Here is a 72089-nt window from a genome sequence, read left to right on the forward strand (position 1 = left end):
ATGAAAGGAAAAGAGTGCAAGAAGCCTTCACTAGGGGGTGTTGAGGCTCTAGAGAAAAGGGAAGCAAGAAATCCCTAATACGGGAGATTGAGCCTCTAGAAGAAAGGAAAGGCGAGAAATCTCCAGTAGAGGTGATTGAGCCTCACACAAACCTCCAGTCGTAGGGAAGGCAAGAAATTTCCAGTAGGGGAAGTTGAGCCTCACCCCACAACCATCAAGATGAGAAATACCCCAAGTAAGACAGGCAGTAAAAAGGATAAAGCTAACAGCAATGATATTCCCCTTGATAGTCCCCTAGGTCTCATGTTAAAGTATTGGAAAGATAATGAAAGGACTAAGCATAAGAAAAAGCAACAAATGTTAAAATATTGTTGTTTTATTTGGACCTAGGAACCAATTCCCAAACTCTCAGTTTTCTGGCCAAAATTGGCATCAAATGAGGATTGTATTTGTCAGCTTCTAATAGAACATGTTAATAACAAGGGTCCAGTTTCCCAAGAAGAGATAGATTATGCCTTGTGTTGGTGACAAGGACCTGTTCTTCTATACGCTCTAAAAGATAAGCATAAACCAGAGAATGTTTCCCCTAAGGAAACTGAAACTCTGAACTCCAAGTGATTTACGCCTTGGGACCTGCTAGATCACCTTCCCCCACCAAACACCCCTATCTTTCCTCCCCTCAAGAACTGCTGTCCCAGACCCTTCTCCTACCACCATTGTTCCCCCTCCTTATAACCCTGCCTCTTGGAAATTGTCCCTAGAGCCCACTCACTACCAGCCTAAGTACCCTTCCCTAAAGGGACTTCAATGTGAAACAGAGCAATGTAAAAGAAGATATTCAGAATTTCCCCCCCACCTACCTCAGGGGAATCAGCTCCAGCTCTCTTCTGCTTGAGGGAAGTGCCCATAGGAGGAGGCTTTGTAAATGTTCCTTTAACCATCTCAGAAGTATGAAACCTAAAAAGAGAGCTTAAGCTACTATTAGATGACGCTTATGGGGTAGCAAATCAAACTGACCAGTTTCTAGGACCACAGTTATATACCTGGGCTGAGCTAATGTTCATCCTAAGCATCCTCTTCTCAGGGGAAGAAAGAAGCACAATCCATAGAGCTGCTATGGTAGTCTGGGAATGTGAACATCCGCCTGGCCAAAATGTTCCTGCAGCAGATCGAAAATTCCCCCCACAAGACCCCCAGTGGGACAATAACAATGCACCCTGTCAAGAAAACATGCAAGACCTTAGGGAAATGATAATAAAAGGGATCAAAGAATCACTCCCTTGAACCCAGAATCTTATCAGAGCATTTGATATACACCAAGGGAAAGATGAAGGGCCTATAGAATTTTTAGACAGATTAAAGGACAAATGAGAAAGTATGCTCGTCTAGGTCTCAAGGATCCTCTTGGGCAGGGAATGTTAAAACTTAATTCTGTACTAACAGTTGGCCAGATATTTCAAAGAAATTACAAAAGATAGAAAATTGGAAAACCATCCCATGAGTGAACTTCTTTGGGAGGCTCAAAACGTGTATGTAAGAAGGGCTGAAGAAAAACAAAAGCAGAAGGCAAGAATTCTGCTGTTCACCATACAACAAAGTACTCAGGGGGCCAGCACCTATAAAGAGCCTAGGCCCCAACTTTCCAGGCCATATAAAGAGCACCAAAGAGCAAAGTCTGGGAACTTAAAAAAAAAATTAGGAAAGGAAGAAAGGATCTCTTTAAAGGCTATAATGCTTTGAAAACTGTGTTGGCAGTGTGGCATGACTGTTTCAAGTAGATAAAAGCTTGTCATTTTACCCCATCCTGGCATGACTGTGAAGCTGGCGAGGAAAGAGGAAGAAGGGCAAGTTCGGATGCAAGCTGGGTAGCTGGGACAGGTTGACTGAGGGACCGCTCTGGAGGTCTCTTGTGCCCAGCGTTGCCGGCTTCAGCCCAGTCACGTGTTTACAGCAACCAGAGTCCCTGCAAATGTGTGGCTGCCTGTGGTCAGGGCCTACTAGCACCATCAGCACACTCCCACCAGCGGCTTAGCTCCTCTCTGCCAGGCCAACTAAGAGTGCTTTGTCCTGGGTGGGACATAGGGACTGAGAGAGATGGGGGAAGACATAACACCCAGGAATGAAAATATGGATTTAGAGAAGGAACCAGTAAGTAGGAGACAGAAGTGAAATATAAAAACTGATCAGCTAGTACCAAATTTCTGTGAATTCTGGAAGCAGGGACAAATCTATTAGGAAGAGACTTCATGCTAAAATTAGGCTTGGGCCTCCAAATCAATCATGGAAAATTCCTCCCCTCCCTAAACTTGCTCACTACTGCAGACGAAGAACACATTCATCCTGAGGTGTGGTCAAAAGACAGGAATTGAGGAAAGTTACAGATTCCTATCATTCATGTTAAAGTAAAAATCCCTGGGGAAGTAGTAAAGAGAAAGCAATACCTTATTCCTTTAGAATCCAGGGTAAATCTAAAACCAGTAATTAAAGGTCTTCTCCATGATGGGCTTCTTGAACTCTGTATGTCTCCCTATAACACTCCAATACTGCCTGTAAAGAAGCCAGATGGGTCATATCTGTTGGTGTAAGACCTTAGAGCTATTATTCAGATAGTCCAAACTACACACCCTGTTGTTCCCAATCCTTATACTATTATCAGTAGGATCCCATACAGCCACCAGTGGTTTATAGTAATAGATTTAAAAGATGCCTTCTGGACTTGTCCATTAGCAGAGGACAGCTGGGACCTATTTGCTTTTAACTGGGAAAACCATCACTCAATTTCTCAAAAACTATATATTAGATCTGTCTTCTGCCCTCTCTTCCCTCAGGACTCAAGGCATTCTAGCCCAGACTCCACCTCTTGAATTTCCAGTTCACCACCACCAGACTGGGGATCATGTCCTCATCAGGAGTTGGAAGAAGGGAAGCTCAAGCCCGCTTGGGAAGGATCTTAATTAGTGCTCTTAACAACTAAGACAGCAGTTCAGACTGCCAAGAAGGGCTGGACTCGTCAAACTCGAGTTAAGTGGGCACCATCCTTCCCAGAATCATGGACCATTATTCCAGGACCAACTCCTACCAAGCTAAGGCTAAAGTGGTTTAACCCTCTTATTCTGTATTTCTTTCCTTCCCCCTTCTATCACTAGTCCCCTTATCATTAATGTAACCAAGTCAAGCTCACCCCAAACTATTACCTTTGATGCTTGCCATGTTATACCCTGCGGAGATTTGTCAAGTCAAAAGCAACTCTCCACCTCAGAAAAGTGTCTCTGTCCTTCCTGGCTCTCCTCAGACTGGGCATTTGTTAACTGCGATAAGTTAGTTTGGGAAGAGTTTGACAAACATTCCAGTATGAACTGGGAATCTAGTCCTCTTAGAGCAGAGCTTCTCTGCCGAAGTTGGTGCAATGTTCCATGAAATACTGAAGAGCAAGGATGGACCTCCCCAACTAGTACTCACAGTTTCTTAAAACCATATATTCATTTTACTAAAGGAATTACCCCTCCCAATTGTCAGCTGAACCAATGTAATCCAGCACAGATCACCATCTCTGCTCCACAGAGTTCTTCCCCTTCATTAACCATTTCTATGGTATGGGAGCAGAAGTGTCGGGGAAGGACCCCATAGGATCCTTTGAAATGTGCTTCATTGCTTCCCCACCTCCTGCACCCCCTTCTCCCTCTCCTAAGTTCTCCGCTAACCAAACCTTTTCTCATTATATACCCAATGATAAAACCAAAGTAGCTGTTGTAGAGGTTAAAGATTTAAAACAAATGATAGCAATTGAAACAGGGTATCAGGATGCAAATGCTTGGCTGGAATGGATTAAATATTCTGTTCACATGCTAAATAAAAGCGACTGTTACTCTTGTGTGACAGGCAGGCCAGAGACCTAAATTGTCCCCTTTCCACTTGGGTGGTCCTCTCACAGACCGGGCATGAGCTGTATGGGAGCTCTCTTCCACAGCCCCACATCCCAAGGCGATGAGTCATGCAAGACTCTTTCACTGTTGTTCCCTGAGGTCAAAAGCCCTGTGGGTCAGCCTCCGAGGGCCATCGGCCTCCAGCCCCTCATACTAACTTCACCTCATGCCTTTTACAACAGGGGGAAACGTTGGCATTCCTTGGAGACTTAACGGGGTGCTGTGAAACCAAGCCTTTTCAACAGCTTACCAATCAGTCTGCCCTTGCTCATCCCTGAACAAACGTGTGGTGGTATTGCAGGGGACTATTGCTGGCTACTCTGCCAAGTAACTGGAGTGGCATTTACGCTCTAATTCAATTGGCTATCCCTTTCACCTTGGCATTTCAACTAAGAAAGTTGAAAACAGAATATCATAAAAAGAGAGATGTCTCTCAAGGATCCTTTGAGCCTCATGTTTATATAGACGCTATTGGAGTACCACAAGGGTTACCAGATGAATTCAAAGCCTGAAATCAAATAGCTGCAGGATTCGAGTCTATATTGTTCTGGTGATCGACTGTAAACAAGAATGTAGCTTAGATAAATTATGTCTATTATAATCAACAACACTTTGCTAATTATACTAGAAATACTATTAAAGGAATACTTGAACAATTACGGGGCAAATGGCCTGGGAAAATAGAATAGCCCTTGACATGATATTAGCTAAAAAAAAAAAAAAAAACAAGGTGGGGTTTGTGTCATGATTGAAGTCCAATATTGTACTTTTATTCTTAATAACACTGCCCCTGATGGAACAATAACAAAAGCCTTACAAGGCCTTACTTCCTTATCAAATGAGTTAGCTAAAAATTCTGGAATAAATGACCCCTTTACAAGCCTCATGGAAAAATGGTTCAAGAAATGGAAAGGAATTATGACCTCAATATCCACCTCCCTTGTAATCTTTATAGGCATGCTCATTCTTGTAGGGTGCTGTATCATATCCTGTATATGAATACAGGTTTCGTGCAAAGACTTACAGAAACAGCTCTCACCAAAACCTCCCTAGTTCACCCTCACCTTATTCAAATAAACTCTCCCTTCCAGATGCCCAAGAAGAACAGCAGAGCTGAGACATGCTGAGGCGTTTTGAAGCAGAAAAACTATAAAATCATGAGGGGGACATTGTCAGAGATGATACATTCCTCTTCAAAGGTTTTAATTCCCTGTCCTTCCGGTTCTTTGTTTCTCTAGTCTCTATAGTTACCCGTGCTGTAAACAACCCTTTCCGCCCTTGCCGTGCCGTGACATGCCCTGAGAAGCCTAGACATGCCTTGTGCCCTAAGGGATAACCTTCCCCTTCCTGCCTAGATAGCTGTGTTCAATTTCAAACATTAGCCAATCAGGTCAGTTTAGACTATGCAGTCCAATCCCAGCCAATGGAGAAAGAACCCAGCAGTAGGAACCAATTGTATTAGGGATAAACACCCCTGCCCTACCCTACTCAGTGTTCTCTTATGACCGTGACTGGCACAAGCTGCACTCTTCTGCAGAAGTAAATTTGCCTGGCTGAGAAAATTTCAAGTGCTATTTCTTTTGTGGCACCAACACTTATTTCTAACAGTGTACATCACATTGCTCCCACTTCTGTGTTTTGTTTTGTTTTGTTTATGTGATTTGGGGAGTAAAGGGCATCTGAAGAAATTTCCATGACCAAATAAGGGGAGATGTTTGCTGTGGTCTCCATACAAATTGAACTTTGAAAGTCACATGTGAGATTTAAAAATAATAAAAGCAGTAGATAGTACCCAGAAAGTAGCAACCTTATGCAGTCTGTGCTTCCCAGAAACCCCTAAGACAGTGCATCTGAAACAAAAAAGGAAATATAGAAGACCAAACTGTGGGTGGTCATATTTAAAGGGTCATAAACAATTATGGTGTCATTGTAATGGAGAAAAAGTCTTTAACATAGTTTAAGAAATAGACTACCGGTGTTATCCACTGACTGCCTAGACAGTCAAATCGACAATTGATCAGGCTCTGCTTCATTGTATCTTTTCTTTTGTTGCCTCAAATAATTGGCTCCCAACTGGTGAGACAAAAATCTTTGGCTGGGCTTCAAATCCCTTTGCACAGCACAAATCATCTGTGGATTTAGTAAATACTTCCAACATATTATATACATTACTATTTTTCATATTGGTATTAATAATACAAATCCAATAGAAAGCATTACTAAAAGTTATTGACTACTTTTTTTCATGTATTTCCTTAAGCAGTGCATGCTAAATAAATCCAAATCCTATTATAAATTTATGTCTTTCATACTAAATGATATTGATTACTTTAATTGCAAAAATAATGACTTCTTATCTAACATTCACTGATCAATTATTATGTGCCCAGTAATATGTGAAGCCCTTCACATGAAATATCTCAATTAATCCTCATCACAATTTTACAAGGTGGCGTCATCATAACCCTCATTTTATAGATAAAGAAGCTGAGGCCTGAAGAGTTTTGGTAACTCACCTGCACTCAAATAGGTAACAAGAGGGATATCCAGGCCGTAAGAGCAGATTGACCTGTACATTAATTACACGTAATACAGCCTCATGTGCTCTATCAGAAAAAGAGAAAACTGGAGAGTATAAAGTAACATACCTCTCATAATCCTGCTCATCAGACATAAGACTGGTAGACAATGTTACGTTGTGTCCTTCTAGTCATTTTTTTAAATGTCCCCCCACTGAAGTGGTTTTAGGCCGCACATTTTGTTTTGTATTTTCACACAGCATCTACATGGACCAAAATGTTTTTCTAGAATATTATGCATTTTGCAGTGTGTGGTTGAACTGTTTTACTTGACCATTCTTGTTGTGTACATTTAGATGGTTTCCAACATTCGTTATCATAAATAATGCTGTGTGGCAGATTACACAACTTGCCCACATAGTATCCCCATTATCAAGAGGTGAAGCCTATTTCTCCACTCCTCACATCTGCATCGGCTGTGCGACGTACTTTGGCCAACACTGCCTGTGTCCACGAGCGTACCCAGCAGAGACTTGGCACAAGCTGCACACCGGGACTGGCTCTCTTGCTGCTCTTGGGACCCCACAATTGCCATCGTATGAGGAAGTCCAGGCTTGCCTGCTGCCCCTTCAGCCCTGCCAACAGGTTGCCAACCACTACGCCTATGAGGAGGTTAGCCTCCATCATCCAGCACCCCCCAATTCGCCATCCTCTCCCAGACGCCCAGCAGGGATTGGACAAGCTGCTCAGATAAGGAGAACCACACAGCTGACCCACAGAACTGTGAACTAGTTACATGGCTGCTCTAAGATTTGGGGTGGTTGGTTAACAGCAAAAGCTAATACATACTGCAGTGAATAATCATGAATATACAAGTTTAAACAAGTTTAAGAGTAGAAGTTACAATAGGGAATGAGAGAGGGAGTGAGGTTTAAGAATGGGATGAGGTTCAGGGATGAAGGAAGAACAGGGGAGGCTCAAGGAGAAGAAGAGGACAGGAATGCGATAGAGTCCTAGATGAGAAGAGAGTTTGGGATGGAGATAACAGGCTCCAGAATCAGTGAGGATATCTATGTGCATTTACTTAATAATTTTCAAAATCTGAACATGTTTTGATTTGTTTATTAAGCTGCATCAAAACGTCATTTGCAGAGAGTGTATATTCCCCTTATACTGACACAAAACGTTGATTGTTCTCTTTCCTCCTTGCCAGTGTGATAAGTTAGAATGATACCTGCATGTCTGAATTTTGCACTCGGCAATTAATAGTAGCGTTGAATTTGTTTCCACATGGTTACCATCCTTTTGTTCTCCTGTTTGTGTTTGGCTCATTTTACCAAATTTTTGCAAGCCTTTTCCAGGTCAATTTCTACCCCACCCCTGGCTCCAGGCCACTATCGTTGTACGTTTTTCTATCATTACAGATTAAAATTGTATAAGCTTTTAAAAAATATTCAATTTCTTTGCACATCCATTTATTTTTATGGTTAGTGCTTTTTCTACCTTTTTTAAGTTTTATTTTTTAATTGACATATAATAATTATACATATTCATAGGGTATATAGTGATGTCTTGCTATCTATAGTGCATAATGATCAGATCAGGGTAGTTAGGATATCTATCATCTCAACCAATGTTTAATCATCTCAACCGTTGTCTTGGGAATATTCCATACCTCCCTCTAGCTCTTGAAACGATATGATGTATTATTGTTAACTGTAGTCATCCTACAGTGCTGTAGAACACTAGTGCCTATTCCTCCCATCTCTCTTAATGTCTAGGCTTTTTGATAAATAAATGTATTTTAATCTTTCTTTTGTTAAATCGAACAAACTTTCTTTAACTGTGTTAAACTGCCTTTCCCACACCAAACGTACATAGAGATTCACCCTATATTTTCTTCTGTTCATTTTTACATTGAACTTTTAGTGCATCTCGGATGTATTTTAATATATACTATGAAGCATCTATTGTTATTATTTCACAAGAGTTTATCAGTTACCTCATATTATCTTGTCCCACTGACCACACACTCAGACACACACCCAAAAATACTTGGATCTGCTTCTGTTATCTTGTCTGATCCTACATTGTTACAGACTTTTATCATTGTAATATTTGAATAACTGGTAGTATAAGCACACTGTCTCCCTAACCAATGCTTTTTCTTTTTTTTCAATATTTTCCTGGCAGTTCTTGTTCATTTATCTTCCCAATGAACTGTAGAATCAATTTATCAGATTCTTTTAAAAAAACTGGCAGGGCATGGTGGTTCACACCTGTAATCCCTGCACTTTGGGAGGTCCAGGCAGGTAGATTACCTGAGGTCAGGAGTTCAAGACCAGCTTGGCCAACATCATGAAACCCCATCTCTACTAAAAATACAAAAAATTAGCTGGAAGTAGTGGCACATGCCTGTAATCCCTGCAGTTTGGGAGGCCGAGGCGGGTGGATCACCTGAGGTCAGGAGTTTGAGACCAGCCTGGCCAACAGGATGAAACCCCATCTCTACTAAAAATACAAAAAATTAGCTGGATGTGGTGGTGCATGCCTGTAATCTCAGCTACTCAGGAGGCTGAGGCAGGAGAATTGCTTGAACCTCAGAGGCAGGGGTTATAGTGAACCAAGATCACGCCACTGCACTCCAGCCCAGGCAACAAGAACAAAACTCCATCTCAAAAACAAAAACAAACAAATAAACAAACCTGGTAAATTTGTTTAAGTTCCTTATAGATTCTGGATATTAGACCTTTGTCAGATGGGTAGATTAGAATTTTTTTCTCCCACTCTGCAGGCACATGGATGAAGTTGGAAGCCATCATTCTTAGCAAACTATCACAGGAACAGAAAACCAAACACTGCATGTTCTCACTCATAAGTGGGAGTTGAACAATGAGAACACATGGACACAGGGAGGAGAACATCACATACCAGGCCTGGCAGGGGGTGGGGGCTAAGGGGAGGGAGAGCATTAGGACAAATACTAATGCATGTGGGGCTTAAAACTTAGATGATGGGTTGATAGGTGCAGCAAACCACCATGGCACATGTATACCTATGTAACAAACCTGCACATTCTGCACATGTATCCCAGAACTTAAAGTAAAATTTAAAAAAGAGATATAATTGTCATAAATGCAAAAACGAATATATTAAAAAAATACTTGGGAGCCATGATTTTTAATCATTATTTACATTTTTATTTCCTTAAGTCTTATTTGTCCAAGTAGACTGTAGGCTTCCTAAGGACAATAATCATATGTTGGAATAAAAGTCTTTGTCATCTCCACAATGCCTGGCACATAGATGATGCCTAGTGAATGTGTGTTGACATAGCAACCACTCCCTGGAAATCTATGTCACCAGACGCTTTTTAAAAATAAATATGTTTAAACTATCTATTAAAAGAAAGAAATAGCAGTGTATACTACACATCTAATTTCAACAAACCTGGTGAAATATTTTAAAAATTTAAATGTGCATCAACATTTAAATGATTCTACACAAAATAAATTAACAGATCAAATTTGAAGTTTAATGCCAAAAAAACTGTCCAATGTCTTTTTTTGTACTTGGCTTTGATTGCTATGTTGAATATTGCTAAGTTAGGTAAGCCATTACTTGGACTTTGCATTATGTTACATTTTCTGTGTATGCTTGTGATGAAACTTAGTAAGATTGACTTCTGTTATAAGAATGTCTCTGTATACAAAATTTTAAAACAAAATCTTAAGAAAGGTAAGCTAAATCTATATGACTGACTCATAGTCCTGACTTTTTAATTTTGACTTCATTCATTTGTTAAAGAATTCCATAAGGGTAGAGCTGAAAGTGGACTAGAGAGCCAATTCCTTCATTTGACCAGGAAACTGAGACCTAAAAAAGTAAGGTCAAGGCCATATAGTTAGTTGATGGCAGAGCTGGGACTAGAATCAATTCTGCTCCTTCTCACCCTAGTAATGAGATTCCAAACTTGTTGTTCTTCTCTCAAGATCAAATTAAAGTTACTTTTTTAGGAGCAGCCTTTGTAAAATTTTTGCCCTTATTTTTGGGAGAAGGTTGTCATTAGATCAAACTAACAACAAGGGCCCTAAAACTCTAAAACGATAAGTGTTTGCAAAAAGCTAAATCTGCTTTTTTAGAAAGACCACGATCACTTTCAATACAAAATGGCAGCTCAGTAAAGCCACTGACAAAATACAGAATGGGCATAAAAAGTCAAAAGAGGCAGACAGAGGAAAATGTGGCAGTACATGCCAAAGGAGAAGTGACTTTCAATAGACACTATAAATGGACAAATCCATCAAGCTGACAGAGAGGGTGGAGCTGGAAGACAGCAGGAGGCGCATCGGGTGGTACTGAAGGAGAAAGAAGGAAGCATGAAAAACATTTCGAACAGCTCTCCACTTCACAGGATTTCACAAGCCACTTCAACTACTGAGATATATTGAGGAGGTTCCCATCTGGTGAAGAAGACAGTTTTATGACCTAGAGTGTAAATAATCCAAACAGAAGGAAAATGCCCCCAATCAAAGGCAATGCAGCCAGAAGGCTGTCTGACCACAGACCATTCATTGCCTCCAGCCAGGTAAAGGTGAGTTACAAAAGATGAATGTCAGGTAGGTGGCCCATAGCTCTTTAAATTTAGTCCAGCAAGAGAGAAGTTTATAGATCCACGCATCATGTGTCAAGCAAAAGGGAAATACTTATGTTCAGTCTTCTTTTAGAGAAATAAACACCAACAAGAGTGCAAAATAGAGAGTCAGAACCCACCCATAAAGATAAAGTTCTAGGAAGCTCCAGAAACCTTACATACACTAACAGTTGTCTCACACTTGTAGTTCTCAATAAAATGAAGCTTAGCTTATCTTGCCATCATCTTTTACAGATTGGGGTAAAAAGAGTATTTTCTCATAGGGACAAAAATAATAAACATTGAAGTTGTTCCCTGGGGACCAGGATTCTCTGGCACATCTGAGTTATTTAGCTTGAAGCATTACAATGAATGTGTTTGTAAAAAGCAAGGCAAAATTTCAAGTGGATTGTAGATTTAAATGTGAAAGGCAAAAGAATAAAGCTTCTATTGAATAACAGGAAAATATCTTCATAGCTCTTGGGGCAGACAAATATTTCTCTAGCAGGACACAAAAAGAACAGTGACCGTAAAGGAAAGTGATAATTTGAACTATGTTAAAATTAAGAACTTCTGATGAACAAAAGGCACCGCTAGGGGAGAGATTGAAAAAGCAAGCCACAGAATGGGAGAAGATATTTGTGATACATATAGCCAATAAAAGTTCTGTTGAATATATAAAGAACTCCTGTTGAATGTATATATATATATTCCTTATATATCCTGTTGAATATATAAAGAATGCCCAGAATATATAAGGAGCTCCTGCAAATCAATTAAAAAAGACAGATAAGCTAATTTTTAAAAAAGTGGTAAAAGACTTGAGCAGATGCATCATCAGAGAAGATGTCAACATGACCGATAAACATACGAAAAAAATGTATGGCAGAGAAATGCAAATTAAAACTCCAACGAGAAAAAAAAGAACTCCAATGAGAGTCCACCAAACACACACCAGAATGGCTAATGTGAGAAAAACTGTTGGTAAAGATGTAAAGTCATTGGGCCACTAATACCCTGCTAGTGAGAATGGACACCGGAGCAATTGCTTTGGAAACTCTTCTGACAGTAGCTACTAAACTTGAATACAAGAATATCCTGTGATTCAGCAAGTCAACTCCTGGATTTACATTACGAACGTGCACCAAAAGAATGTATCTCCAAGAATGCTCAGAGAAGCATTCATTGAGCAAATAATAAATATAATTCTATTCACTATTATATAAACAATATAAATATAAATACTGTTTTCATTATCGCCCCAAAATGAAAACAAACTGCATGCATTCATCAATAACAGAATGGATAAACAAACTGTGTGATATTCATGTAATGGAATACTACACTGTGATGGAAAGGAAGAAACTACTGTTACTATGACACGGAGGGATCCCTCAGACATGACACTGGACAAGAGAGACCAGGCACAGAATAATCCACATTACATAATTCCATTTATATAAAGTTCAAAAACCATAAGACTTACTCCCATGGTGCTAGAAATAAGGATCATAGTGACATTTTGGGGGATGGGTTGGGGGTGACTTGGAGGGGCACATGCTGGGTTCCTGGGGTACTGATAATATTCTATTTTCTAATCTGGGATAGATTACACAGGAATGTTTGCTTCGTGAAAATTCATTGAGCTGTGTGTTCAGTATTTGTGTCCTTTTCTACAGTAGTATATACCTCCATTAAAAATCTAAAATTGGTGCACAACAATGTGAATGTTCTTAACACTATAGAACTATATGCTTAAAACTGTTAAAAGGGTCAATTGCATGTTACATGTATTTTATCAAAATTAAAAAAAAAAAAATTTTTTTAAAGAATGAACCAACTTTGCTGATGCCTTGATTCCACTTCTGGCCTCCAGGGTCATGAGATGCGGCCATATTTACTTCCATTGAGTTCCCAAATCAGTATTATTTTAGGTTCAACTTAGTTTCTTATATATACAACATCTGCCACCAAAAGTAAATATTTTCTAACTGAAAAAAAAAAAATAAACTGAAATAAAGGAGTTTCCCTCCATACTCTAGTGCTAATAGGAAAAAATATGGCAGTCCATCAGAGCTCACCAAGCTCGATGATTGGATCAACTCTGCCAGAGTGTGAAATCAAGCAAGTAGACTTAAAATCTCAGCTTCTCCCTCCCTCTGTGCCTCTACAGGCCCCTGGAGGGAAGTTCAGCTGGATGAAGTTCACAGGTCTGGGGGTACCTACTGAGACAAAGCCCTTGCCAGCTGTTGTCTTCCTCACCCTCATGATATAGGAACCGAAGCCAGGGCTGACCTCAGCAGCTGTCCCCACAGATCATGTCTAGAGCAACCTAAGGGGTTGGACGAGACCACAGATGGCTCCACAAGGTCACAGTTCCAGCCCTGCTACTGACCTCACCAGCAGCATTCTTTAGAGCACTCAGCATTGTTTGCAAGAAGTTTGTCTAAAGTTTGTCATGTAATCGTGCTCATCAAACATCCCATCCTTCCGTTCATCCATGCATTTATTTACCCAACAAATATTTGTTGAGTATATGTTTGAGGCCCTCTCCTTGGTTCTGCCAGAGAAACTCTAGCCTCCATGGAGACTGCCTTATATTTTTAGAGGTGTCAAAGCTTCAATTTGAAGGACAACATAAGATAAGGATATCCTCTGGACAGAATTGACAGGACACATACAAAAAATAGACTTCTGTACCTTTCCCTTGGATGTTCCATCCTCCTCTCTAACCACTGCCTTGTGTCTGCTTTCAGCATGTGAAGTAGGCAGGAGGAGCAGAGAGCAGAGGAGGCTTAATTTCAGCCCTCACTTGGATCAGTGGGTGCCGTAAAACCTGTCCTCTTACTTAGGATAATAGGCAGTCTTGGAAATCGCTGTACGTGAGCGACTTCTCCAAAGCAGTTCTTTTCTGGGAAAGAACCTGTGGCTGACACTCCTCCATCCTCCTCCTTTGGAGCAGAATCCTGATTTTGTGGCGCTATCTATCCTTCTCTCTGCCTGTGTGTCAGGGAAGACTCCAGCTCTGAGGGCTGATCCTGAGAGGTCTAAGCCAATGGTGGCTTTCCCCTCTCCCTCTCCCTCTCCCTCTCCCAGTGGCTGGTCTAGGCATGGGTCCATGATGAGCAAACTCCAGCCTGACGCGTGAGAGAAGGGCTGCTGGGGGCTTCTGGGAAAGTTTACTGTCTCAGACACAGCTTGTTTGGGGCTCCACGAAGCCTGGGTTGCTGCAGCCCAACTTACCACCAGCCTGGTATAAAGCCCTCACAGGGGTGGCTGGAAAGGAAGAACCTGGTCCATTCTGATATAGTCGAACCACTGAATTAACCAAATCCAGAGACCCACCCAAGCCTCTTGTGATGGGAGAGAACCCATTTCCTTATTAGATAAACCTATTTGAGACAGAGTTTTCTCAAGGCATCTCAACTGATACAGAGACTCTACGAGCAAGATTAGAAATCCCTGGTAATTAATTGTTCAGTGAAATCAAGCCAAGAAGGGAGATTGAGGTTCCAGAAAATCTGGTTTGAGTCACTGGTCCATTAGCTTTCCTGTTTGCACCAAGCATCAACAGAGGGGATGAATGCCAGATACATGGGAAAACAACACATCTGTTTAAAAAGGGGCCACAGAACACATACACTAATAAACTTGGATTAGATTGGTCACTGTTTGAATGATTTTCTGTTCCTGGATCTTTTTCTGCTCAAGAATCAAATTTCTCAACTTGTTATCCCTCCTTTAAAGCCCCTTTAAACAAAATGGAAACGATTCTTAACAGCTGTTGAAGGTAGAACACATGCCACATGCGTCCGGGGAAGCATTTTGCCCTCATCCCAATTTCAGCAAGAGAAACATCTAGGAGGAATTCTCCCCTAGCCTTAGCTTCTGACATTCTGACTCAGCAAGACTGCTCTAGGGGCCTAGAATCTATATTTTTAACAAGTTCCCAGGTGATAGTGAGGTGGGTAATCCAGACATCTTGCTTTGGGGAACATTAGTCCCAGCACCAGTACTAGTTTTCTCCAGAGTGGCCTGTGGCGGAGAAAGAAGGAGCACTGAAGTCATAGTCTGCCAGTCCTAAGCCTCTGCATCTCAGTTTCTTCACATGGAAAATAGGACTAACAATACTCAGTCTCCCCTCAGCCTCACGCTTTGTTTGCTTATCAGTTTTGATTCTGCAGGGCTCTTCAGGACCACAGCCCTGTCCCCTCTCCCAGTCTGTATCAGCATCTGATTTCTCAGGGTGGGTCCAGGTCTTCTTTAATAAATCCATCCAGCTGAGCTTTCCATCCACTAGCAAGAGGAGCCGCTCCCTCCTGCTCACCCTCTGTTTGGTGCCTACCTGCAAGTCCTCCCGGGTCAGTTAATGCTGCCCTATGTTTCTGAATATTGCTCCCGGGAAGCCAGTTTCACAATAATTAAAGTTAGGACAGGGGACTCTCCTATTTAAGGACTAGCATGCTAGCCTCTTCCCCCTTCATAGGAAAGAAGAAGGAAAGGAAGGGAATTGGCGAAAATCAACCTCCAACTGACTCCCAGGCAATACATTTATCCAACACAGATTTATCCAACACTTATGCACAAGACACTGGCAAGCACTGAGTTTGTCCCTGGCCTGTGCCACCTTCACCATCCTTTACCTCACAGGAACACATTGAGAGCCAGAGTCTGCAAGAGAATGAGGCAACAGTTGACTTTTCTTCAACCTGAATTTCACCTTCTCACCTCCCTTCCTGTGATCCTCTCTTCTCCAGCTTCCCGGCACCAGGTGAGTGCCCTGGTGCTGTCTCTGGTTGCACAGAGGCCAGTTTGAGACATTACCCTCTCTTGCCCTTCCTCGAGGGACCTGTGCCATGGGGGCACACTCAGGGTTAGGGATAGCCGCCCAGTCTTCCCAGCCCCAGCACCCTGTGCTTTGCAATCCGTGGTGAGATACACCAAGGAATGTGCTGCTCAAAGAGCTGAAGACAGAACTCATTTGAAGCTTGCAAATGCCTTCGTCTTTAAAGAATTCACTAGAGCCAATGCAAGGCTGTCCCTATCCAGCCTGTGTGCTCCATCCTGGTCTCATAAGTGGACTTGGGGACAGTATCATGGGTTTGCACAAACCTTCTTCTCCTCATCTCATCTGTCATGATGCTCAAGGCAGATGGGGGAAAGAAGAGACCCCTGTGTGTGACCCCAGTTGATGCTGCTTGGCCCGCATTTCTCTCTAGTCTCCAAGACAGGAAGGAAAATGATTTTTGTCCTTGTGAAAATTCTCTATGTAGAGAGAATCCCAACACTGCTCCTAGCCTCCTCCTGCCCAGACAACCTATGTTCTCAGCCTGTCTGGGACAGCATGATCCCCTATCCCTGTGGTCTTCCTTGTGCCCTTCCTGTTCCTCTTTGATATCTTTAGGGTTTGATCATGTTCAAAACTGGACATTGTGCATAAATAGGGTCTAATTAATGCCCAAAGGAACAGGATGACTTCCAACCAATGGCTTGGCACAATATGCTTCTTCTAACATGTCTTGGGATTCCGCCGATCTATGAACAGAGAGCCTAGTTAAAACCCTCTATAGCTGCAGCAAACATGCCAGGAAAGGAGCTAGTCACAGCTCCTGGAGCTCTGGAGAATTTCTTCTAGATACAGAGCTTTGGGGAGCAGCCTAGAGGAAGCCAATGAGGCCCACACACAGCCTCTGCTACTGGGAGAGCCTTGAAGGGCCATGAGACACACTCAAGGAGATCATACGATGGTCACCCAAGGCTCCAGCCCGGCTGATCCCTATGGCCTCCTTGGCACACTCCATTCCCAGCCACATCACGGCAGTCCCCATCATCAGAGCAGGCTATACAACCTGACACTTCTGTGCCTGGGTCTGTGCTAGCCCTTTAGCCTGGGGTGCCACCCACTCCACCCTCTAATGATTAAACCCCTCTTTCCCTTCAAGGCACTGTAAATGCCCCTTTTCTGATGCCCCTGGGGCTCCTCCCATTACAGTCCTCTAGCATGTTACTTGCATGTTGCTGAATAAATCCCGATCCTGGTTTGGGATTCAGTAGTGGTTTCCAAGACCCCCTCTCCCACTGAACAACTTTGCCACTCTCCTCAAGGGGAGGGAATCTTCATTTACAAATTGCCTGGTGCATAGAAGGTGTGGTGCCAGGTGTTTTGCGTAAGAATTCCATTTAATCCTCATTGCTGACTTCATTAGGCAGGTGTTGATATACCCATTTTACAGATGAGCTTCACCAAGCAAAAGCAGAGGGCTAGGATTAACATTTAAACTTGAGTCTGACTCCAAAGCCCATGCTCTTGCAATGACCATGTTATGAATCTTGTATTAATCTTTGTTTGGTCTTATGATCTGGCACAGTGCCTTGTACGTAAGCAATTCTCAATAAACGTTTGCAGAGTGCAATGTGTCATCTCAGAGTGTTGAAGGAAAGCAAAGCAGCCTCTCGAGTAATTTAGACTTTGGCATAACTTTCTGAAAGGGACATTTACCCCTTTAAAAGATGAATATTAAAGATGAATATTAAAAGAAATAGTAAATGAATCTGGAATTAGTAGAAGGCAAAGATGTTTCCTGGCACCCCTCTCTGTCTTTTTCCTGTCACCTTTTTTTTTTTTTTTTTTTTTTTTTGAGACGGAGTCTCGCTCTGTTGCCCAGGCTGGAGTGCAGTGGCGTGATCTCGGCTCACTGCAAGCTCTGCCTCCCGGGTTCACATCATTCTCCTACCTCAGCCTCCTGACCCTGCCACCTCTAATCTACATCAGAAAAACTGGGTCCAACTGGTCACAAGGGAATAGTCTTCATGGCCGTCGCAGTAGGCAGTGTCCCGCCCTACTTTTGCGGGAGCCCTCCCTGGGGTTATGTCTGACATCTCCTTCTTTAGGATTCTCCACTGAGTGTGTTCCAGGCTCTCATTTTGTCAGAATGTTAAGACCAGGATCTCCACCCCAGATGGAGACAGGTGTCCCCCCTCCCTCTGCCAACCAAAGGAGCTGAGCTCCTTGCAATGGGAAGACTGAGTTCCTTCCCCCTGGCCTCAGCACCAGTACACACCCAGCAGCCTCTTCCCAGAGTGCATGTCCTTCTGTGGGAGCAGGATGGCTACAGAAGGTCACCGCCTATTTGTAGCTGCTCTGACTCCAGCCAGAGATGCCTGCCAACTGCCGCCGACCACCCCGCCGACCCTGTTTCTGTATGTCCTATGGTGACTGGGAGCTGAGGGCCCTCTCCAAGTCCATCCACTTAGGATTTCCTCCTCGTTCAAAGTCAGACGTTTTGCCCAACTGCATGGGTGTCACGTGGAGGGAGCAAATGTCACCTCCAGGCTCCTCCAAGGACTCCGCACGGCCTGTCAGCATCCTCCAACTAACCCATTGCAGAGAGTCCTTAACTCCAGTTACTTTCCCCAGAGCCGCTCAGCGGAGGCAAAGGGCTCGTGCATTCATTCATTCATTCATTCATTCATTCATTCATTCATTCAGCCAGTCCTGACGTTTACTCATTCACTGCCAATCCACACGCCTCTATGCCGCTGTCTTCCACAAGCATTTGGCTCTTCATTTCAGAATTTCCGCTGAGTCATAGCTGGAGCAGGCAGTGAGGGTGTCCCTTCAGCTCTCTAAATTTACCTTCCTGAGCTTGGTTTCCCACAGCGGCCAGTTGACCTTGACCAGATTGACTTCAGAGAAGCCAGCTGTAATTAGGCAGAGGCAGAAGGCTCCGAGGAGGAAGGTGCCTCAGGTCAGATGCGCCCCTCCTGGCCTCTGGCCAGAGCAGTTGGCCTCAGTGTGCGTCTCCTCCCATCCTGGCACTGCCCGTGGCAGGGCTCTGAGTACATGCTTGGCCCTTCAGTCGCGTGGAGGCGTGACATGTGACCATGACTTTCGGCTGGAGGTGGGGGTCATGTGCACGTGACCTGGGGCTTAGCTCTGACCCTGTTACTCACTCAGAATTCTCTTCTGGGTTTGGAGGTCTGTGAGCAAAATGAAAAAACAGAATTCTGTTATTCTCTTCCTTGTAGCGTAAGCATTCTTTTTCTCGGGTTCTTTTTTAGGAACAGAACAAAATTAAAAGTAAAGAGAGCCAAAAGCAGCAACACCCAGGGCTGAAGCGTAGGACTGAAGGAGCACATTTAGAAACACGTGTGACCATCGCTGCCACAGCTGTGTGACATTGGGCCAGGTGTTCAACTTCTCTGGGCTTTGCGCTGCTCATGAGACCCAAGGGCGCTGTTGTAAGACATCTGTGTGCATGTGTGTGTGCGTGTGCACATTCCTTGATTGTTCTATTTTTCTGTGCCTGCTTACTCTAGCAACAGAGAGAGCACCCAAAGTGCTAAATAATACCAAATGCCACAAAACGGATAGCACGGTGGCATTGCACTCAAAGAGCCCATGTTGCCATTATTTTCTGTTTTTCCAGAAAGTTAACAGGAAACACAGAGTTCTATTGTGAGGCAAACCTTCTCCTTTTCCAATGGGGCAAATGTTCCAGGCACATGCCCAGCTGAACGACATCGACATCCCTGCCTTTGGTCATTAAGATGCTGGCACCTTTTGGAAAACTTCCCAGAAATGTTTTTCTCTTGCTGCTCCACAGTGTAAGGGAAGAAGAGGTGGCTGGGTTTTGTTACTCAGCCATCAACAAAAATGAAGAAAATGGAGGAGTCTTCCCAAAGAAATGACTCCTGCTTTCCAGGGAGACACATTATTTGAGATAAATACACTAAATTTTGCTGTTTTACTGTCTCCATCTGAATCCACGTGCCAGGAATATGACAAAGTCAAGGCAGGTGTATGTAGAATAAAAAACATAAATGGGGGATGCTGAAACGTTAGATATGCATATTGGATATCCTGTGTTAAGTCAAGTTTGCTTCTGAATGCCAGCAAGTGGGACAACAGTATGGTAAATACATAATTTGCCAAGAAGCACAATGTGTCCCACAGATACTATTTCATTCTTCACAGACCAGTGCATCCTCAGCTGAAGGTGGGGACAAGGAGGGCAGCACGTGACAGTCCCTTGGAAGTTTTTCAAATCCCAAACACACACTCATGCTTCTCCTTCCCACCCTTCTGTAGAGATTTCAGCATGCCGCCCCCTTTGAGAAGCACTGTGCTTTTTAGGGACATTCTCCCAAAGATAGCTTGTGGTGCTTTCACGCTATTAATGGACTAGAGCATTAAAAATGAAATTCTGCTACTTCCTGCCAATCAAATTCTTCCCCGAGCCAAAACCCCAGCCCAGGTGATGGAGTCTTAGCACAACTCTCAAGGCTCACAGTCTTTATGAACTTGATCCTTTTCATTTAGTTAAAAGAAATCATTTAAGCTTACAGCCAACTTTAAGTCATTGATAGTCATGGGAGACCAGAAGGTTATGGAAAATTGATATCCATTGATAATCCCGAAGCTTCATTTGGATCAGTAATTTCAACTCTGCCTCCCTGAAAGCTCTTATTGGAGCTGCTAATAAGGCAGCTACCCTGACTGGTTTGTGTTATCTCCCATCCTCGTATCATTCCATCTCCCAGGAGAAGTGGAAGCTACTGAAAAGGCTCATAGGCAGACAGTCAGCAAAAGAAGAAGCTGAAACATCCCACTGCAGGGAATTGCCATGTATGTAAGCCCTATTTCAAGAACAACTAGTACAGAGAAATCCAAATCTTAAAACCTACAAATTAGTGCACAAGTACTACAACTGATGTCCCTTACAAACAGATCTTTACTTAATAAACAGACTCACTGTGAGATCTTTAGGCCAATGGTTATTCCTTTGTATGACTTCTTGAAATTCCCTGAGAAATTAAAGAAAGTGATGGACTCCTTTTCCAGAAAATTATATTAACACACATAGACATAAAATTTTGCTTATCATTTCAGGGGTTTCACAGAACTACCAAGCAGCTTTAGATACAATGCAATATATTGAACCTAATGGAAACAATAACTAGATGTAGCCAGGTATGGCCGTTCCTACCTGTAGACCCAGCTAATTGGGAGGCCGAGGCAGGAGAATCACTTGAGCCCAGGAGTTCAAGACCAGCCTGGACAAGATAGTGAGCTCCCATCTCAAAAAATCAATTATGTATTAATTAAGAAAATAGACGTAATTCCTTTCTTCTATTAGATTAAGACCTATAAGAAAAAATAGCAAACACTACAAATCTGACTGTATTATGGGTTATAATAAAAGACATACAGTGCACCAATATAATGTATACATAATTTAATTACATATATTTTATCAGGCGGAGTGGACAAGCATTAACCAAACCTAAGTTACTCTAAAGACTACGCTCTAGGTGGAGCCAAGATGGCCGACTAGAAACAGCCGCAATCAAAGGCTCCCGTGAAAAAGAACCCTAACTGGCATGTGAATGCTTCATGGGCAACCAAGGTATATCTAGGTTCTCTCATCAGAACTGACCAGGCGCCTGAGGTGATCCATGAAGAGGAAGGAAGAGCAGTCGGGTGTGGCGCCCACCTAAGAGCCACAGGGGGCAGGGGAGCTTCCACTCCCAGCAAAGGGAGGCGGTGAGTGAGCGTGCTACCCAGCTGGGGAAACCGTGCTTTTTACACAGAACTGTGCAACCTGCGGATGGGATGATCCCACTGGCAAACCCATGCCACCGGGGCCTACGCTCCCAAACTTGGAGCCGCACAGATTCTCAACAGCCCCTCAGCTGGAATCTGCTGAAGCCTGCCAAGCTTGGCGGGGGAGGGGTGACCAACACCACAGCTGCAGCTGCCTGCAGCCTAAGCCCTTTGAGCTCCTTGGGATAGGGGCAGCAGCCAGCCCTGGGACTCATAACCGCCTAACACACTAAGCTCCCTGAGCGGGGGAAGGGCGGAAGCCATGTCTATAGCTCCAGGCCGCACTTTTCCCCTGCTGGAGTCAGGGAGGCTCCATGACTTGGTCCCCGAGACGTGTTCCCCACAGCCCAACACACCAGCTGTGGCAGACTGTGGCCAGAGCGCCTCTTCAGGCCTGACCCGGACACATCCTTCCTCACTGGGCAGGGCTTCCCTGCAGGAACTGCAACAACTCCAGCCAGAGGCTCAGGGACAGAACCGAGATCTCCCTGGGCCTGAGCCCTTAATGAGAGGGGTGGCCGCACCTCCATTACCAGGAGGAAAGGAAAATTTATCCTTTACTCCTGGTAGTTCTGAGGAATCCGGACAGCCCAGACAAATGGGTTTCCCCAAAGCGAAGCACACTCCCTCCACCAAGGGACAGTCAAAATGCTTCGTTAAACCAGTCCTGTTCCCTGTGCCACCCAACTGGGTGAGACCCTCCAACAGGGGTTGTCAGAGAACCCTTACAGGAGTGATCCTACTGGCATCAGGTTGGAGTCCCTCAAGGTGAGAGGTCCCAGAAGAAGGAGCAGAGACCCATCTTTGCTGTTCTCCAGCCTCCTTGAGTGATATTTCTAGGCACAGGAGTGAACCACATGAATAGGTCTGAAGTGAACCCCCAGCAAAGAGCAGCAGCCCTATAGAAGAGGGATCTGACCATTGAGAGAAAAACAAACAAAGAGAAAGCAACAACATCATCAGCAACAAAAAGTCCCCACAAAAACCCCATCCAAAGATCAGCATCCTCAAAGATCAAAACTAGACAAACTCATGCAGATGAGAAAGAATCAATGAAAAAACACTGCAAAAAACAAAAGGCCAGGGTGCCTCTTCCCTTTTAAATGATTGCAACACCTCTCCAGCAAGGGTACAGAATTGGACAGAGGATGAGATGGACAAATTGACAGAAGTAGACTTCAGGAGATGGGCAATGGAAAACTCTGCTGAGCTAAAGAAGCATGATCTAACCCAATGCAAAGAAGCTAAGAACCTTGATAAAAGGTTAGAAGAGCTGATAACTAGAATAACCAGTTTAGAGAGGAAAATAAATTACCTGATTGAGCTGAAAAACACAGCACAAGAACTTTGTGAGACATACACAAGTATCAATAGCCAAATCAACCAAGCGGAAGAAAGGATATCAGAGTTTGAAGACCACCTTGCTGAAACAAGGCATGCAGACAAGATTACAGAAAAAGAATGAAAAAGAATGAACAAAACCTTCAAGAAATATGGGACTTTGTAAAAAGACTGAACCTACTATTGATTGGCGTACCTGAAGGAGATGGGGAGAATGGAAACAAGCTGGAAAACACACCTCAGGATATTATCCAGGAGAACTTCCCCAACCTAGCAAGACAAGCCAACATGCAAATTCAGGAAATACAGAGAACACCACTAAGATACTCCATGAGAAGACTGATTCCAAGACACATAATCATCAGATTATCCAATGTCAAAATGAAGTAAAAAATGTTAAGGGCAGCCAGAGAGAAAGGACAGATCACCTACAAACAGAAGCCCATCAGACTAACAGCAAACCTCTCAACAGAGACTCTACAAGCCAGAAGAGAGTGGGAGCCAAAATTCAACATCCTTACCGAAAATAATTTTGAATCCATAATTTCATATCCAGCCAAACTAAGCTTCATAAGCAAAGGAGAAATAAAATCCTTTCTAGAAAAGCAAATGCTGAGGGATTTCATTACCACCAGGCCTGCCTTGTGAGAGCTCCTGAAAGAAGCACTAAATATGGAAAGGAAAAACCAGTACCAGCCACTGCAAAAACACACCAAAAAATAAAGACCAATGACACTATGAAGAAACTGCATCAACTAGTATGCAAAATAACCAGCTAGCATCATGATGACTGGATCAAATTCACATATAACAATACTAACCTTAAATGTAAATGAGCTAAATGCCCCATTTAAAAGACACAGACTGGCAAATTGGATAAGAGTCAAGACCCATTGGTGTGCTGTATTCAGGAGATCCATCTGACATGCAAAGACACACATAGGCTCAAAATAAAGGGAAATGAAAGCAAATGAAAGCAAAAAAAAAAAAAAAAAAGGGAATTGAAAGCATACCAAGTAAATGAAAGCAAAATAAAGCAGGGGTTGCAATCCTAGTCTCTGACAAAACAGACTTTAAACCAACAAAGATCAGAAAAGACAAAGAAGGGCATTACATAATGGTAAAGGGAACAATTCAACAAGAAGAGCCAACTATTCTAAATATATATGCACCCAATACGGGAGCACCCAGATTCATAAAACAAGTGCTTAGAGACCTACAAAAAGACTTAGACTCCCACACAATAATAACAGGGAGACATTAACACCCCACTGTCAATATTAGAATGAGACAGAAAATTAACAAGGATATCCAGAACTTGAACTCAGTTCTGGACCAAGCAGACCTAAGAGACATCTACAGAACTCTCCACCCCAAATCAACAGAATATACATTCTTCTCAGTGCCACATGGCACTTATTCTAAAATCAACCACATAATTGGAAGTAAAACACTCCTCGAGCAAGACTCCTGTCTCAAAAAGAAAACCACTCCTCAGCAAATGCAAAAGAACTGCAATCAAAACAAACAGTCTCTCAGACCACAGTGCAATCAAATTAGGACACAGGATTAAGAAACTCACTCAAAACCACACAATGACATGGAAATTGAACAACCTGCCCCTGAATGACTACTGGGTAAATAATGAAATTAAGGCAGAAATCAAGAAGTTATTTGAAACCAATGAGAACGAAGAGAATGTACTAGAATCTCTGGAACACAGCTAAAGCAGTGTTAAGAGGGAAATTTATAGCACTAAATGCTCACATTAGAAAGCTAGAAAGATCTCAAATTGACACTCTAACATCACAATTAAAAGAGCTAGAGAGGCAAGAGCAAACTAATCCAAAAGCTAGCAGCAGACAAGAAATAACTAAGATCAGAGCAGACCTGAAGAAAATAGAGACACAAAAACACCTCCAAAAAAATCAATGAATTCAGAAGCTGATTTTTTGACAAAATTAACAAAATAAATAGACCACTATCTAGACTAATAAAGAAGAAAAGAGAGAAGAATCAAATAGACACAATAAAAAATGATAAAGGAGATATCACCACTGACCCCACAGAAATACAAACTACCATCAGAAAATACTATAAACACTTCTATGCAAATAAACTAGAAAATCTAGAAAAAATGGATAAATTCCTGGACACGTATACCCTCCCAAGACTAAACCAGGAAGAAATTGAATCCCTGAATACACCAATAACAAGTTCTGAAATGGAGGCAGTAATTAATAGCCTACCAACAACAACAACAACAACAAAAGCCCACAACCAGACAGATCCACAGCCAAATTCTACCACAGGTACAAAGAGGAGCTGGTACCATTCCTTCTGAAACTATTCCAAACAATTGAAAAGGAGGGACTCCTTCCTAACTCATTTTATGAAGCCAGTATCATCCTGATACCAAAACCAGGCAGAAACACAACAAACAAAGAAAACCTCAGGCCAATATCCCTGATGAACATCAGCGTGAAAATCCTCAATAAAATACTGGCAAACTGAATCCAGTAGCACATCAAAAAACTTATCCACCATGATTAAATTGGCTTCATCCCCAGGATGCAAGGCTGGTTCAACATACACAAATCAGTAAATGTAATCCATCACATAAACAGAACCAATGACAAAAACTACATGATTATCTCAATAGATGCAGAGAAGGCCTTTGATAAAATTCAATATCCCTTCATATTGAAAACACTCAATAAACTAGGTATTGATGGAACATATCTCAAAATAATAAGAGCACAAACCCACAGCCAATATCATATTGAATGGGCAAAAGCTGGAAGCATTCCCTTTGAAAACTCGTACAAGACAAGGATGCCCTCTCTCACCACTCCTATTCAACATAGTATTGGAAGTTCTGGCTAGGGCAATCAGAAAAGAGAAAGAAATAAAGAGTATTCAAATAGGAAGAGAGGAAGTCAAATTGTCTGTGTTTGCAGGTGACATGGTTTTATATTTAGAGACCCCATCATCTCAGCCCAAAAACTCTTTAAGCTGATAAGCAACTTCAGCAAAGTCTCAGGATATAAAATTAATGTGCAAAAATCACAAGCATTCCTTTACATGAACAATAGACAAGCAGAGAGCCAAATCATGAATGAACTCCCATTCACAATCGCTACAAAGAGAATGAAATACCTAGGAATACAGCTAACAAGGCATGTGAAGGACCTCTTCAAGGAGAACTACAAACCACTGCTCAAGGAAATAAGAGAGGACAAACAAATGGGAAAACATTTCATCCTCATGGGTAGGAAGAATCAATATCATGAAAATGACCATACTGCCCAAAGTAATTTATAGATTCAATGCTATTCCCATCAAACTACCATTGACATTCTTCACAGCATTAGAAAAAAACGACTTTAAATTTCATGTGGAATCAAAGGAGACCCTGTATAGCCAAGACAATCCTAAGCAAAAAGAACGAAGCTGGAGGTATCACGCTACCTGACGTCGAACTGTAATACAAGACCACAGTAACAAAAACAGCATGGTACTGGTACCAACAGACGTATAGACCAATGGAACAGAACAGAGACCTCAGAAATAACACCACATATTTACAACCATCTGATCTTCAACAAACCAGGCAAAAACAAGCAATGGGGAAAGGATCTCCTGTTCAATAAATGGTGCTGGGAAAACTGGCTAGCCATATGCAGAAAACTGAAACTGGACCTCTTCCTTACACCTTCTACAAAAGTTAACTCAAGATGGATTAAAGACTTGAATGGAAAACCCAAAGTCATAAAAACCCTAGAAGAAAACCCAGGCAATTCCATTCAGGACATAGGCATGGGCAAAGACTTCATGATGAAAACGCCAAAAGCAGTTGCAACAAAAGCCAAAATTGACAAATGGGATCTAATTAAACAAAAGAGTTTTTGCACAGCAAAAGAAACTATAGTCAGAGTGAAAAGGCAACCTACAGAATGGGAGAAAATGTTTGCAATCTACCCATCTGACAAAGGCCTAGTATTCAAAATTTACAAAGAACTTAAAGAAACTTACAAGAAAAAAAACAAACAACCTCATCAAAAAGTGGGCAAAGGATATGAACAGACACTTCTCAAAAGAAGACATTTGGCTGGCCATGGTGGCTCACGCCTGTAATCCCAGCACTTTGGGAGGCCAAGGTGGGCAGATCATGAGGTCAGGAGATCGAGACCATCCTGTCTAACACGATGAAACCCCATCTCTCCTAAAAATACAAAAAATTAGCCAGGCGTGGTGGTGGACGCCAGTAGTCCCAGCTACTTGGGAGGCTAAGGCAGGAGAATAGCGTGAACCTGGGAAGTGGAGCTTGCAGTGAGCCGAGATCGCGCCACTGCACTCCATCCTGGGTGACAGAGCAAGACTCCGTCTCAAAAAAATAAAAAATAAAAAAAAGAAGCCATTTACACAGCCAAAAAAACACTGATCATTAGAGAAATGCAAATTAAAACCATGATGAGATACCATCGCATGCCTGTCAGAATGGCAATTATTAAAAAGTCAAAAGACAATAGATTCTGGTGAGGCTGTGGAGAAAAGGAACGCTTTTACACTGTTGGTGGGAGTGTAAATTAGGTGGGAGTGTAAATTAGTTTAACCATTGTGGAAAACAGTATGATGATTCCTTAAGGATCTAGAACAAGAAATACCATTTGACCCAGCAATCCCATTACCGGTTATATATCCAAAGGATTATAAATCATTCTACTATAAAGACACATGCACATGTATGTTTTTGCAGCAGCATTTACAATAGCAAAGTCACGGAACCAACCCAAATGCCCATCAATGATAGACTGGGTAAAGAAAATGTGGTACATATACACCATGGAATACTACACAGCCATGAAAAAGGGCATGAGATCATGTACTTCGCAGGGACATGGATGAAGCTGGAGGCCATCATCTTCAGCAAACTAACACAGGAACAGAAAAACAAACACCGCATGATCTCACTCATAAGTGGGAGTTGAACAATGAGAACACATGGACACAGAGAGGGGAACAGCACACACCAGAGCCTGTTGGGGGTCGGGGGGCAAGGGAAGGGAACTTAGGGGATGGGTCAACAGGTGCAGCGAACCACCATGGCACACATATACCTATGTAACAAACCTGCACATTCTACATATGTATCCCAGAACTTAAAATAAATTAAAAAAAGACTACACTCTAATAACCTTATAAAACTACTTCAAAACATACATATCTGTTATTAACATTTACCATCTACTGGGAACTTCTACATAGCTACATATGCAGAGGGCAGAGTAAGAATCAATTATTTCTAACAAGGACAGGATTGTCAGGAATGACATCACAAATGGAGCCCTGAGTGTGATTTTTAAAATAACTCAAAGGGCTGAAAGACGTAACATTAATGTGTTAGGAATCACAACCAATGGAAGATGAACCAGCAATCAATACTGTACCTCTCTAGAATCAAGAGTCATTGGCTTTTATAGAAATTTAGGAGAACATCAAATGCATAGATAATGGGTCTATTTGAAAGCCATTCTCTCTTGCCTTTCCTCATTTCCTCATAATTGTGTCTAAAGAAATGTGTGGCCTCTACAAAATGGGCCCTTGTGAACCCCCTCTGAAATGTTTGTTGGCTCTCCAGACCTTGGGTGGTGACGGTCTTTCCCAATAACAGGAGATTGAAACGCACATGTGCAAACCATCGAACTCCAACCCCGGCATGGGGAGAGAGGATTGTGCTGTGCCAAGAGCAGCTGAAGTTTTACAGATATGATTCCCAGGTCAGAAGAGCCAAAGATGGAGATTTTAACTTTGCAAAAGCTGATACTAGACAGATTTAGCATTTATGGTGCTTTGAACAGAGTCGCCTTGCAAAAATTATTTCTTGAATGAATGAAAGCTGGCACTGTAAAGAATTCCAGAAGATAACAATGGAAAGTAGAATGACTTGGTCATATGTCTCTTTTTCTTTTTAATTGAAAATTCATCATGACTATTTAGGCCATTTTTTTAAACATTAGATCTGCTTTAAATTAGAGCTGCCTTTTTAAAAAAAAAAATAAAATATGAGATAAGACTTTCATAAAAAAAGGCTGGGGGGCACTCTGGTTAAAGCAGAGTAGTACAGCTGGGGTGGGGGAAAGCGGGACTCATCTCTCAGCCCTCCGTCAATGTTCTCTTATCTTTAAAAACTAACCACTCAGAGCGTGGCCCACAGAGCAGCAGCAGCAGCAGCAGCAGCATCTCCTGGGAGTCTATGAGAAGTGCAGCATCTCAGACCTCACCCCAGACCTCTTGAGTCAGAGTCTGTATTTTGACAGATCCAGGGTGATTCAAATGAACATAAAAATTGGAAAAGCTCTGTTCTCAGGAACTTTCATCCTTGGAGATGTGCAGTGTTTATAAATGGAAAAGATGAACTCTTGGTTGGAGTTATTTTCATTTTAAGATGGAAATAAATTACAGGTACAATTATTTTCTCAGGGAGTTCATGCAGGGAGAGACCTCACTATCAAGCAGCCTCTGCCTAAGATCTGGGCAGGTCAGGTCACCTGCATTCCACTCCGGCCCTACTGACCTTCTGAGGAGCCATGACACCTTGCTTCTGGGTGTCACGTGCTGCTCTGGGCTCTGCCTTGAGAGATCCCATCCTCTTCCCTGCAATCACAAAGCCCACTTCAGAAGCAGCAGTCCCCCACCTTCCTCCAGGCCCACAGTGGACAAGCCCTGCAGGACCTTGACAGGATGTGCATATCCCTGTCACCAATGAATTTCTCAATGTCTCTGGGCCATCTTGGGGACATAGTTAGGAGGCTGGTGAGGAGGTTATATTTAATAAATCCACTCTAATAGTCCCATCTCCCTATGTGTATGTATGCTTCTTTTACAGCATCTTGTTGTGAACCCCAGAGTAACGGAGACAGGTCTCAATCAATTTAGGAAGTTTATTTTGCCAAGGTTAAGGACACACCCATGACGAGCCTCAGGAGGTCCTGACAACATGTGCCCAAGGTGGTTGGAGAAAAGTTTGCTTTTATACATTTTAGGAAGACATAATACAACAATGAATACATGTAAGATATATATTGGTTCAACTTGAAGCAGGGTTTCCAGGTTATAGGTAGATTTAAAGATTTTCGGATTGGCAATTGGTTGAAAAAGTTAAGTTATTACCTAAAGGGCTGGAATCAATAGAAAGAAATGTCTGGGTTATGCTAAGGGGTTGTGGAGACCAAAGTCTTATCATGAAGATGAGGCCTTCAGGTAGCAGGCTTTAGAGAGAAGAGATTGTAAATATTTCTTATCAGACTTCCGGCCTGTGTTGATGTTAATGCTAGTTGGCTTTTCCTGAATTTCAAAAGGGAGGAGGGTATAAGGAGACATGTCTGACCTCCCCTTCCCATCATTGCCTGAACTAGTTTTTCAGGTTAACTTTGGAAGGTCCTTGACCAAGAGGAGGGGTCTACTGAGATGGTTGGAGGGCTTAGAATTTTATTTCTGGTTTGTAATATCTAAGAATTTCTGGCACATTCACTTAATTTCATGTAAACTACGTGAGTTTTATGTAAGCCACCATGTTTCAGTCAACTAAATGAGCAAACGGAATCACTCTCAGATAGTAAAAAAAAAAACTCAAATAAAATGCACCATTTGATAAATTTTATCCCAAACTCACTATGGAGGAACTATGAGCCTGAGGCCCCTAAAACTAAAATGGTTCTAGGTAAGTCACTAAAGTCCTATTTGAATCATATAATCAAATACCAAACCAAACAAACGACACCTCTTGGCTTAATGACTGGAGGCTCTGACAGTGGTGTAAGGGCCCAGGTCACTATCACAGAATCATGGCCTCTCACCCATTCCTGTGGTCAGCTCAGAGACACACAAGGAGGGACATCCAGGATCTTTGAAAAAAGATATTACAACACCATCACAAAGACACTATGTATATCTTCCTTTTGTCCTTCTTGGAAAGGGGTCTCTGGCCATTATGAAATGAACCATCCCATCACTGGATCTTGACCATAAACTAATATGAATGCCTAGGGACCTGGAACACTGCTTTGGTTTGCCAGATGAAATGGGACAGGATAAGTTACAGGATAAGGGTTTAGATCAGTTGTGTTCCACTGTGGGACTCAATTCATCCTTGAAGTCATCTTTGTTTTTTGCCTTAGTTTGTGAGCTGCATATCTGGAATAAACATACTTAGAACTACCTATATTGTCTCCCTGACTAGTGGAGTGGATGTTTTCAAAGTAGAAAAAAAAAGTGGAAGACTGTTGAATTACCCCTCCCTACTAAATAAAATAATCAATCAAGGCAAATATCATCCAGGGGATTTCAAAGATTAAGACTGCCATCAAAGATGAAAAAATCAAGAGTGAGGATTCCTATCATACCCTCTTTTGTCTTCCTTGGTCTGTGTGGAACACAGATGTGTCTTGGAGAACAACAGTGGACCATTGTGAACTCAATCAGTGACTCCAACTGTAGATGCTATTCCAGACATAGACCATCTGCTGGAGTGAAGCAATACAACTGTTGAAACCTGGTGTACAGCTATTGATCCAGAAAATACTTTTCCTCTCTTAAAATAAGCATAGAATACCAAAAACATTTTTGTTTCACTCAGCAAGGACAGCTTCACTACCTTATTCAAGACTACATCAGTTAGCCTTGTGTTAGGTTTCAGTCTGCAGAATCTCTCACCATTGATCCACTACATTGATTAGTTCATACTAGTAGGACTAGTGAGCAGGAAATAGCAGATACCTATATACCTTGATATGGTCAGTGTGCATCAGAAAGTGGGAGATAAACTCCATAAAATAATGTCAGAATCTGGTAAAGTTTCTTGTGTATGGTATAGCCGTCTGGAGCATAATGGAACATCCCCTTTGAAATTAAAGACAAACTCTGTATGTTGTATCCCACCCCTACCCCACCCCCCACTGTACACACACATACCATAAATTAAAAGTCACAAAGCTTGAGAGTACCTTGGTATTATAGAGATAACTTATTGCAAACTTGGTTTAATAAATCTAAGTCATTTACTGAGTAGCCTCAGGGCAGCCAGTTTTGAATGGAGCCCAAAGCAAGAGAAAGCTTTTCCAGCTGATTCAGACTGCAGCACATGCAGATTTGTGACTTGAGGCTGACGACCCAGTACCTTGACCTGTCTGTGATATGCTGCTCTGCGGAGGCAGTAGCAAGACCTGACAGAGGAAAGCAGCACAGATCCCAGGGTTTTGGAATAAGCCCATGTCTGTCCCTTCGAGGGATAGCTTTTGGCTTGCTGCTAGTGCCATTTAGGGTCTGAATGCAGGTGAAACTTGAGCTGCACATCATGAACTTGCTATTCTGACCTACAAATCCACCAATCAGGCATGCCCCTAAAGTACCACATTGTCAGTAGTAGGGAAATAGACAAGTTGGGTAAGCCCTCAAAGTATTAATGTATGTAATTTGCATTTCCAGGTAGTCTCTCCTCCCATGGCATTTACTCTTTCCAGATCACTGCCTCTCTTTGAACCTGTACTGTGGCCTCACATGACATTTCCTAGGACAAGATGACTGAGGAAGAAAATAAGTCAACATTCATCTGCAGATTGTTCTGCATGATACATGGATTCCAAAGAGAGGAGGGCCACCATGGCACCATATCCTCAGTTGGAGGTGGCCTTGAAGCACTCAGGGAAGAGAAATTGTCTCAAGGGCAGAATGTGGAGTAGTACGTTTGATTGTCTGGAGGGAAAGGCGATTGGATGTATCAATCTACACTGATTTGTAAGCAGCACCTGAATGTTTAGCCACATAGCTAAGCCAAATGTTTAGCTCAAAATAAGAGACTTACTGACAAGGAAGTGTAGAAAAGAGAGTTGTAGATGAGCCTCTCAAAAGGGGTCCAGAGCATGAAGACTTTTATGTCTCCAGCGACACTCACCAAAAGACCTCTCAGCAGAGGTAGGTAGGGTGGCCCAGTCTCTAGATGTCATTCAGGCTCCTTCTCCAGTCACCTGCTCCAGGAGGAACAGCCAGTCTCTTCACAGCAGGCTGATAAGTTTGGACCCTGCTCATCGTGGAAGAGGCAGTATTTCTTCCTCATTAGAGAAGATACAGTCAAGACGCAGATTTGTTTTCCCAGCCTTTCTCCATTTCTTCCAAAGACACTACGAATGGACTTTTTGAATTATGTTTCAACATCTGGTATATCACTCTGCACTCTCCCTGACCAAGAAATTTTATTTTACACAAAGAGATGAGAGGTGATGGGTTTGTCCGTGGGATCTACTGGTCTTACCACGTTTCCCACCACCCAGAAGCAGCCAGCCTTACAGAATGGTAGTACGGCCTATGGAGAACTCACAGCACCATGTGGGGCACGACACTCTGTAGGGTGCACTGCTGCCCCAAGGGAAGTAGTACATGATTTGAATCAGGGCCTAGCTGTGCCAGAATGCAGGCAGTGGGATAGCATCTCTCACTATTCTTCTCAAAGACCATTTGCAGCCAAATCACACAGATCTATCAGGGCTCAGACTCCTTATGCTTAACGTTTTCCATCATCTCTACAGATGAAGAATCCAAACAAGCTGAGGTTCTGATAGAGGGCAAAAGAAACATGGATTGGGGAATAAAGAAATTGATAAATGCCAAATATGGTGGCCTCCTGGTTAGTTATAAAAACTAGTAAGTATTGTAGCACCTGCACATGTATTTTCTGTGCTTCTTTGTTAGGCATGGACGAGCGCATGCAAACCAACTTTCCATTTCCCTTCACTCTTTTCGCTACTGTTTTATACAGAGTACATTGTTGGTGGTTAACCGTAACTTTGCTGTTTGGGTTTTAGGGAATTAAAATGAGATTAGGGTTGAACTGGAGGAAGAGGGATCGCCAACTGCTTAAGGTAGTCAGGAAAGGAGTTAGGGTCTCCCTTTTGAGGAGAGAATGAGCGTGTTTGTACATGACCAGTTGTATTGTGCCACGGGAGCAGGTTGCTACTGTTGTTAGTGAGAAGTCCAACCATGGAAAGATGGTATGTGTGGACGTTGAGTAGCTTAAGCTACTCAACTTTACATTTGGACTGTGATGTGCACCATGGACTGGCTCTCAGCATCCATTCTAGCTTCCTGCTGGTGTGCCAGCCCATCTGCAAAGGCCAGAGATGTAAAAGTTACATTTCCCAGATTGTGTCGCTACTAAGACCTGCCACTCTGATGCACTCCGGCCAGACTTGAATTCAAAATTGGGTGAAGTTGAAAGAGATGCAAGCGTGAAGCTTCATTTGCAACATGGATTGTGTCCAAGGCCATTTGTCTCCAGCAACCTGTTTGGGCACCTCCCTTCAGTGGCGTGGCTGCTTTCCCAGCTGGTGCCGGGGGCCAGCATTCTGACCTCTGTCTGCTGCAGCCCCAGTGGCAAAACTTCCACTCTGCTGAGAAGCCATAAACACAAGTCTAGGGGCTGGAGGGTTGTCGAGACTTTCACAAAGAGCCTGAACAACTGTGGAAACACATAAGACCTGGTACCAACTTCCTTTCTGCTTAAGTTAGCTAGAGTGGTTTCTGTTCTCCACCATTAGCCCCGCCTGATGCTCTGGGAGGGGATCAATGTTAAAAATAGAAGCTCCAGAAACAGAAACGCTGATTTCCATTTATGTAGGCACTATGGGCTATTTATGGTCACCTGTAATGAGAAATAAGAAGAATGGACCAATTGTATTTTAACTTATTATGTAAAGGACACATTCCCAAAAGCTTTGGAAAATGCATTGGTCTAATGCGTCATTGGGACACTTCACCTCTGAAAACAATTGTCAGAGCTCAAAATGTACTTTGTGAAATTTGTATTTAACAATGTGAAATCACTACAAATATAAATGTGCACTCATGGCCTAAGAGGCAGCATGTCCAACGGCTTGTTGCTCTGGAGCCAGATGGGTCTAGGTTCATATAGTGGATCTACCACTGGCCGGTTGTGTGACTTTAAGCAAGTCACTTACCCTCTCTGGGCCTTATTTTCTTCAGCTGTAAATTACGGATAATTATAGTACCTGTATCACAGGGGTTTTGTGAAGGTAAACTCAACTGATACATGTAAAATGCTTGCAGCAGTATCTATGGTCTAGCAAGAAAAGCTTCAAGTTGTAGCAAAAACCTGAGGAGGAAAAAGGAAAAGATCTGTCACTGTGATGGTTTGTTCTCTGCATCAACTTGACCAGGCTAAGGCATGCCCAGATAGCTGGTAAAACATTATTCAGGGTGTGTCTGTGAGGCTGTTCTCAGAAGAGATTGGCATTTGAATAGGTGGAGTAAAGCTGTTCTCAGAAGAGATTGGCATTTGAATAGGTGGAGTAAAGATCACCCTCGGCAATGTGGGCAGGCCTCATCCAACCAGTTGAGGGCTGGAATAGAAAAAAAGGTAGAGGGATGGGGAATCCACGCTCTGCTTGAATGGGGACATTCACTTTTCTCCTGGCCTTGGACATCCACACTCTCAGTTCTCAGGCTTTGGGACTCAGACTGGAACTTACACCAGGGGCTCCCCTGGTTCTCAGACCTTTGCGTTTGGATTGGGACTACACCACCAGCTTTCCTGCTTCTCCAGCTTGCAGACAGCGGATAGTGGGACTTCAGTTTCCATAATTGTGTGAAACAATCCCTCATAATAAATCTCTATCTATCCATCTCTGTCTGTCTGTCTGTCTATCTATCTATCTATCTATCTATCTATCTATCTATCTATCTATCTTTCTCTTTCTTTCTTTCTATTATCTATCTATCTATCTATCTATCTATCTATCTATCTATCTATCTATCTATCTATCTATCTATCTATCTATCATATTGGTTCTATTTTCCTGGAGAACCCTGAGTAGTAAAACTACACTGTATTAAAGACAATATAATGTTTTTAAGTGTTAATGTCCCCCAAACATAACTCCTCACTGAAAGTACCTGATGTCACCTTCTACAAGGATGGTGTGGCCCTGTCTCCAAGGTCTCAGTCTAAAGGGATCCCGCTGCATCGTTATTTCTACAGTATGCTGGTGAACTGGGAAGTACTCCATGTAGGAGTCAAAATACCTGCGTGTACAACCTGCCTCCAAGACACACTCACTGTGGATTGAAGCCTCCCAGACCTCAGTTCTATCCTCTACTGAGTGAATTTATTAGCTGGGAATAGTAAGCCATTCCCAGCCACGCCCAGGGATGCTGTTAGGCTGGATGAATCACGGTTGTCAATACCTTCTGTGAGACTCCACAGGACATATGAGAATAAGGGACATGCTAATGCCTACAGCCACTCCAGAGTGGCCACTCATGAGGCATTAGTCAACAGGAACTCTGCCTGCAGGACGCTCTGGAGGTTTTCCTTCTTCATTGTCCTCTAGACCAGGGCTGTTCTGGAGCTGCACTGCCCAATACAGGAGCCACTAGCCTCACGTGGCTAGTGTGCACTTGTAGTGTAGCTAGTGTGACTGAGGAATTGATAGGTATTGATTTTTACATTTGATTTACTTTTCATTAATTTAAATGTAAATAGCCACATGTAGTTAGTGACTGCATATTGGCCCAACAAAGAAATGAATGTCCAAATGGGACCACACGTCTGATAGCCACCGTTTTCACATACATGAGAAGCTAACGATTCTGTTCTGTCACTACTGCCCCAGGCCTAGAGAGAACTTTTCAGGATAATGAGGCATGAAGGGCAACGGAGAAGGACAGACATCTGTCCTGCTAGATTCCATCTGCAGTGGAGGTGAAAAGGTGAGAAGACAGAGAGACACAGCAGCTGCCGGGTGGGTCCCGGGGCCAGATCCTTTCCAAGGTCACAGGTAGAGCTTGGCAAGTCAGTCCTGGGAGGAGCATTGTAGAGGACAATGTTAGGGCTCTGCCCATTCCCCCTGGGTCCACTGGATGGGCGCTCCACACCCGCTTCAGTATGCTTTTGCTTCAATAGCCAGGACCTGCAGCTTCTTTCCCCTTTCAGGATTGGCCTCAGACTACTGGGCTTCACTGCCCTGCAGCCTGCAAATAGCTAAGAACCCCCTTAACTGATGAAAAAATCCTGCAGCAGTATGAAGGCCTTGCCTCCAGTTACACTTGGGCTGTAACATGGTCAGTTTTCTTTCAGTTTCTGCCTCTCAGGCACATTTTCTTGAGGCTACACCCTGGTCACTGTAGTAGTCAAGATTCTCCAGAGAAACAGAATATTGGATGTAGAGATGGAGACAGAGAGGGAGATGTATTTTAAGGAATTGGGTTACACGATTGTGTGAACTGGCAAGTCCAAAATTCGCAGGGCAAGGCTGGCATTGGAGAACCAGGGAAGAGTTGATGTTGTAGCCTGGATCTGAAGGCTGTCTGGAGGCAGAGTTCCTTCTTCCTCAGTGACCTCAGTCTTTTGCTCTTAAGGTCTTCAACTGATTGGATGAGGCCCACCCACATTATAGAGTGTAATTTGCTTTACCATCTACTGATTTAAATGTCAATCAGATATTTAAAAAAAAATACCTTAATGATAACATCTAGACTGGTGTTTGACCAAAAACTAGGTACTGGGAAGTGAAGTCAGCTGGACTTCCTGGATTGAGTGGGGACTTGGAGAACTTTTCTGTCTTACAAGAGGATTGTAAAATGCACCAATCAGCACTCTGTAGCTAAGATTATAAAACACACCAATCAGTGCTCTGTAGCTAGCAAGGGGATTGTAAAATGTACCAATCAGTGCTCTGTAAGAATGCACCAATCAGCGCTCTGTAGCTAGCAAGAGGATTGTAAAATGTACCAACCAGTACTCTCTAAAATGCACCAATCAGTGCTCTATAAAATGTACCAATCAGCAAGATTCTAAAAGTAGCCAATCACAGGGAGGACTGAAAAAAGGGCACTCTGATAGGACAAAAACAGAACCTGGGAGGGGACAAATAAAGGAATAAAAGCTGGCCACCCCAGCCAGCAGCGGCAACCTGCTCAGGTCCCCTCCCACACTGTGGTAGCTTTGTTCTTTGGCTCTTCATAATAAACCTTGCTACTGCTAACTCTTTGGGTCTGTGCCATCTTTAAGAGCTGTAACACTCACCATGAAGGTCCGTGGTTTCCTTCTTGAAGTCAGCAAGACTACTAACCCACTGGAAGGAACCAACTCCAGACACAGTACCATAACCTAGCCAAGTTGACACATAAAATTAAGTATCACAGCCACTTTGATTGAACTACTTTTCTACACTTAGTTAAGATGCACTTTGTTCTCCCTTAAGGAAACTTGGAAAGCTTGCTAGTGATCCAAGCGACAAACCATCACTCCAGTGGTTAATCTGATTCATTTTATATTGGATCTTACTGCCTTCAGTTTTCAGACTCGACTCCCAAATTTTCCTTGATGTGCCTTCTTTGGGGCATGTGTCTGCCATGCAGACTACACTGCACATGAAATGGGTGAGTGTAGAAGCTAAGAGCCTGGACTCCAGAGTCAGACCTGGTTTTGAATCTCAGTTCTGCCATTTACATGCTCTGTGATTGCAGGAGGTCATTTAGCCTCTCTGAGCCTGTTTCCAGGCAATGAAATAGGCAAATTATAGCATCTTAAAGGTGCTGTGAAAAGTCGATAGAATTACACATATTACTTATATTTATTGAACAGCTACTCTGAGCCAAGTACTGTGGGAGGCCCTGGCAAAGGAGTGGCAAAACAAGAACAGAGGTCTATGCATGGGAGCCAACAGCCAGCATCAGAGCTTACATGTAAAACTTTGGCACAATCCCAGGCTCGTGGTTAGTTGTGGCTGTTACTATTTACTGCTGAGAGTCATTGATTGCCAATGAAGTCCTCCTTTGAACAGGGGAAGAAAAAACCCTGTACATTTCCAGAGGAGAGCAAAGAAGTGAAGAAATATTGTCAGCATGCACAGCCCATAGTCATTCGGACATGACTATGGCCCTTCGTGGCTCACAGAAAAATGAAGGTATTGTCCATTCCAGCAGGTAAGCGTTAATTTGATGAAAAGGGGAATGCAGACAGTCATTCTTGGGGAGAAGTAACCTATCATCATTAGCATTCGTTGTGTTCCTTCTCTTATGTAACTGGGATTTAGGGCATCAAAACCAGGACTCATAATCTGAACATATGGGCAGGGGAGGCATGAAGCTGGTTTTACCCAGTGAATCCGTGATTTGTGGCCACTAAAGGAACAGGCTGCACTTCCAGCTCATCTTGAAGAACCTGCCAAATTCTTTTGCAGTGTCATTCCCCCAGCATGAACTTTCTACCTTTTATGTCTCACCTGCATTATACACATCAACCACCCCATACCCTCAGAGATGCCCAAGGCCAAATCTCCAGAACCTGTGAATATGTTATTTACATGGCAAAAAGGAATTAAGCACGCAGGTGAGGTTGATGTGGCTGATCAGCAAATGGGGCAGTTGGGCCCATGTAATTATCCAGGTGATTCCAGTGTAATCACAAGCATCCTTAAGTAGTGAAGAGGGAGGCAGAAGTGTCCAGAACAAAACCTTGGCATTGTAAGAAGACTCAACTGGCCATTCTGACTTTAAAGATGGGGGAGAGGGATGGGGTCATGTGCCAAGGAATGTGAGTGGCTTTGAAAAGCTACAAAAAGCAGGCAAATACATTCTCCCCTAGAATCCTCAGAAACAGTAACTATTACACTTTCTTGTGTATCCTGCTATACATGTGCATGTATACATATATAAAATGTGTGGATAAAGCTGACTTTTCAACAGATCAATAGAATTTAGAAGATAATGAAATGACATCCTTAATGCTAAAAGCAAATAACTGTCAGCCTAGAATCCAATACTCAGTGGGAATATCCTTCAAAGTAAAGGCAAATGTTTGTTATTTATTAGCTAGGTAACCTTGAAAGATCTGTGACAATCTCAGTTTTCTTATTTGTAAAGTGGAGATGGCCATATCTACTTCCTTGGACTGTTGTAAATATTTAGTGGAAAAAATTACATAGAATATTAAATACAGTGCTTGGCACAAGTGACTGTTAAAAAATGATACTATATTAATTAACATTTTCCCAATTAATAAATTAAAAACAAAGCAAAGATGTTTCAGACAAAAGCCAAAATAATTTGTCACAAGTACACCAATTCGAAAAGGAATACTGAAGAAGTTTACCATGAATGAGGAAAATTATCCTGAAGGGAGCATAACGACGTGGGAGGAATAAGAAACAACAGAATAAATACGAGGATAAAACCGTTTAAGACAATAACAATAATGATATCTGTATTTGTCTCTGGCTGACATAACGAAGTACCACAGACTGGAGGGCTTAACCAACAGAAATCTCTCTCACAGTTCTGGAAGCTGGAAGTCCAAGGTGTGGGTAGGGTCAGTTTTTCCTGAGGCCTCTCCTTGGTTTGCAGATAGTGTCTTCTCCCTGTGTTTTCAGACAGTCTTCCCTCTGTGTGTGTCCGTGTGCTCATCGCCTCTCCTTAGAAGGATACCAGTCGTATAGGATCAGGGCCCAACCTAATGACCCATTTTTCCTTAACTACCTCTTTAAAGGCCATATCTCTAAATATAGTCACATTCGGAGATATTGGGGGTTAGGACTCCAACATGTAAATTATTAGGATGAGGGACACAATTCACTCTATAATAATGCCTTCAGGGGTCTAAAATATATACCAAATTAAGATATATGACTAAACAGTATAAAAGTTGGGAAAAGGATGAATGGAGTTAAAATGTTGTAAAGCTCTGGAGTTGTTCAGGAAGATTATAATAGATAAAAGACTGCTAACAAGATAAGATAGATGGTATACTCTCTAGGCCAATCCCAAAGAGAATGATAGAGAAGGAAATAGAAATAATAAAAACATTAATTCAAAAGAAGCCAAGAAAGGAGAAGAGAAAGGAAATTTTAAAACAATAAATAGGAAATAAATAGTAAATGATAAATTTAGATTTAAATATATTTGAAATCATGTTAAATGTAAATTAAATAAATATTCCAATTAAAACACAGTGATCGTCAGACTGGATTTTTTAATAATAGTGACACTCTGCTGCTTACAAAAGCCACATCTCAATACATGGTTAGGCAGAAGAATCCGGAAAGAGTGAAAGTAAAATAATAGAAAATGATATACCCTTCAAATATCAACCAAATGAAAGTAAGTACAGCTATGCAATTATCTGACAAGTCGATTTTAATTGAGAAAGCATTACTAAAAATAAAGAGGTATATTTAATGATAAAAGGATCCATCTATTAGAAAGACATAACGATTCTAAATTTGAATGTACTTCAAAATATAGTTTTAAAATGTGTAAATCAAAAATTGAGAGAAAAGAGGAAATATATAAATCTATAATCATAGTTAATATGACATACCTCTCTTAGTAACTAATAGAACAAGAAAGCCCAACATCAATAATTATATAAAGAACTTGAAGGACATGATTAATAAGCTTTTGGCATAGTGACATATGTAGAATACTAAATTCAACAACCACAATATATATTATTTTCAAGTGCACTTGGAACAATCACCAAAATTGACCTGAGCCACAAAGTGAGTCTCTAAAAATCGTAGAGGATTGAAATAATAGAGAATGTGTTCTCTGACCAGGATGGAATTAAAACATTTTTAAAAAGCAGAGATAGCTAGAAAATCACCAAGATTCCACATACAGTAAATTATACATTCTAAAGAATCTATAGATCAAAGAGAAAAGCACCATATAACTTAGAAAATATTTTGAACTGATTAATGAAAATAGAACATGTCTAACTATATGGGGTATAGCTAAAGCCATAATCAGAAGGATGTTTAAAGTGTTAAATGCCTGTATTAGAGAAGAAGAAAGGCTGAAAAAGAATAATCTAAATGTTGATCTAGAAAAGTTAGAAAAAGAATAACAAATGAAACCAAAATAAAGTACAAGGAAGGAAATAATTATAAGAGCAGAAATCCATGAAATAGAAAGCAAGTATACAGCAAAGAAGCACAACAAAAGGAAAGGTTGTTTCTTTGAAAAAAAAACTAATAAAGTGGATAATCATTGGCAAAATGAGTCAGAAAAAAGAGAATACATCAATTATCAATATTATGAAGAAAAGGGGATGTTATAAAAATGTCATAACAATAAATTTCAAAATATAAGTTAAATGGGCAAATTCCTGGTAAAGCATTACTTGCCAAAACTAAGAAAAGATGCAATAGAAAATCTGAATTATCGTCCATGTATGAAAGAAATTGAGATTGTAATTTAATTATTTCCCACAAGTAAAATTCTATGCCCAGATTATTCACTAATGAAATCCTTCTAAACATTTGAGAAGGATTGACACTGATCTCACATAAACTCACCCAGGGATAGAAAAAGAGGCAACACTTCCCAACTCATTTTAGGAAGCCAGTAAAACTTGATACAAAAATCAGCAAAGAAAGAAAACTTATAAGCCAGTCTCCCTAATAACGTAGTGTAAACATACTAAATAAAGCATTAACAAACCAAATTGAGGAGCCAATAAAAAGTATAATAAAACAAGTCCAAATTGGATTTATTCTAGGATGCAAAGTTGTTTAATGTCCAAAAAATTAGTCAATGTAATTTGCTACGCTAAGAAAATGAAAGGACAATCAACTGAATGGATGCCAAAAAAGCACTTGATAAAATACAACACCCATTCATGATAAAAGAAAAAAAACATTCTGAGTGCAGGATTAGAAGGGAACATTCTTTAACTGATAGAGTAGCTTGGAAGAGAAAGAACTCTAAAATAAACATCACACCTAATGGGAAATATTGAAAGATTTTACCCAAATTAAGAATGAAACAAAGATACTCAGTCACCACTTCTATTCAACATTATATCGGCAGTAGTTGCAATAAGGAAAAAAATAAAGCTCTCAAAATTAGAAATAATGGGAAATGAAATTGTAATTATTTTTAAATAACATGATTGTGTACATAGAAAATCAATTTAAAAATTAACAGAAAATTCATAGCATTAATAAGTGAATTCAGCAAGGTGATAGATATAAGGTCAATACACAAAGTTTAATTATATTGTTATATTTCAGCAACAAACAAAAGAACACTGAAATTTAAATTATACAATTAAAGTAGAAGCTACTGCAGCAAGTAAGTAACTAATGGGCAGGCAAACTTAAGCGTTAATTGACTGGTTTATGGAAGCTAAGTGTGGACTAGCTTGAAAGTCAAAAACTCTTTTGGGTTCAGGCTGGGAGGAGGGGTGGTGGGAGAGTTCATAATTTCATGAGTTTTACCTCCACAACAAAGTTATCAAAGTGAAGATCAGAGAAAAATCACTTCCTGCTTCCAGCAAGGGGAGAGGAAAAGGAACCATTTTTAAATATACCCAGAGAGATCTGTTCTCATTAACACAGGCCTTCGCTCAGAGGAAACTACTTTACCAAAAACTGAAGTGTGGAAAGAAGGAAATACCCAGCTCTATCTCCCTCTAACCTTCTTATCTCACCAACACCAGGGGAAAGCTGAGAAGCACTTGTGAGGGTCACAGCCCAGAGGCACAGGCTTACTAAGTGACTAAGTCCTAATCGTGGGATTATAAAGCTTTTTCCCTCTCCTCAAAAATTACCACCACATTAACAGGCTCTTGTGTGATAAACAAGATTACAGCAGAAAGAACTATAAAGCTAAGACTCAATTCAAGAAGGAGTCTCTAGGAAAATCCCAAGACAACAAAGAACACAAAAACAAAAAAGCTAGACAAAATGGAAGGCCCTAGCACCTCCAGCTACAGCAGCCATTAAACACAGCTTAACTTCTAGCCATATAAATGTAAACACCCACACTAAAGGCCTATTTAGTTTCTATTACTCAATATATCATTTCTGGCTTTGAAAATAAAATTATAAACCATACTAAAAGGCAAATAAATAAAACCAAAACCAAAACAAATAAATAAAATCGAAGAGACAAAGCAAGCATCAGAACCTGGGTCAAATATGACACTGATTTTGGAATTATTAGACCAGGAATTTAAATACTATATTAAATGTGCTAAGGGATTTAATGAAAAAAAGTGGACAACATGCAAGAACAGATGGGCAATGTAAACAGAGAGAAAAATTCTACAAAAGAATCAGAAGAAAACCTTAGAAAATAAAAGCACTGTAACAAAAGTGAAGAATGCCTTTGATGTGCTCATTAGTACGCTGGACACTATCAAGGAAAGAATCAATAAGCTTTAAGATATGTTAATAGAAACTTCCCAAACTGAAACGTAAACAAAAAATAATGCGGAAAAAAGGAACAGAATATTCAAAAGCTGTGGGACAATTACAAAGGGTGTAAAGATACACATAGTAAGAGGCCAGATATGGTGACTTATTCCTGTAATCCTAGCACTTTAGGAAGCCTAGGGGGGATATTGTTTGAGCCCAGGAATTCAAGAGCAGCCTGGGCAACATAGTGGGAAAACATCTCTACAAAAAATACAAAATTTAGCCAGGCGTGGTGGTGTTTGTCTGTAGCCCCAGTTACTCAGAAGGCTGAGGTAGGAGGAATTTCCGAGCCCAGGGAGGTAGTGGCTGCAGTGAACTGTGATCATGCCATTGCACACCAACCTGGGCAACAGAGTGAGACCCTGTCTCAGGAAAAAAAATAAAATAAAAATAACACGAATATCAGAAGAAGAATGAACAGAAGAAATATTTGGATTAATAATGAGAATTTCCAAAAATCAATGCCAGAAAGCCAACCACAGATTAAAAGGGCAGAGAACACAATGAGGATGTTTTTAAAAATCTAATTATAGCATATTCAAACTGTAGAAAACCAAAGACAGAGAAAATCTTGAAAGAAACCAGAGGAAAAAACACCTTACTTACATAGGAGCAAAGATAAGAAGTATACCATATTATCTTGAGACATCATTCAAGCAAGAAAAAAATAGAGTGAAATATTTAAAGTGTTGAAAGAAAAAACCCACGAACCTTCAATTATGTATCCAGCAAAATTATTCTTCTGTATTAGTCCATTGTCACACTGCTGATAAAGACATACCCAGGACTGGGCAATTTACAAAAGAAAGAGGTTTAGCGGGACTTATAGTGCCACATGACTGGGGAAGCCTCGCAATCATAGTGGAAGGCAATAAGGAGCAAGTCACATCTTACATGGGTGGCAGCAGGCAAAGAGAGAGAACTTGTGCAGGAACTCCACTTTTTAAAACCATCAGATCCCATGAGACTTATTCACTATCACCAGGACAGCACAGGAAAGACTTGCCCCCATGATTCAATTACCTCCCACGGGGTCCCTCCCACAGCACGTGGAAATTCAAGATGAGATTTGGGTGGGGACACAGCCAAACAGTATCACCTTCAAAAGCAAAGGAGAAATACTTTCTCGAGTAAAAACTGAGAGAATTTTTTACTGGTAGATCTGCCTTGCAAAAAATTATTTTTAAAAAGTTATTAGAGAAAATGAAAGTATGTAGGTTAGAAACTCAGAACTACATAAAGAATGAAAAAGTGTCAGAGAATGAATAAATAAAAATAAAATCTTTATTTTATTCATAATTTTTAACTGCTCAAAACAATAATAGCAACAATGTGTTAGATGATTATAGCATGTGGATAAGTAAAATAATTGGCAGCAGTGTTCTAAGGGATGAGAGGGAGAAATCAAGAATACTCTGTTATAGATTACCTGCACTACCCATGAAGCAGTATGGTGTCATTTGAAGGTGGACTTAGATTAGTTGTAAATGTTTTAATGTATTACAAACTCTGGAGAAACCACTAAAAATTTTTTAAAGAAGTATAATTGATATGCCTCAGCATAGAATAGAAAATTGAATTATGTAAAATCCTCAATTAAGACCAAAGAAGGCAGAAAAAGAGGGGAAGATAAAAAACAAGTACAATAAATAGAAAAGTTACAAATATGGTAGATATTAATTCAACTGTCTCAATTATTGTTTTAAGTAGAAATGATCCAAATACACCTACTAAGAGACAGAGATTGTCAGAGCAGATCAAAAAACAGGAACTAACTATATGTTGTCTACAAGAAATACACTTCGAATGTAAATCCACAGATAGATTAAAAAAAAAAGAATGTCAAAAAGCATACCATGCTAACCTGTATCTAAAGACAGGAAGAGTAGCTATGTTAATGTCGGACAAATCAGGCGACAGATTAAGGAAGAGTATTAGAGATAAAAAGCAGCATTAGAAAAGGATAAACTAGTCAATTTTCCAAGAAGACATAATTCTTAATGTATATGGGCCTAATAACAGAGCATCAAAATACGTGAAGCAAAAACGGAACTGCAAAGAGAAATAGACAAATTAACTATTATACTTGGAGACTTAAAACACTCCTCTATCAGTAATTGACAAGCATGGCAAGCATAAAGTTAGTAAGAATTTAGTTAACTACATATCACTATCAGCTAACTGGTTCTAATTGACATTTATAGGACAGTTGTTGACTTCATACAAGAAGAGCGTAATACACATTCTTCTTAAGCTCACATGGAACACTTAACAAAATATACCATATGCTGAGCCATAAGAAAGACATACCTTAACAAATTTAAAAGAATAAAAATCACGTAAAGTATTCTTGCACATCACAATGATATTAAGTAGAAATCAACAACAGAAAAATAGCAGGAAAATAACAAATTATTTAGAAATTATACCACGCACTTATAAATAACACATGGGCCAAACAATGAGTCTCAAGATAAATTTTAAAATATTTTGAATTAAATGAAAACAAAAATACAACTCAGTATTTGTGGGATTCAGTGACTGAAAGCAGTGTTATTTACTTCAGTTTCTATTACTCAATAAATGATTTCTGGCTTTGAAAATAAAATTAGATATATAGCACTGAATGCATATGTTAGAAAAGAAGAATAATCTAAAGTCAATATCTAAGCTTTCACCAAAGGAAACTAAAGAAAAAGAACGATATAAGCCTAAAGCAAGCAGAAAAAAGAAGTAATAAAAATTAGAGCAGAAATCAATGAAATTGAAAATAGCAGATCAATAGAGAAAATTAATCAAACCAAAGCTGGTTTTTTGAAAGATTAATACAATTCATAAACCTCTAGCCAGTCTAGCCAAGAAAAGAGAGAAGACATAAATTACTCATGTCAGAAATGAAAGAAGGATCATCACTATTGATTCATGGACATTAAAAGGATAATAAAAAAATACTATGAACAACTTCATGCCAACAAATTTAATGACTCAGATGAATTGGATCACTCCCTTGAAAGACCCAATGTACCAGATTCACACGTGGAAAAATAGATAATCTGAAGATGCCGATAGTAAAGAAAGAAAATAAATAAATAAATAATAACCTTCCTGAAAAGAAAGTATTGAGCCCAGGTGATTTCACTGGGGAATTCTACCAAACATTAAAGAAAGAAATGATGCCAATATTTCATAATCTCTTCCAGAAGATAAAAGCAGAAGAAATACTTTCTAACTCATTCTATGAGGCCAGCATTATCTTAATACCAGAATAGGTATAAGGACATCATATAAGGACATTACCAGAAAGGAAAACTATGGACCAGTATCTCTCATGAACATAGATGCAAAAATATTCAAAATATTAGCAAATAGCATCCAACAATATATAAAGAGAATTATATACCACAATCAAGTGGGATTTATTTCAGTTATATAAGTCTTGTTCAACATTGGAAAGTCAAATAATTTATCATATTGGTAGGCTAAAGAAGAAAAATCATATGATCATATCAATAGAGGCAGAAGAAGCATTTGACAAAACTCAACAGACACTCATGTTAAAAATTCTCAGCACTTTAGGAATAGATGGGATTCCTCAATTTGATAAAGAACATCTACAAAAGCTTACAGCTAACATACTTAATAGTGAGGAACTAGATACTTTCCTCCCAAAATCAAAAGACAGGGGAAGAATGTCCCCCTCACCACTCCTATTCAACATTGCACTTAGACTCCTAGCTAATGTAATAAGACAAGAAAAGAGAAAGAAGGCCGGGCGCGGTGGCTCATGCCTGTAATCCCAGCACTTTGGGAGGCTGAGGCAGGCAGATCACGAGGTCAGGAGATTGAGACCTTCCTGGCTAAAACAGTGAAACCCCATCTCTACTAAAAATACAAAAAAATTAGCCGGGCCTGGTGGCTCGCACCTATAGTCCCAGCTACTCGGGAGGCTGAGGTTGGAGAATCATTTGAATCTGGGAGGTGGAGGATGCAGTGAGCCAAGATGGTGCCACTGCACTCCAGCCTGGACAACAGAGCAAGACTCCATCTCAAAATTAAAAAAAAAAAAAAAATGGAAAGAAAAACAAAGACAAGAAAAGGGAAAGAAAAAAAGCAATATTGGGATTGGGTAGGAAGAACTTAGTTCACAAATGACATGAATGCTAATGTGGAAAATTTCAAAGAATTGACCAAAAAAAAAAACCCACAAAGCTCCTGAAACCAATAAATGATTATAGCAAGGTTGCAGGGTATAAGGTTAATACACAAAAGTCAATTGGGTTTCTACCTACTCTAATGAACAATTGGAATTTGAAACACAATACTATTTACATTAGTAAATGTAATAGTAATGTAAAAGTACATTAGTACCAAAAAAACTTACACATAAATATAATAAAATATTTACAAGATCTATATGAAAAAAAGTACAAACCTCTGGTGAAAGAAATCAAATAATATCTAAATAGAGAGATCTTCCATGTTCATGAATAGGGAGACTCAATATTGTTTAGATGCCAGATCTTTCCAACTCTATCTATAAATTCAACACGATTCAAATCAAAATCTCACAAGTTATTCCGTGGATACTGAAAAAAATAATTCCAGTGTTTATATGGAAAGACAAAAGACCCAGACTAACCAATACGATCCCTAACTTTAAACTTACTGTAAAGCCATCGTAATGAAGATAGGATGATATTGGTAAAATAGTCAACAGATTGATCAGTGGAACACAGCTGAGAGCCCAGAAATAGACCCTCACAAATATAGTCAACTGACAAAGGGGCAAAGGCAATTCAATGGAGAAAAACAGTCCTTTTGATAATACTACAGGGAAAACTAGACACCCATGTCTTAAGAATGGGAGATAATATCTAAACTAAAATCTTCGCAAAGTCTGAATGACTGGTGTTAGACTTCTTGGAGAGCAATTATTTATCTATTTATTTATTGAGAGACGAAGTTTCCCTCTGTAGCCCAGGCTGGAGTACAGTGCGACCTCAGCTCACTGCAACCTCTGCCTCCCAGGTTCAAGCGATTCTCATGCCTCAGCCTCCCAAGTCGCTGGGATTACAGGCCTGTGCCACCACACCTGGCTAATTTTTTTGTATTTTTAGTAGAAACAGGGTTTCACCATGTTGGCCAGGCTGGTCTCGAACTCCTGATCTGCCCGCCTCGGCCTCCCAAAGTGCTGGGATTACAGGTGTGAGCCACCGTGCCCAGCCAAGGAGAGCAATTTGAGGAGGGAGGTGTGGGGAGTAACCACTGGGCACCAGAAGTTGTTTTGTTCTGTGTGTGTGTGGTTGGGAAGGAAATGTCAGTGGAAAAAGGAATGCAGAAATGGATTTTTCTTTGCACCCCATCCTACCAAGCTGCACCTCTGCCTTACCCCTTTCTTCTGACAGCATCTTTTATGACTCCATTAATTCCAGAAACCCTCACCCCACAAAGCTCTTCTGGTATCCTTTTCACCTAGGCAAGTAGGTAAGGTGCTGCCCAGCACACACACAGCCCTGGAATCCTGTTATTGTCCCGACTCAGTCTGACCCTTGGCTGGCTGTGCTGTGCTGGGATTCCTCAGGACCCCTTTCTGGGTTGGGTGCAAACCAAGGGGGACTGACTCATGCTAAGGAGCCTGCACTGCCTTCTCAGAGCACAGCTCCGCCCTCCAGGACTTCACTCTGCTTCTGTTTGGGCAGGGTCTGCCCACTGCTCCTTATCTTGGTGCCACAGTAGATCTTTGGCATTCAGGTTAATTAATCTCACCCAAGCGTGCCCTTTGCTTCAGAGCAGTATTTCTCACACTTGGCTTTAACAGAACATCAGGTCCAGGCGCAAAAGGCAATACAAATGAGGTCTATTTATCCACCCACAAAACTGCCTTTCCCTCCAGAAACAGCAGGCTGACGGAGATATCGCCTACTGCCATTCTGATTCCTTCAGTCCCGAGGTCATGAATAGTAAAATATGCAAACCAGCCACCCTTGCCTGCCATTGGTCAATAATCTATTACCAAATAAAATCTAACCTGGAGCCTTCCTATCAACCCCATGTGAACAGAGCGCTGTTCTAAACCTTAATTAAACCCACATTGTTCTGGGTGGTATCTCTCCAGGCAAAGCTGTCCTTTGAAATTCAGATTCCTTGCACAAATGCATTCCGGCATGACACTCCCCGTTGCAAGGGTGCTAGTCCAGCTATCTGAGAATAAATTATGCATTTGTCCAGGGTACAGAAAGCTACTGGAAAGGGGATTTTCCGTTTAGCATTTGTATCACTCAACTCTCTTTACACTGGAAATTGACCCCAATTCACTATTTGCATTTATAGATCACAGGGCTAAAACAAAGTTGTTAGTTTTCTCCTCGCAAAAAAAAAAAAAAAAAAATCCCTGGAAGATTTTAGCTGATGTGACAAATAAGAGAAGCCTGGGGACATGCTGAAGTTTAAAGTTGTTGCTCACTTTCATCATTGCCTGAGTTTTCCCAAGCAGTTTTTGAAGCGTGAGGAACTAAGTTTTCTTAAAAGAGTAAATGTCTCACAGAGGGATCACCCTTATACCTTGGATGTTGAGACTTTGTACTTCTGGCACTAAAGCAGTTACCACTGTGCTGGGCATTGGGGGTAGGGCCAGGGCTAGGGTGTTCTAACCTCAGGAGGGCTCACAGTTCGGGGACACTCTTTATATCTTTGGCGACCCCATTTTTTCAAGCCCAAAATGAGGCCAGGTGATCTGGCAAGTTTTGTGTTTCTAACATTGTGACATGCCCCAGAATGATATTTCATCCGGGAAAACCTCCTAGGCTCAGGCAACTGGGGCCTCTGGGCTAGGCCCCACACTTTGGGGGGCCCATCTGGCCTTTTCCAGCCATGTTCGTCCTCACAGGGCCAGGAGTCCTGGAGCTGAGGGCAAAGTTTCACCTGAAGATCAGTTCCCCTTTTAGACGTCGATCCTAAGGAGCAGCTGCTTGCTGCTGTAAAATTGTACAAGAGTGGGGGCTGTACAATTACACATCTCCTAATGAGGCTGGAGGACCCTCAAGGTGCAGAAAGGAGGGGAAGGGAGGTGACTGCACACAGGGGCGGCAGGTCCTTTTGCTAGAGAGGCAGGCCTCTTGACTTAGACCTTCAATGAACTGCCTCTTTTGAAAACAATAAAATCACATGAAATAAAAACTACACCAGAAAACTCAGCTTAAAGGGCACTGTAGAACAGCCTGAGGCATTTGTACCAATGGTGCATCCAAGATGAATTTGGAGGGACAAGTCCAGGCCAGCCCTACACAAAACTGCAAAGGAGGCAATGAGGGACATCACCACACCCTGCCTTTCTCTCACCCCTTCCCCTCTTGGGGCTCCTGGCTTTCTTCTGAAGCTTCTCGTGTCTGTTTCCCTCATTCACTCACCTGGCTGTCGGAGGTTCCTGCCAAGTGGGAACCGGTCCTCAAGGTGTTGATTGAACGATGTCTTGAGGTGTGGTGTCCTCACTGTCTTTACATTGAGAAAGGGATTTGTGCTTCAGCCTCAACTCTACTCAGACCTGTAAAATAGCTAAGTACTCAAGAAGACCCTCATCCTTCTTTAGAAGGGAGTGGGGAGCCCACGGGTCTGAGGAGATGCTTCAGAAACCAGAGGCCAGGTTGGTGGGAGGTCACGTCCAGGTTGGGGGTCCCTATGGGGAGGCAACTGGCAGGCTCAGCAGGAGCCCACTGCAGGGATGGGAGACTTCCCAGAAAAGGGGGCCCCCAGCACCAACATCCCACAAAAGGGAGAAGGGTCTGGACGAGTGACCTGGGTCTCTTCTTGTTAAGAAAACACCATCTTGCTTGATAAAATATAAATCAAAGTAGCACCTGTAGGGTGGACACTAGTGGAGGTCTCTCAGGTGGGCCAGAGGAGAGAAGGCCTTTTGGGAAAGAGTCCCATTGCTCTTAAAAGACCGCCACAACCAGCATGCCGCGCCCCCTCCACCTCCCAAGCATGGCCAAATAACTGTTCAGCTGATTCTCCCTTGCATGGCAGCAGCACAGTGAGAACGTTCATCTCAGAATTCACTCAGTCCCAGGGCGGTGTTTCTCCAGGTGTGGACTTCAGAATACTACCAGGTCAGAACCACCTGGAGCCCTCTCCAGACCTACTGAGTTAGAATCCCTAGGTCAGTGGCTCCCAGACCAGGGGCCGCAGACCAGCAGCATGAGCATCACCTGGGAACGTGTTAGGAACAGCCTCTAATTCTCAGGCCCCACCCCAGACCTTTTGAATCAGAAGTTCTGGGTGTGGGACCTGGAAACATGTGCTTCGCCAGCCTCCAGGGGATTCTGATGCAGAGCAGTGGCCAGGGGTCAGCCCCAGCAAGTTCAAGGACCTCCCCAGGTGCTTCCGACACATGGGTAAATTGAAAAAAAGTAGAAATTAGGGGGGAAACAAACAAAGTCCCAGGAGTCAACAGAATCTGACTTGGGATTTATGAGACATGCTCTGGGTCCACAGCCCCCTTCAGGGTCTTGGCAAGCCTGACCTCTTCTCCTTCTTCTCTCCCTTCGCACGTGAGATGCTACTGTTAACACTCTACTAACAATGGGTCCTTTTAAAGCTGAAACCCTTTAGGTCCACCCCAGGAAAGACCAATCCCTTGCTTATACCTAACTGTGGCTTGCCCTCTTTGTTCTGTTCCTTTCTGCTTATAAGTCTGTTCCCTGATAGACGATTCTGGAGAGAAAACAGTATTGGAGACTGTTGATTGGAAAAGTTGCTCCTACTACTATCTTTGCATGAGCTCTCTGGAATAACCAAATGTTCTAGATTCTGTATTTGATATGTTGACATCCTGGAGCCTGGCTGATGGTAGAGGCACAGTCCCTCCCAGAGTTAGCCAGTTCCCAGAGACAGTACAGGATTCATTTACAAACACACCTTTCACATGCCAGCCAGCCAGTCCAGAGCCCACACCTCCAGCCACCTCCTTTATTGGGCTCTCACACTCAAGGCTACCAGTTACCAGTCCCAGTCACGCCAGGGCCAGGTACCAGACAACTAAGGCAGTTCTATGGCCCACAGCCTGCTGAAGTTTTCCAAGTCGGCCAATCCTAAGCCTGCCTCACCTGTTCCTTCTCACAATAAAATCTTCTGCCCACAGCTTCCCCCTTTCCCTCTGCCTCCTGACTGACCTGATGCTTCCCTGTGTGGCCCAGTGTGCCCACAGCTTCCCCCTTTCCCTCTGCCTCCTGACTGACCTGATGCTTCCCTGTGTGGCCCAGTGTGCCCGCTCCTCCTGAGAACTGTGAGTAATAAACTATCTCTTCAATGTCTGTCATCTCCTGGTCTGTTGACCTCACCATACCTGAATAAGAATAAAACCTACATTTTCAAGCACCCTCTGTCTTCCCTTAGGAACGAAGTGGGTATCCCTGGAGACATTAAGCTTTGGGCCGATCTTAAAACATCTGGCATGGAGGTGTGGGAAGGGCTGTGCCACCAACCATGTTGCGAGCAGACTAGGACTGCAACAACTGCCTTCTTCTGAAGCACAGCTCCCCCTCGCCCAGGAATTTTCCTGACAGAGTCTTCCCTTTGTCTCCACAGAAGAAAAGGGAGTGAAGGGGCAGCAGCTGAGTGAGCACAGGTGGGGAGATGGTTAGGAGATCTGATGCCAGAGTCAGTCTGCCTCATGCAGGCCTACTTCTCCGCTAACTGGCTAAGAGATCCTGGACAGCACCTCCCAAAGTAAGCCAATTCCTAGAGGCAGTACAGGACTCACCTGCAAACACACTCTAATCACTTACATCTGCTTGTGTCACTGTTTTCTTAACTGCAAAAGGGGATTTAACCCCACCCGCTTCATGTAAGGAATAAAAGAGATAACATACACAGGGCTCCAGGACTGGGTACAGCCCATGGAGACACTTCATGAGTGGTTAGCTGTGAGCGAGGTGCACATTAGCCCTGTCCCAGCAATCTCCCCGTCCTCATGTCATCACCACCAGGAAGCCTTTAACTTTAGAGACTAAGAATCTGAAGTATCACTTATTGGCATGTAAAACTATGCTGTCACGGATGCAACGGTTTGATGGATTCATTTGGGGATGTAGAGGGCCACCTGAGATGGTCCCTTGAATGGAAGATGTTCTCTTCTCTGCTTCCCCATCCTTTGAATGCCATTTTTTTCTTAACAGCAGTGCTTTTCAAAGTGTGGTCCCTGGACCAGCAGCATCAGCATCACCTCAGACCTTGTTAGAAATGCAAATTCTTGGGCCTACTAAACCAGACACTCTGGGTTTGCAGTCCAGTAACCCATAGCCTAACAAGCCCTACAGAAGATTCTGATGCATACTTGCTATGAACTGAATATTTGTATCTCTCCAAAATTCCTGTGTTTAAGTCCTAACTCCCAATGTGAGGTATTACGAGGTGGGGCCTTTGGGAGGCTCTGCCTTCATGAATGGGATTTGCCCACATGAAAGAGGCCCAAGACAGTCCCCTTGCCTCTTCCACCATGTGACGATGCAGCAAGCTGCACATCTATGAACCAGGGAACAGGCTCTCGCCGGACATCAAATGTGCCAGTACCTTGATCTTGGACTTTCCAGCCTCCAAAACTGTGAGCAATAAATTTCTATTGTTGTTTTTTTTGAGACAGAGTCTTGCTCTGTCGCCCAGGTTGGAGTGCAATGGCTCGATCTCAGCTCACTGCAAGCTCCGCCTCCCGGGTTCACACCATTCTCCTGCCTCAGCCTCCCGAGTAGCTGGGACTGCAGGCGCCGCCACCTCTAAGCCACCCACTCAATGGCTATTTTTTGCATAACAGCCTGAACAGAGTAAGACAACACTCAAGTTTGAGAACTACTGCTTCATCACAGTGGAACCACCCATGCAGCGCTGGATCCGGAGCCAGCTAGGGAATAGGGCAACTTCCTGAGGGGTTTGGAATCCAATTTCTAATCAATGGAGCATAGAATAAATAAAGTCAATATGGCCATATCTGAAACCTGCTGTCCCTAGGCCCACACAATTTATATCATCCCTGCAGGTGACGAAAAACTTTCCACCTACCATGTCTTCAGCTTGTCCATTGGCCGCTTCTTCAAAGGGCTCCCTTGCCCGCCAAGGCCTGATCAATGCTGTCTCAGCACCGGCAAAAGGGTTTAAGGCAGGGAGATAGGGACGAGAGTTTGCTTAAGATAGGGGTATTTGTCCCTGGTGGGTCAGCATTCCTTATCAGAGACTGCTTCAAACAACATTGCTGATAATAACACATCCCCTCAAAGGCACGAAGAGAGTCTGTCCATCTTAGTTTGTACCGCCCATAACAAAGTACTATAGAGTGGGTGGCTTATAAACAACAGAAATTTATTTCTTACAGTTCTGAAGACTGGGAATCCAAGATCAGAGGGCCAGCATCGTCATGTTCTGGTGAGGGCCCTCCTCTGTGTTGCACACCTGCCGACTTCCCATTGGATCTTCACAAGATGGAGAGAGGACCACAGAGCTCTCTCCTTCATAAGGACACCAGTCCCATTCATGAGGACTCCACCCTCCTGACCTAATCACCTCCACAAAGGCCCCATCTCGAAATACCAACACATTGGGGATTAGAATTCAACGTCAGAACGGGGCAGGGCTTGTATAGTACTGTCATGTAAAGCAAAACACACAAAATCCACATAAACTGCTGAGAAAGAGATCTATTTGGAATGCAAATGGAGCATGTCCTCAGGTCTACACAGGTAAACGTGGAAGACACCTGGGAGAGTTTAGCTCTGGAAATTGAGGGAGGTGTAGCTACAGTTGCATTTCTGAGACATCGCAGGAAAACTCTTTTCCCATTGATTGAGACCTCCACTCTCAGCCCCTCTATTTCCTGCCTTCTTGCACCCTTGCCTACCCCTCCTGCCCTAGCTCAGACATGGTACATCAATTTCAGCCATATTTGCCAGTATCCCCTACCCCAGTTCTCCTCAAACTTGGACCCCAGACAGTTAAACCAGAATGTCTGTATTGGGATTGATGCCTCAGCATACCGTTTAAGTTCCCCAGGTGATTCCTATGTGCAGCCAAGTTGGAGGACGAGGGCTCTACTCTGCACTTCCTTCACACCTGCCACAGGCACCAACTCTCCAATAATTGCAGTGTCTGCCTCCTCAACACCTGTTCCTGGCCACAGAGCCCAGTGGGGACAAACCACACCCTCTCACGCTCACCTCCCTCAGTTCCTCCTGGGCCTGCTAAACTCTAGTGTGCAGTTGGCCATTGCTCCCCCATTTTCCATATGGGTTACGTCCAAACTTTTCCACCCTTCTCAAAAGCTTCTGCCTTCTGCTCAGCATACCCTTCCTCAGGGAACTCACCTAACGCCCGCCACCCTACTTATGGATTTACTGCCCCATTCTTTCTGCCACCCTCTCATCACAGTGAAAGGCTTATTCCCAGTTCTGCCCAAGACTAACCCCCTTTCTAGATTCCTTTCTTTTATTTTTCAGATGGAGTCTCACTTTGTCACCCAGGCTGGAATGCAATGGTGCAATCCCGGCTCACCGTAACCTCTGCCTCCTGGGTTCGAATGATTCTCCTCCCTCAGCCTCCCAAGTAGCTGGGATTACAGGCACCTGCCACTAAGCCCAACTAATTTTTGTATCTTTAGTAGAGACAAGGTTTCACCATGTTAGTCAGGCTGGTCTCGAACTCCTGACCTCAGATGATCTGCCCGCCTCGTCCTTCCAAAGTGCCGTAATTACAGGCATGAGCCACCGCGCCCGGCCCCCTTTCTAGGTTCTATTCCCCTTCCCAGACTGTCGAATCTGCTTCAGTTACTCCTTCTTTCTTTGGTTTTCAGCTTTTCCTCTGGATGGACTTTCCCAGCAGTATTTAAACACGCTCAAGCTTCTACCATCAGTGCTATTTGTAAATGTCCATCACATTCTGTCTCTCCCTGATCAAAGTCTTCCACAGCACCTTGTCAGCACTTAGAATAGAAAGTCCGTCTGCAGGAAACACAGATTCTTTGGTCTAGGTGCGATGGTTAGTTTATGTGTCAACTTGACTGGATCACAGGGTGCCTAGATATCTGTTTAAACATAATTTTGGGTGTGTCTGTGAGGGTATTTCTGGGAGAAATGAACATTTGAGTCAGTAGACTGAGTGAAGCAGATAGTCCTCCCCAAGGTGGGTGGGCATCGTCCATTCCACGGAGGGCCTGCGTAGAGCACAACGACACAGGAAGGGAGAATTTGCTCTTTGCCTGCTTGCTTAAGCTAGGACATCACTCTTCTTCCCTCAGACAAAAACTTTCACTATCGGCTCTCTTGCATCTAAGACCTCTGGACTTGGACTGGAATTTATACCACTGGCTGTCTTAGGTCTCCAGCTTGCAGATAGCAGATTGTGGAACTTCTCAGCCTCCATAATCAAGTGAGCCAATTTTGCCTAAATCTCATATATAAATATATATAACCTGACTACTGCACTGGACATGCCATACAAATATCTCTTCGTCTCAGAAACCTGACATGACAGGCATTTTTTAGGCCCCCTGGGCTCTTCCATCAGGGTTAGGAACACAAGTGTCCCCTGTCCTTAGACCCTAAACTTATCCACACAATTCCATCGCCATCTCTCCAACCACCAATCCTGCCCCTTCTTGGGGACTCATAGCAGCATCTAATCCTCTGGCTTCCTCTCTGACTCTTCTCCTTCCCTCGGTCCAGGAATATATATCTAGGCCTGGATGGGGAGGAACTGTTAGGAGGAGTCTAGTTCTGGCTGGTGATATAGTTTCCCAAATGGATCATGAGTCTTTGATGGTTTTGAAATCCAAAAGGCAATAATTCTTTCCCTGTCTTTTTCATTCTACTATTTTATCCCTTCTCTAAAGTAACAAAATAAAAATGAGTAGCTAGCTGATAGGTAGGAAGATATATACAGAGGAAAACAAGCATCTGTTAACATTTCAAAATATCTTTCTCACCTCATGGGTTTAATAACATAGCCAATAATAGATCTTAATATTATCTAAATCAGAGCCAACAAACGGAAACTGTGGTCAAATAACAGTGTGATGACACATTTGGGAGTGACAGCGGTTGCTTGGGCCAGCATAGGGGTAGATGTTTTGTGTAGGAGTGCTGTCAAAGTTGATGCAATGGATACAACCAAATCCTTCACGATTTCCAAGAGACTGCTGGCTGTCTACAGTATCTGGTCTCCTTTTCTCCATAATAATGTTAGCATTTTTAGCTGAGCACGTGGCCACCCAGAACAAAGAATGCATTTTCCAGCCTCTTTTGCAGCTAGACTTAACTTTGATAGTTCTGGTAGATGGAATGTGAGCACGTGTTATACAGAGTTTGTAGAGGCTTTCCTTAGAGACAATGATAGCGTGAGTATGGCTGCGCTTTGCCTCTTTTCCACTTTCTGTCTTCATGCTGGCTAGACTATAGATGCAATGGTTGGAGCTAAAGCAATATTTGTGAACCATAAGGTGGCAGCCACATATTGATGATAACGGAGAATTAGGAGAGAAGGAACCTGGGTTCCTGCTAATCATGGAGCTGCAACAGCAACCTTGGCCTGCCTACATTTACCTGAAAGGGAAATAAACTTCTGTCTTGCTTAAAATTCTACTACTTTAGATTTTCTGTCCTGTGTAGCCGAACCTAATTCTAACATATAATGTAGCACCAGGAATGGGATTCTGAAGATAGTTTATTTCAATAAACTCTTGCTGTGAAGCAAAAAGCAGTGAGGACTCAGTATTGCAGTTTGGAAAGTTGGTGACTCCTGTTATTTCAATTGCAAAACAGTTAGCAAAACCATCAGCTGTGAGGAGTGCCATACCAAGGCACACTGGAGCCAAAGGCAAAAGGAAAACTCAACAACACCGATACTGTCTTTATTTAAAATTTTGATATTTTATCCATCATATTTTTTGCATTTTTATTGTTTTAAAAAATCATATTAAAATATTATTTATCTTGGTTACCGAGGTGTTTTCTGTGCCCCTTTACATTTTGCACCTGAGGTGAGTATTTCACATATTAACTCAGTTTTAGCCCTGCTGGGATGTGATGTATGTGAGGTTATACCACATCCCAGCCAAGGGCATACCCGTAAGAGAGATCTAGAATACTTATTAGTGTTGCCACTTCTGACTACCTTCCACAAAGTCCTATAAGAGAGAAGCTAACTCTGATTATAGCTAGTTTATCTACAGGCAGAGATGAAAGTAGGCTGTTTATGCCTGTGTTTTGCAATCTAAATTCACTGAGAGTTAGCCATTTAGACCTCCTCAGCTGAAAAACGTCAACTGCTTCTGCAGCCCAAACTAATGTTACTATAAGCAGTGATTTCAAAGTGACAGCCTGTGGTCACATGTCTTTTTAAAGCAACTTCCTTTAGGTTATCTCTGCTGGACAACAGCAGCCTCTCCAGCAGCAAAGTCGAATTAAGGTTTTTGTCTTCCTGCTTAATGCTATGCGTCAGATGGCCTCAAGGGAGCCACCATGGAGTTGAAAGAGAGGTAGGTGGGTAGAGCACAGAGGCTGTTAATTCAGACTAGATCAGGCATGTTCAGAGTGGGTTAGCCGTAGATAGAGGCTGCTCATTCAGTCTTTAGGTTAAACACTTTGTCTGGACATATATTCAATTGTGGTTGTTTGCACAAGAAACCAACTGAAGCCAGATAGGTGAAAAGCTTAAACTTTTGAGGAACTTACATCACTAAGCTGACCTGATTTACAAAGCTGACCTGAAATAGCCTGAATTAGTCAAACTTTGAGCAGCTCTATGACCCCCAGATCTGGTTCAGCTGGAGGTGTGTGCAACCCATGAAAAGCGCACATATATATACGTGTGTGTGTGTGTGTGTGTGTGTGTGTATATATATATATAGTCTCTGCCTCTAGTTCCTGGCACAGAGCTCCCGGTTTCTCAGAATTTCCAGAGAGGGGAGGAGCATTTTTTGATCTGATAAGATGACTTTTCCTGGGCTTCTGCATGGGGGCTGGTCACTAGACAAACCAAGCCATGATTAGAAGCTTGAAACTTTCAGTCCCATCCTCTCATCCTCTTTCCTTTCTCTCCCTTTCTTTCTCCAGAAAAGAGAGAGGAGCTGGAGACTGAGTTAATAATTGATCATGACTACATGATGCAGCCTTCATAGCAATCCTTGAACTATGGGGTTTGCAGAGCTTCCAGGTTGGTGAACACGTGAAGGTGCTGGGAGGGCGGTAAACCAGGAAAGGCCATGGAAGGTCTGTACCCCTCCCGCATACCTTACCCTATGTACTTCTTTATCTGTCTCTATTATTTGTATTCTTTAGTAAATAATAAGCCAATAAATGTAAACAAGTGTTTCCCTGTGTTCTGTGAGCCTTCTTAGCGAATTATTGAACCCAAGGAAGGGTTGTGGGAACCCTGATTTGTAGCCATCAGTCAGAAGTAAAGGTGATAACATGGGATTTAAGATTGGTGTCTGACGTGATGGGCAGCCTTGTGGGACTGAGCCCTTAACCTGTGGGGTCTGCACTAACTCTGGTTAGTGTCAGAACTGAACTGAATTGTAGGACACCCAGTTAGTGTTCACAGAAAATTGGAGAATGCCTTGGTGGGGAAAAACACACCTTCATTATTTCAGTGATCAGAAATGTTCTGTGTTGTGAGTGTGAAGAAATGCTAGTATAATTTATTTCACACATTTTGAAAATTCTAGCACATTTTCAAGAGTAAGAGAAAATTTTTTTCAATAGCATATTCATTGCTTTTTCTGTAAAAAGTAATCAACAATAGCCACACAGTCTTTATTATTGAATTAAATGAGAAAATGCATATAGAAATTCTTAGGAAATTTCAAAGCTTGGTATAAGCAGAAAGATTTTATGTAATGTGGGTTCACAAGTTAATGGCTAACTCAAAATCAAGACTTTTTTACAATTGAATATCAACCCCTGCAAAATATACTTGAACTACAAAAAAAAAAAAAAATCACACCAACAATTTTTGGCCAATAGACCAGCTATTTTGCTCTTTGGTAAACTCACTAAAACAGATTTATTGATATTCCTTCTTTGCTAAACAGAATATTCTGGGAACACATGCAGAAAAGATAAATAAATATGTGTTCTGATAGAGGAGTTGAAACAAATGTGGAATGAAAGGCCATCAGAACGAAGTCAATAATAAGATGATGATGATTCCACATATGCCAGTTAAGTGTTTCAAGATGCATCAGATGCATTAACTATCATTGGTCAATTCACAAGACACTAATTCTGGGTACCTGCCAACCTAATTAGATATTTTTGTTTCTCCGAGAGATAATTACAACATGCTTATCATGTATTATATACACATTGAGACTAGAATATACTAATACATATCCTGGGGTTCACTGAACTTGGAGAACATTTTCCTCTTTAAATGAGGTACTTTCAGAACTCTACAAGGAAAATTACAAAACACTGATGGAAGAAACAGAAGAGGACACAAATAGAAAGACATCCCATGCTCATGGATCAGAAGAATTAATATTATTAAAATGACCATACTGCCCAAAGCACTCTACAGATTCAATGTAATCTCTATCAAAATACTAACATCACTTCTCACAGAAATAGAAAAACAATCCTAAAATGTATATGGAACAACAACAACAACAACAACAAAAATCCAGAATCATCAAAACCATTCTGAACAAAAAGAACAAAGCTGGAGGCATTACACTATGTGCCTCAAAATATATTACAAGGCAATAGTAACTAAAACAGCATGATATCAGTATAAAAACAGAGCATTGACCAATGGAATAGAATAGAGAGTTCAGAAATAAATCCACCAATTTACAGCCAACCGTTTTTTGATAAAGGTGCCAAGAACATACATTGGGGAAAGAACACCCTCTTCAATAAATAGAGATGGGAAAATTGAATATCTATATGCAGATGAGTAAAATTTGGCCCCTCTCTCAGTATATGCAAAAATCAACTCAAAATAAATTACAAAACTACTAGAAGAAAACAGAGAGAAAACACATTAGGACATTGGTCTAAGCAAATATTTTATGGCTAAGAACTCAAAAGCACAATGAAAACAAAAATAGACAAATGAGACTATTTTAAATGAAAAAGCTTCTGCACAGCAAAAGAAACAGTTGATAGAGTGAAGAGTCAACCGGTTGAATCGGAGAAAACATTTGCAAATTATTCATCCAGCAAGGGACTAGCATCCAGAATATATAAGAAACTCAAACAACTCAACAATAAAAAACAAAAGCAAAACAAAACAAAAAACAAATAACCCCATTAAAAAGTAAGCAAAGGTCATCAAAAAACATTTCTCAAAAGAAGACACAAATGGCTTACAGATATATGAAAAAATTGCTCAAATCACTAATCATCAGGGAAATGCAAATTAAAGGCATTATGAGATATTATCTTATTCCAGTTAAAATGGCTATTACTAAAAAGACAAAAAGTAACAGATGCTGGCAAAGATACAGAGAAAAGGAAATTCTCATACACTATTGGTGGGAATGTAAGTTACTACAACCACTATGGAAAATAGTATGGCGTTTTCTCAAAAAACTAAAAATAGAACTACCGTACAATCCACTGGGCCCCTATCCAAAGGAAAAGTAATCTGTGTGTTAAAGGGATAGCTGCACTCACATGTTTATTGCAGCACAATTCAGAGAGGCCAAGAAATAGAATCAATCTAAGTGTACATCAGTGGATGAATGGATGAAGAAAATATGGTTTATATATACAATGGAATACTATTCAGCCATTAAAAAGAATAAAATCATGTATTTTGCAGGAACATGAATCAAACTTGAGGTCATTATGTTCACTGCAATAAATCAGACACAGAAAGACAAATTTCACATGTACTCACTCAACTAAAAAAGTTGACTTCATGGAGGCAGAGAGAAGAATGATAGACACCACATGCTGAGAAGAGTATGTGAGTAGGAGTGGGGATGGAAAGACATTGGTCAACGGGTACAAACATACAGTTAGATGGAAGGTATAAGTTCTAATGTTTCATAGCAGAGTCAGCTGACCTATAGTTGGCAATGAAGTATTGTCTATTTCAACGTAACTAGAAGAGGCCAAGCCCAGTGGCTCATGCCTATAATCCCAGCACTTTGGGAGGCTGAGGCAGACAGGTTACTTGAACTCAAGAGTTCAAGACCAGCCTGGGCAACAAGGCAAAACCCCGTCTCTACAAAATATACAAAAAGTACCATACTTGTTGGCATGCATCTGTCATCCCAGTAACTCAGGAGGCTGAGGCATGAGAATTGTTTGAATCTGGGAGGCCAAAATCACACCATTACACTCCAGCCTGGGCTACAGTGTGAGACACTGTCAAAAAAAAAAAAAAAAAATGTAGCTAGAAGAGAGAACTTTTTTAAAATAGTGAAACAATTTTTTTTTAAATTTCCATAGTGTTTTGGGGAACAGGTGGTATTTGGTTACATTAGAAAGTTCTTTAGCAGTAAGTTGTGAGATTTTGGTGCACCCACCACCCAAGCAGCATACCTGGAACTCGATGTGTAGTCTTTTATCCCTCACTTCCTTCCCACCTTTTTCCCTGAGTCCCCAAAGTCTATTGTGTCATTCTTATGGCTTTGCATTCTGTTAGTTTAGCTCCCACTTATGAGTGAGAACATAACGATGTTTCATTTTCCATTCCTGAGTTACTTCACTTAAAATGATAGTCTTCAGCCGGGTGTGATGGCTCACACCTGTAATCCCAGAACTTTGGGAGGCCGAGGTGGGCGGATCACGAGGTCAGGAGCCTGATCAACATGTTGAAACCCCGTGTCTACTAAAAATCCAAAAAATAGCCAGGCATGGTGGTGTGCGCCTATAATCCCAGCTACTTGGGAGGCTGAGGCACGAGAATCGCTTGAACCTGGGAGGCAGAGGTTGCAGTGAGCCGAGATTGTGCCACTGCACTCCAGCCTGGGAGACAGAGTGATGCCCTGTCTTAAAAAAAAAAAAAAGCCATGAAATTTTCTACTATGTTGAACGTGGCTTTTTCTTCATTAAGCATTGCATTGACCTTTGACTAATTTTCAGAGATTCTATACAGTTATTTTAGCCGGTCTCTAGGAGTTTGTTCTTGTTGTTGCTGTTGTTATTCTCTTAGTGTTTCTGGGGAAAACAAGGGCCTGAAGCTTACTAGTACACCATCTTGCTAACATTACTTCCTTACATTAATTTTAATAAACTCTTTATTTTAGAATAGCTTTGGATTTACAAAAAAAATGCAAAGAGAATTCACATATATCATTTTCAGTTTCTTGACATTCACAGAGGTTTGTTGGGATCTGGATACTAAAGAAAGTTATATGGAAAGACAGGAAAAATGGTCAGAGAAAGGGAAGCAAGCACGAAATGCTACAGCAATAAACACCCCAAATTCTCAGTAACTTTGAATAGCAAAGGTTTATTTCTTGTTCAGGGTACAAGTCCAACCAGGTTAGCATACGGATACTATTCATCACTCATGAACACTCATGGTCCCAGACTGACAGCACAGCTATTACCTCAAATGTTACTGGTCATCGTGACAAGAGGAAGTGAGGTAAAGGCTCTGCATCTTAAAAGCTTTTTTTTTTGCCCATTTCACTGGCCAATAAAAGTCTCATGGCCAGGACTAACTTCAATGGGGGAAATTTTAATTCTACCATGTGCCTGAAGTCAGAGAGCCAGAAATGTTAGAGCTGGAGCTACTGGTAATGACAAGGTCTAGGCTGTGTCCTTAGGAATGAACAGACCAGACTGGATGAAGGACAAAGCCACTGAAGGAGAGTAGGTCAAGAAAATGAGAGTTCAGAGTGTGAAACAGATTACCTACATGCATCTTTAAATCATTAGAAATTAAGACAAGGGTAATGTTGGATAGAATAACAGAAAACCCAGAGTTAAAATTAGTAAGAAATAAGATGGGTTACCCTAGGGGTCACTAAATGACTGTGACCACGAAGTCTATAGGGTCAGGATAGGATATTCAAAGCTGGAATATTTTAGGGATGGAGAAGAAGGGAGAATGGTCTGAGAGAAAAATGAATAGTAAGAAAGACACCCAGGCCATCTCCAGACTCACGAATTAAAGGGCTATAGGAGAGAAAATAGCCACCACTTAAAGGACTGCAGGAAAAACAGGGTCCTCAGAGGAAACCCAGGTTTCCTTAGAGCAAGAAAGTGAAAGATGTTCAGAGAAGAGGTGTAAAATATAGAAGATTTTGCTGCATGAGTTTCAGAGGACACAGTGCCAGGGTTGCATCTGTTATGGAGGAATGGGAGGTAGACATAAAAGAATGTGCTGAGCTATGTGAGCATTTAAGCAAAGGCAATGAGGGGTAACGTGGGAGTCTCAGGCTCTGATGGAAACTGAAGTAAACACACATAATGGTCATCACAAGATTAGTCATGAGGGACCTGAGAAAACAGCAATGGCAAAGCTGTAAATTAAGAAATATAGAGGAAAGTGTGTCATAGCTCCCTCTACAGAGGTGGGCAGTCCAAGTCCAAACACACACATCTCTCTTGATGCCTGTGGATGAAAGGAAGAAGGTATGGGAGGCCAGGTCCTACATTGAGCAATCATGGAAAACGCTTTCTTCTCTGCTCACAGACTGGTCAGCTACAACTGGCCTGGCCTGAAGACAAGGCTAAAGAATTACAGAGGAAGCTGTATCCAAAGTGGACACCATTGCCTCTGACAGAAAGAAACTTGAATGTTACATTCAACAAAAAATATGTGACAATTTTTATATATAGTTCCATTAAAATGCTGTTGGGGTTTTGATATTTATGTGTTGTAGTAGAAGTTCTTTTCTTACTCCTGCATTCTTTCCAGTGAAATAGAAATGTAAGGGCATCAGTGGAGGAGGAGAGAAATGGTACAAAACAGTTGATATTGAGTCTTTTTATCCATGAACATTGTATCACCCTCTATTTCACTCTTTTTTTCCAATAATATTTAACATTTGCTGTATAAAAGTCCTAAACACCTTTTGTTACATTTATTGCTAGATAATTTATATTTTGTTACTATTTCAAGTGTACCTTTTTGAAAATGACTTTTTTTTTTTTACTTACTGCTGGTTTATAAAAGTGCATTTGATTTTTGCATATTGGTCTCTATTCTAGCCACTTTGATAAACTCTCATTAATTCTGACAATATTTTTCTGTAAGTTCTCTTGAGTTTTCTATGTAGACAGTCATATCACCTGCAAATAATGACTTTTGTTCCTTCTATTCCAATGCTTATGTCTTCTATTAGTTTTTTTTTTCTTCTTCTTCTTTTTTTTTTTTTTTTTTTGAGGTGGAGTCTCACTCTATTGCCCAGGCTGGAGTGCAGTGGCATGATCTTGGCTCACTACAACCTCTGCCTCCTGGGTTCAAAAGATTCTCCTGCCTCAGCCTCTTAAGTAGCTGTGACTATAGGCACACGCCACCATACCCAGCTAATTTTTGTATTTTTTAGTAGAGATGGGATTTCACTATGTTGGCCAGGCTGGTCTCGAACTCCTGACCTCGTGGTCTACCCGCCTCGGCCTCCCAAAGTGCTGGAATTACAGGTGTGAGCCACTGCGCCCAGCCTTCTATTAGTTTTTCTTACCTAATTTTTCTGGCTAGGGCTTCAAACCATGCAGAATAGAGGCATTGACCCATGAGGTTTTAACTTCAACAATTGCAATTTTTTACTTCTATAAATTTGATTTCATTTTCTAGTCTACATAGCTGTTTTGTGTTCTGATTCATTATTTTTAATTTTCATCCTTTATTCAGTTTAATCATTCCTTATGTAGCCATTTTACACTCTGCATCAGAAAAGTAAAATATGTGATATCCTTGGGGGTCTCACACTAAAATGTATTTTACCTATTGGCTCTGCTTTATGGTGAGTTGTTTCCTTGTGCATTTGGTAAATTTTTATTTTTTCAGAGGCAGGCTGTCGCTCTACTGCCCACACTGGAGTGCAGTGGCATGATCATAGCTCACTGCAGTTTCAAACTTCTGGTCTCAAGTGATCCTCCCACCTCAGCCTCACAAAACGCTGGTATTGCAGGCATAAGCTGCCACATCTAGCCTGGTAATTTTTTTTTATTATGAGCTCTTACTTAGTTGAATTTAATTTGTGGGGATCCTGAAAGCCTCACCGGGCATGCTTTACTCCAGATGTATTCAAGAGACTCTACTTGGTTCCAGACCTCCCATTTGCCATGGACTTAACATGTACTCTGTTGACCATAACTGTGCAATGTTTGCTTATCATGTTTGCTTATCATTCATCTTTTGGTTTCAAAGCACTGTTTTATTTATTTACTTTTTAAAATTAACCTTTTTGCTTTGAGATAATTGTAGATTCACTTGCAGTTGTAAGAAATAATACAGAGACATCCCATGTAGCTTTTACCCAGGTGGTCCCAACGATAATGTCTTGCAAAACTACAGTACAACATCACAACTAAGACGTTGACATTGATATGGTCAGATATGAAATATTTCCAACATCACAAGAATCCTACAGATTGCCCTGGTATAGTCACACCCACTTCCCTTCCATCCTTATCCCCTCCTTCACCCTTCCACTAATCTATTCTTCATTTCTATGATGTCATCATTTCAAGAATTTTATATAAAAGGAATCAGTCAGTATGTAATCTTTGGAGATTGACTTTTTTCATTCAGTATACTTCTCTGGAGATTCATCCAAATTGCTGCAGGTATCCATGGTTTATTCTTTCTTAGTATTATTCCACGATATAGATGTATCATGGTTTGTTTAACCATGATAAACAAACCATGTTATTTCCAGTGTAGGGCTGTTGCAAATAAAGCTGCTACATACATTCAGGTATAAATATGTATTCATCTGAGTAAATTCCCAGGAGTACAATTCCTGGGTTACAGGGTAATTGTACTCTGTAATTTTCCATCTGTGTATCGTCTTTAGTGAAATAGCTCTTCACATCTTTTGACCATTCTCAAATTGGATTGTTTGGTTTTGAGAGTTCTTTATATATTCCAGATTCTTGTCCTTTATCAGATATATGGCTTGCAAATATTTTCTCCCAGTGTTCAGCTCACCTTTTTATCCCCGTAATAAGGTCTTTTGCAGACCGAAAGTTTTTACTCTTGATTAAATACATGTTTTCATATTTCCTCTTAGGGATCATGCCTAGCCCTTGACTATTTAGACTAGCCCTTTAGAATGTCAAATTCACCGTGCTCTGTTTTAATTCTTGAAGTAAGTTGAGCTCTGTCACTATTTATTGCACTTTATATTGTTGATTATGTGGACATCTTTCATTTTTTTAAAGAAATTGCCAAACTATTTTCTGGAGTGGCTGTACACTTCCACCAGTGATGTATGAGTAATCCAATTTCTTCTCATCCTCACCACCATTTTGTGTTGTCATTGTTTTTTATTTTAACCACTCTGATAGATGTGTAGTTATTCTTCATTTTGGTTTTAATTTGCATCTCCCTAATGGCTAATGCTGTTGAACATTTTTTCACGTGTACATTTTTCATCTGTGTATCCTCTTTAGTGAGATAGCTCTTCACATCTTTTGACCATTCTTAAATGGGATTGTTTGGTTTTGAGAGTTCTTTATATATTCCAGATTCTTGTCTTTTATCGGATATATGGCTTGCAAATATTTTCTCCCAGTCTTCAGCTCACCTTTTTTATCCTCATAATAAGGACAAAAACATTGCAGAGCGAATGGTTTTACTCTTGATTAAACACATGTTTTCATATTTCCTCTTATGGATCATGCCTTTGGTGTCAAGCCTCAGAACTCTTTGCCTTGTCCTACATCCTAAAGATTTTTCTCCTATGTTTCCAAAAATTTCATAGTTTTATGTTGTATATTTAAGTTCATGATCCATGTTGAGTTAGTATCTTTTATAAGATGTGATGTGAGAACTCTGGTTTCTTGAAAACTTCCAAGACTCTCTCACAAGCCTAGCAATTGGTGAAAAATAATTTGGAAGGGGGCAATTTATCTAAAATCTAGCTACATTATAACATAAAATTTAGACTAGCCCTTTAGAATATCAAATTCACTATACTGTATTTTAATTCTTGAAGTAAGTAAGTTGAGCTCTGTTACTGTTAGCATTTAGACTAATAGTGTAGCTTTTACTCTGTTTGTATAATACACAGAGCAAGCTTGCTGACCCCTAAGGAAGTGGAAGATGTTCATGTCTGCTGGGGAAGGGAAGTTGGGAAAACTGGGGTTGTCCCTTGTATGTTTGCTTTCAGATTAGATGTGCCTTTTGCACTTTATATTGCTGATTATGTGGACGTGTACACTATAATATTTTGATTAAAGTAACTCTCATAAGATAAAATAGTGACTCAAAAGATTTCTACAAAAAAAAAATATTCCCTCTGGACTGAAAATAATACTAATACTGCAAGCATAAGAGAACAGCCTAATTGTACCAGAACTGGCACTTCAGCTCCTGTCCCGAGCTCTTACAGAGACAGTCCCGTAAGTAAAACAGGCCTGTAAGTAAAACCAGTGACAGGCCAATCTGATTTGACAAGGGCTTAGCCAGAAATCTTCCAAATTTCCAAGAAAATGTTCTAAAATGCAGATTTATCTTCACTATTATTACCAATAAATCCTGCCCTTTGTGTATGTTTTTTATATTAGGCAATCATAGCTGTGCACGTAAATTTGATGAGGGAGGCATTCAGTTGCAAGGAACAGAAAACCCAACCACAGCGACTTAAGACAGAAGGAGATCATTTTCTTCTTGTAACAAGAAGCCTGGAGTTGGGCAGTCATGGACGATTGTCAACTGCCTAAGGGAGTTATGAAGAACTCCAGCCCCTTCTGTCTTCTAACTCTGCTTTCTTTACCAGGTAGCATTTGTCTCCACAGTTGGAAGACTGCTGCTGCAGCACAGGCTGGTGTCCCTATTAATAGATATCTCAGCTGCACTACAGACAGGAAGAAGGGCAAAGGGGAAGAACACGATGGTAAGTAAGATGCAATTCCACTTTTCAAGCAGCTTTCTTTTTCGGCGAGTGTCCTCAATTATTCCCCAATTTTTATCTTCTTTCTCATGGGACCGAAAAACCCACGTCTCTGAGGATGTATGCTCCAGGATACATGCCAGAATTCTGGATCACCTTCTTTTTAAGAGTCATTAAAAACAACCCAGCTGTGCCTTGCAGTGGAAATCACCAGCTGCTGTTGTCATCATGTCAATTTGTCATTGTTAATAAGATAACATTGGTTTTATCATTCTTAATCTACCATAAAACTGTATGTCAACTCTCCTATCAGCAAAACCTTATCAGCAATGGAAACATGTTAATATATACGATGGCCATTTAGTAATAGATTATGTGGTTGATATAATATGTCTGAGTTCCTTTGAGAGTGTTATATGTGCTCTCTTCACTCAGGGCTGTTGCCTTTCTGAAATATCTCGAGGTGGTATTTTCCTTGTACTGATGACTCCATGGTAATATGGAAGTGCCTTCCCAATAGTAAGGCTACTACAGGGATTCCAAGGTGATTAGTGGACACACTTCTTTCTAGAAAAGAGAAAAATACAAATGTACTTTCTGGCAGGAAACCCTGATTTGCATGGTGTCTGTGTGTGTGTGTGTGTGTGTAAACACAAATGTGAAATATAAATAGCTGTTCAAGAATGTGTATATACATACATGTGGTGAGTATGAATCACAGCTCATATTCTCAAATATGCAAGAAATAGAATTTTCTTTGATTTCTTGAACCATTTAATTCCCACTTGGTTACTAAGTTGTTAAGAAATGTTGACCTCGGGCTGGGCGCGGTGGCTCAAGCCTGTAATCCCAGCACTTTGGGAGGCCGAGACGGGTGGATCACAAGGTCAGGAGATCGAGACCATCTTGGCTTACTACAGTTGTTACTAAAAAAAATGTTAGCCGGGCGACCTCAGTCTAGTTATGAGGCTGAGGCCGTCGGAGCTTGCAGTGAGCTGATCCACCACTGATGGGCGACAAAGCAGAGTCTCAACAAAAAAAAAAAAAAAAAAAAAAAAGAAATGTTGACCTCAGTCTTTATGAGCCTCTGCTGCACCATGATGGCCAGAGTTGTGCATGATTTCAGAGTCCCATACAGGGACGAGGCATGGGGAGTTACAGGAAAATGCCTTCCTCGGCCACCTGTCCAGACAAGTTGCCATGGAGAATGTCCCCATCCTAGCACAACAGCTTCTTCAGGTCCAGATGCTGCCTCCCTTTCCTGAGTCATGTTCAGGATGCGAAATTTTCTCAGTTTTGCCCACATGACTACATGCCCCTCCCACCTCCTTCTCTGGGATCTTGCCACCTCCCAGCACCATCTTCCTTTCTATTCCTTTTTCTTTTCCGAAGCCTGGGTAAATCTTTGTCTTGCCTGGAGAATGGAATATTCTGTGCTCTCCAGTTTCTGGCAAGACTTTCTGTCCATACATCAAATCCTTTTGCCTGCTCTGAAATTAGGCTGTTAGAAATGAAAGTAAAAAAGACTCATAGGTCATTTCTGCTTTTGATCCTGATACATCCCTCCCCTCATACAATGAAGCAAGTACCAATGAACCAAGTTATCTGATTGAAAATGGTAGGAAAAGCAGACATTCAGAGAGGAAAAGGATCAAAGGTTAATATGTAAAAAAATCCTCCTGCTGTATGTTCTACAGGTGTGTGTGTATGCATATACACACATATGTATATATGTTTATAATATAATATGTATAATATACATGCACACATATATACTTATATGTATA

The sequence above is a fragment of the Macaca thibetana genome, chromosome 4 (genome assembly GCF_024542745.1).
Source record: "Macaca thibetana thibetana isolate TM-01 chromosome 4, ASM2454274v1, whole genome shotgun sequence".
NCBI classification, from domain to species: Eukaryota; Metazoa; Chordata; class Mammalia; order Primates; family Cercopithecidae; genus Macaca; species Macaca thibetana.